The 69,855-nt window shown below is 51.4% G+C and overlaps 2 protein-coding genes and 1 pseudogene across 2 annotated transcripts; 1 reads left to right on the top strand and 2 right to left on the bottom strand.

Moving 5' to 3' along the window:
• Positions 1-11,439: 11,439 nt before the first annotated feature.
• Positions 11,440-55,766, bottom strand: LOC121346567 (E3 ubiquitin-protein ligase RNF213-like). The gene is made up of 65 exons (XM_041424482.1): positions 55,239-55,766; positions 53,642-53,932; positions 52,634-53,185; positions 51,547-51,728; positions 50,772-50,930; positions 50,335-50,528; positions 49,861-50,141; positions 49,004-49,263; positions 48,196-48,384; positions 47,541-47,739; positions 46,837-46,892; positions 46,447-46,600; positions 45,823-45,972; positions 45,130-45,228; positions 43,778-43,900; positions 43,226-43,406; positions 42,513-42,686; positions 42,091-42,249; positions 41,200-41,795; positions 40,749-40,914; positions 39,981-40,198; positions 39,302-39,442; positions 39,030-39,191; positions 37,462-38,602; positions 36,821-37,014; positions 36,319-36,471; positions 32,082-35,663; positions 31,605-31,673; positions 30,440-30,507; positions 30,043-30,138; positions 29,490-29,608; positions 28,833-28,955; positions 28,167-28,249; positions 27,262-27,409; positions 26,823-26,958; positions 26,213-26,389; positions 25,777-25,916; positions 25,219-25,373; positions 24,698-24,910; positions 24,168-24,349; positions 23,345-23,465; positions 23,139-23,239; positions 22,716-22,895; positions 22,213-22,379; positions 22,015-22,117; positions 21,243-21,357; positions 20,767-20,793; positions 20,419-20,523; positions 19,923-20,165; positions 19,219-19,300; positions 18,621-18,655; positions 18,208-18,302; positions 17,714-17,873; positions 17,220-17,400; positions 16,423-16,514; positions 15,883-16,134; positions 15,549-15,681; positions 14,916-14,999; positions 14,426-14,606; positions 14,114-14,315; positions 13,953-14,030; positions 13,464-13,661; positions 13,106-13,195; positions 12,820-12,998; positions 11,440-12,253 (listed from the first exon to the last, which is right to left on the bottom strand). The coding sequence occupies exons 2-65, from the start codon at positions 53,813-53,815 to the stop codon at positions 12,100-12,102; spliced, it is 14,706 nt and encodes a 4,901-aa protein (XP_041280416.1). The 5' UTR covers positions 53,816-53,932; positions 55,239-55,766; the 3' UTR covers positions 11,440-12,099.
• A 4,621-nt stretch (positions 55,767-60,387) lies between these two features.
• LOC121346566 (N-sulphoglucosamine sulphohydrolase-like) lies at positions 60,388-64,597 on the top strand. Its single transcript, XM_041424481.1, is given in 7 exon segments — positions 60,388-60,703; positions 62,526-62,766; positions 62,896-63,302; positions 63,454-63,570; positions 63,844-64,152; positions 64,155-64,319; positions 64,322-64,597. Coding segments are annotated over 7 exon segments (1,635 nt in total). The 3' UTR covers positions 64,402-64,597.
• A 235-nt stretch (positions 64,598-64,832) lies between these two features.
• Positions 64,833-69,538, bottom strand: LOC121346546 (annotated as a pseudogene).
• Positions 69,539-69,855: the final 317 nt, after the last annotated feature.

The following is a 69,855-nucleotide window of genomic DNA, read 5'->3' as shown; positions in this document are numbered from 1 at the left end:
CAGAAATTATCTGATTGCTGGGGGAAAATAGTGCCTGTGAAGATGAGGAGCCAGCTTGAAGGATGTAGAGGGAAGGGCTGCAAGGGCAAAGAAAGTCACATTAAAACAGAGACACGGACTCTGGTGGGTCATTTCAATTTCATCTTGAGAGTAATTTTCATGCCATTTAGCCGTAACCACAGCAGGAATAAAGAGGACTAAGCACATTAAAATGACAACGCCGTACAAGGAGGGAGTGTGGCTTGTGTTCATTATATTTGATAACATTCAGTGATGCAGTAGGCTGACTTAGTGCCATATCAAAGATTTGAGTGTTTATTGAAAAAATGCAGTATGCAGAAGAGAAAGGTCTGTAGCACGCTCATTCAGGTTCCATGGTACATTAAGAAATCATTAACTACAGAGAAGAAAGAATTTCTGGCCTCAGAAAAACCTCTAAAAAAAAAAAAAGTGTGTTTGGATTGAGAACTTTCATGAATTCTTAACTGCTGTCCTTAACCACAAGCCTTGATAAGATGCCCCCTGAAGCTGGAGGGATGCTCGTGAGTGCTGCACATTTCTGTAGTTCAGGCAGCCAGCACCCAGAGGCACATGCCCATGGACACGCTCCAGCACCACGGCATCTGGTGAGGAATGCTCAATTCTCTTTGGAATTCTTTCAAGTAGCAGAGAGAATCCACCAAATCCGTTATGGTGTTTATCCTATGGCTAATTTAAATGCTAAAAGCGCCTAATTTCTAATCTGAATATATTCCTCTTGGTTTTTGGGTTTTTTTTGCTGCCAGATTCAAGAAACCTAGTTTATCACCATATTGGTTACATTTTTAAAAACTCATGAATCAATTAAATACTGCCATATCAAAGTATGCAGTGAATAATGGCAGGCAAAATGAAAAAGAAATATCTTTTTTCCAAACAGAATATATACACACGACTATCAATTGTTAGAATGAGCTAAGTAGTAGCCCAGCATCTGCTTCATCAAAATCTATGCATCATTTATGGTAGGTGAGGAATGCTCAATTCTCTTTGGAACAACAAAAGGTACACTTATGCATCTGAGGGAAGATATTGTGGATTCTCTTATCCACATACAGCATGGCAGGAATTCAGTAATTTCTTGGATATTCATCTTAAGATCTTGTAAGGTACATGAAGTAATACTAGGAAGAGAGTTGAAGATGCCCATGTGTTTTCAAGAAAAGTTCCTGATGGTGGAAAACAAAATAATTCAGGGAGCTCCAAAACATGCTGTGCTTCAATAGATGGGCATACATCATAGTTAGGTTTTTCCAGCTTTTCAGAAAAGGGAGTGAGACAAACACAGAGACACAGAAAAACCTGGTCAAAGATCATTAACAAAGGCAATAACCAAACAAACAAACCTGGCCAGTCACACCAGGGGATAGGATATCAAGAAACTGCAGCAGCCTGGGACTTTGCAGCGAATAAGAGTAAAAACCTGAGGATTTGTTTTTTCAGGCAGTCAGGAATCAATTAAAAATATTTCTTTATTGGATTGGTGCTTGAAAAATCACATGCAGACTGAAGTTAATTTCATCTTGCTTCAGTAGTTAGTGAATATAATGCAGAAACAAACAATATAATAGATTTATAGAACTCAAACTCAGAAAATACTTTGGTTGTATAATTTAATCTTGTGTACTTTATAGGTCAAATGCTAAAATCTGTGTGAAGCCAATATAACAATGTTTGCTTATAACATGTCACCCAAACAACATCCAGCTGTGGTTTAAATATTTCAAGTAGCAGAGAGAATCCACCAAATCCGTTATGGTGTTTATCCTATGGCTAATTTAAATGCTAAAAGCGCCTAATTTCTAATCTGAATATATTCCTCTTGGTTTTTGGGTTTTTTTTGCTGCCAGATTCAAGAAACCTAGTTTATCACCATATTGGTTACATTTTTAAAAACTCATGAATCAATTAAATACTGCCATATCAAAGTATGCAGTGAATAATGGCAGGCAACATGAAAAAGAAATATCTTTTTTTTTCCAAACAGCATATATACACATGACTATCAATTGTTAGAATGAGCTAAGTAGTAACCCAGCATCTGCAACATCAAAATCTATCCATCACTTGGTTTGCAGTCAGGGTGTAAAGGAATGATCAAATTGAGCTTTCTCTTGAGAAGTGATTCTCAGCAATTTCGTCTGTCTATGCAATGTAGCAGCGGAACAGCATTAGATTTGTGCTTCCCAGTCATATAAATATGAGGAAGATGCTTTGTTTTCTCCCATCTCCAACCTGTGGACTCCTTGGGGTTGTGCACATGGCTACAACCAAAGAACATCTTGGAGGATCAGCCACTACATGGGGAAGCTTAGTGCCCTTAAAGAAGCAAAGTATTTAAATGCAAAGCTAAATTCACCTGCAGGTTGCTTCATCTGACTAACAGCTCCCATTTAGGACTGCCTTAGGTACGATACAACAAGTAACCACTGAATGTAGTTACAGGTGGATACTTGGCTGGTATTGAGCCAGTTGCCAGTCTGAGCCATACTTCCTGACCGTAATTTAACTCTAATAAAGCATTCCCAGTAATTACTCTGTCCGTGTACTTGCTGTTATTAATATTTTCAGCCTGGAAGGTGAGTTTGTCTATTCCATCAATGACCAGATAGCCAGAGGCACGGGGGCTGAATGATTCAATGGTGTATTCAAAAACATAGACCCCCAGGTATGGAACATGGAACTTCCCAGTTGCTGGGGCAAATGAGGCGCCGTAGTTGAGGTCCAGATTGTTAAATCTGATGGGTCCTGGAGTTGTCATTCCATATGTATGAGAAGCAAAAAAAGCCACCATAGGTGCATATCTGTAGGATCCTTTTGAGAAATCTGGAAAGGGATAAAGAAAAATTTTGAGTGATGTTACTCATTGACACAGGTTCCTCCATTCTGGCACGGGGAGCTGGCACAGGCTGAAAACTGCCCTGCGAAAGAGAGGAGCAAAAGCAACAGCCTCAGCTGTAACATCACAGCAGTCATACCGCCTAAGTATGAGGTATTTTGGAAAGGCTCTGTGGCAATTCACAATTTCTGCTAAAGTTCTTCATGAGCAGCTCCTGTCCGGCCTCCCTCTCTGCCTGAACACAGCATTCCCTCAGCTATCCTCCAAGATACTCAAGATTACCTGTAAATTCTGAGCTCTGCTGGTCTCAGAGGGTCAGGTACATGCAGTAAGAAAGAAGAACCTCCAAGGAACTTAGATCAGGCTGCTCTTTCTGGACTGAGCCATCTTATCCTTGGGTGTACCAGAAGAGATTTTGTACTGTTGATGTACAGGTTGGACTGTTTCCTCTATGACATTTTTCACCCAGGCACGTGACAAACATTGCAGGAGAGCCAGGCTCCTGGTGATGAAAGGTCCTAAAAGCTATCCCAGCCACTTCAAGTACTTGTCCTAAGTCCCTAACTCCAGTATATCTAGCAAGGTTGCTGTAAAAGCTTTGGATTCCAAGCAAAAAAATTACACCAAACAGGTGGCTTTGCAGAGCACTCTCACTGAGAATGTCCTTGCTTCTGTTGCCAATTATCTATGAGCTGGCCAAATTACGCTCAGCCAATACAGAGAAATCTGTCAGGCCAGTGCTGCTGAGCTCTGAGACTGTAATTACTGAGTGTAACTGAATAATGTGTTGTCATAGCAGTGTTTTGGAGGGAGAACACTCAGGTCACATTAAAAAAATAAATATTGCTATGAAAAATTCTGAACATAAAGCATTCCCAAACCATGCATTTTTGCTTTCTCTTGGTTTGGTCAAATAAAAGTCATATATTTTAGAAAACAATCCTTTTCTTTGCCAGGAATTACCAGCAGAACTCTGGAAAGAGAACTCCACAGAGTCCAGTTATGGTAAATCTAGGTTGGTAGGTCAGAACTGAAAAAGTCTTGCACAAAAGCATCTAGTTATTGCCAGGAAAATGCTGACCTGGATTTCACATAGATATTTCAGTCATTCCAGTGTTATCTTCGTTTTCCCTACCAGATATTTCAGAGACTGCTGCATTAAGGCAAACTCTTTCTGTGTGATATTTTAGTTCAGTGAGCAGAATGCTGAGGCACATTGCACAGTGACACTTGAATTTGCTCTGATATAGCATATGGATTTATAAACATAACAGCCATTATTTTCACAGAAAATAATGTCTATTCTGTAATGCCTGAAATAAAGCAATTTAGGACTGTCATGACTGGGGTCACAGCACAGGCAACTGGACATGAGAAAATAATGGTTTGCTTCTCAGATAATAGTTTGCTACATCCTTCATTGAAGTTATTTTTCACCCACATTTACCAAGCACCCACAGCATTTCGCTGATATTTACCAAGTGTCAAAGGAAAGCAGAAAAGGAAGGAAAACAGCTGATTGTGCCGACTGTATCATACTCCCAAAATACAAAAGCTTCCTGTAAGAACACAGCAGTCTCTCTGCTAATTGGCCTCTACTTATCATAATCAAGAACTAAACCCAAGAAACAGGAAAAAGATCACTAAAAGGAAATGATAATGAGATTGAGACTAGCATTTTGGAAGTCTGCTGTGGGGTGATTCTGCCCAAACTTAACCTTGGAGCTAATTCAAACTCAGACATAGCTTTATCCACATTAAATCAACCCTCCCTGTAAAACACTGCTTAACAGCAACTGGGAAGCTCCTCCATTTGCTAGAATAAGAGAAGCTGTGTGGGGTTTGAGTCAAATTAGGATTTTCAGAGCAAGAGGCAAATTCTGCAGATCTCCACTGTGCCAATAATCTCCATGTAACTATGCTACAATAGCATCTTTCTGCTGGCATTTTGGCCTGAGGCTGCTCCTCTGCCCCGTATTTTCTCTTTTCTCGCTGAAGAGTGTCCTGAGACACTATGTCTGAATTATCTCCTTGGAGTAAAGGTACCAGAGGGTTCAGATTAGGAACACATCTCCTACTAAAACAAACATTTTATTGTTAATTAATGTTTCACAACTTAGTAGTGTAGATGAGTAAAGGAGAGAGACTATAAATTAAAGGCTTAAATTGTCACTATTACTAGCGGAGAATAAAATGTAGGTGCTAATTACACTTGGTATAGCAGTAATGAGAAGAGCCAGTTAATGCTCAGTTTTGCTACTCTTTGGGAAGACAGACAGCCAGAAGCTCTTTTAGGAAATAGACTGCCAGTGCTGTGCAAACAAGTCTCAAACAAATAACGAAGCTCTGTCAGTATCTACCGGGGGTTTTTTTAGAAGCAAAACAAATATTCAACAATTTAATGGCCTCCTTATGGAAAAGATTGACTCCAGCAGATCAGCTTGGAAATTCTTCTGACCAGGAGGTAACCTAAAAACATATTCTCAGTATTCAGTTATCAATACCTGCTTCTCAGGAAGCCCTAGGAGACTGGAACAGCCTGGCTATCTGCTAAACCACCCGGCTCACACAGGGTCAAACTGGTTGCCTGCCTATAGTTATTAATCACCCCTGTTTTAGCACCCTCAGGCTGACAGCAGGCAAAAAGCAAGGAAGAGAGGGCTGTGCCCTCCAGTTTTGGGTGGGGTGGAGTGTCAGGGCCAATGTGCTAATTGGACTCCAGCAACTCTGTTTCTCTGTTAAGCAGAGATATCTGATAATTCCTGTGTGATGATTTTAGGCTCACCAAATTAAAAAGAACACAACAGCTTCATCAACCCATTAGTCTAAAGAGCAAATATGCAAATTTGAAGTGTGTGTCACCAAGCTGAACTGGAATAACCATCTAATTTGTGCAATTAAAACACAGGATGGAAAACATTTGAATAGGTTAATTTCACTTGAAATTGAGGCCTGAATGATAAAGCAACAATGGAAGCTTGCATTTCTGTTAGGAGTTAGAAATCTTGTGAAAACAAAATCAGAAATAAGACACAGAAAGTGAGAATGAATTGAAAATACCTCTCACACAGGTGCACTGTTTTAAATGCATGAATACAACACAGCTTGACTCTCAGTTATTCATGTTGATGGGAGGGTGGCATAATCTGAATGAAACAAAACCCACAACCAATACAAGACATGCAACAAGAGAGTACACTCACATTTGGAAAGCACAGCAGTCTCTAGATTCCCTAGGGAGCAGCACTAATAGCAACAGGAAAATGGGAACTGAGCTTAACTGCCCTCACACTGCAACACTCATTTCTGCAGGAGAACAGTGCATTGGAAAGTAGGACCAGTCACAACCCAAAACTGAGACTAATTAACAGTTACTGTGTATGTATATATGCATATATAAAAATATATGTTTTAATGTAATCTCCTTTTAGATATTGAAGCTGTCTTAAGATAATCACTTTTTTAGGCACCCTGGGTTGCTGTTACAGTCAGTGTCAGTGAAGTGTTGGTGCTTTCACTTCTCACACATGTATTGTAGCCTTTACTTGACGTAGAACTTTTCTTAAGTTTATTCCACCATATGGGAAGTCTGCAAAGTTTTATGTCCCTGCATATGCAATGCAAACTCATATTGTTTTCTTCTGATTTCAACTAATTATTTTAGAAACTATTACCTCAGAGTCAAATTCTGAACACATTACAGCCAGTTAAACCCCTAATCTGTCAGAGTAGGTTCAAATATTGAACATATTGGAGTCAATGAAAATTGTCATTCACTTCTCTCTAGATTTTTTTTTTTTCAGTTGAAAAAGTCAATATAAGATTAAATACATTTTATAATTAGCCAATTATGCCTTAGAGTTTCTTCTAGAAATTTTAGTAAAGGGAGCATAAATCTCTGGTGGTATCCTAAACTTACAAGAAAAAGCTTTCATGGAGATGTAAAACCACCCAGGCAGAAGATGGATATTTGTTATTAAGGGTAATGGTCTTGCTTCTTTAACTTACAGATATGTAATGCATGGCTTTGCTAGGCATGAAATTTGTTAAGTACAAAATCTCATTACCAATGGAAAAGTCAGCATAAACATTGCTATGTAGAACCCTCATATAAAAATAAGGCTTCTCCACATCTGCAAAGAACTGCACTTCCGGCAAGTGAGCATATATCCAATGCTATCAAGCAAGTTATTTGTTAAAATTGAGTATAAATAATAAATGAGAAAGACATTAATTCATCAATATGGAGTGAAAACCAGAGCAGATGGCATCTTCCCATGCTCCAGGCAGGTAGCACTAGTGATACTTTCCAACAAAGTACATGGTGTGGGAAGGATCAAAGACACCTCTCATTTTCTCTTAATTTCAATTTTCAACAAAGATTTTGAAATTCCATCCTGTGCAGTGCCAGTAACAGACATAAACCAAAAAGGACTTGAGGAAGAATTGCAATTCTGAACAGCAAAATATTCAAATTCCTTTGTGCATTATTAAGTGTGATTGCCTCCTTTCTCTAACTGAAAAGATAACCAAGCACTGAAATCCTTCAATGGGGATGACTTTCATCAGAAACCAAGCTACTCATGGGATTATGGCTTTAAAAAGGATCCTTTCCATTGATCCTTGAGAAATGCTGTCCCTAGAATGGGAAGAGATAAAGAATTAAAGTGGAAAGGAAAGAAAAAGGCATGGAAAGGGAAAAGGAAACGGCCCTGGCCTTAGGACATGAACAAGAGTAGTAACTCTTACCATGTCTACATCTGCTTGCAATAAGGACCAAGTATTGGTTTAGAAATGTTCTTAAGTTCAGGAGCATTCTACAGAAAATATCCAGGTCTGGATCTTCAAGAGTATCTGGACATGATGCTCTTATTGAGAAATCTTAATTTTAATGTCAATTAGAGTCATGTCAGTATTTCGAGTTACTCATCCACTCTTCATTTTCTGTATTGTGCCAGAAATTATATTTCCATAAACCATTATCTTGTGTTTGTGATTTTCACTCAAGTCTGATTGCAGAAGTCACAGCTCAAGAGTTTGTACTCCTGTGAATTCATTCATAACTCATTTCACACGATGGCATTTGAATTTAAGTTCAGAAGCAGATCACACTCAACATTTTCTTTTTCAGAATGGCAGCTCCTGCTTAGCTGAGCTGCTCTCCAGGTGGACTGCAGCCAAATTTACTTTATTGGCTGGATTTCTGCTTTTTCAGGAACACATTGCTGTAACTGCACTTCTCCATGAAGTCCTGAAGGAGCCAGCAAAAGCCTCATTACAGTCATTTTTGTTCACTTGCTCCAGGTTTTTGATACCTATCATCCCTGCTGACACTGCAAAATATTGATGCAACTCCATATTTCTCTCCCAGCTCGCATACATGTTTTTCTACTGAAATTGTTAATTGAGATGCAGGCATAAAAGTCCTGTTCTTTAGGTTTTGTCTAAACTGTCAGTAACTTTTCAAAGGTCAGATTCTCAGCTGAGTTTATGTGCATGTGTATATATCTTAAACTGATCAGATGGGGACCTATTAAAGAAAGTTAAATTGAGTGCAAAATCTCATAAGCAAAATAAATTCTACTGTAAGCAAGAGGCTAATCTCAGGATCCTCTGAAACACTCCTCACAGCAATCTTTAGACTTTTTCTTTACTCTCAGTCAAGTTTTGCCACCCAGTTCATCACAATGGTTACACAATCTTTATAAAACATATCTTGATTTTTAGTAGAGTAAAATGCATTACCTGGATCTATTGCATTATCCGTGTTTCTCTGGCTTCGGCTTGCCAGGCTCATGGTGGCATTTCCTGACACTTTTTTTGTTGGGGAGGGCTTTTTTATAACTGGTTTTGGCTGCTTCTGAAGTTTGGTGATGTTGTTCATTGCATTTACCATGGATATGTCAACATGCTGGGTTAAATTTGTCAAAATAGTTCCTGCTTTTACTTCAAGCAGCGATTCAGCAAGCTCCTTGAGGCCTCTCTGCAGCAGGGGGATATCTGGCTGAGCCAATTTAATTAGCACAGGTATGCTTGCGTTCACTTTCTGGATGCTGTTGTTGGTGGCCTGGCACAGCCCCCAGGCCTCATGAGCAGTCTTGTTCACAAGTGGAATGATGTACCTGATGGAAGCACCTGAAGTGGATTGAAGCACCTGGAAAAAACAAAGGAGAAATGTTTTTTCCTGGGCACTGAGAGCACTCCAAGGAGCAAGCAGGGATGCTGGCTCTGGGGGAAGGAGAAATCTCTTTTGGTTCCTCAATTCTCCCTGTAAGGCTCTTGCTGCATGTGCCTGACCCTGAAGCAGCAGCTTCCCCTGAAACACAGCAGCAGCTTCCCAGCAGCGTGGGACTGGCAGTGCCCTGCACACACCACAGGTTCCCACTGCCACGGGAGGGCTGGCTGCTCCCAGCTCCTCATCCCGGCTCCCCAGGGAAAGGGAATGGATGCTCCAGCACAGCTCTCCCGTGCCCCTCCCACCCCAGCAGCTCAGGCTCCGGAGGGAGAACACCTTTCCCAGGACTCTGCAGCCAGAACAGCCCAGCGCAGAGAAGAGAAACAGCACAGCTGAGGCTGGAGCTGGGGCTCCTCCTGCTGAAGCCTCTGCACAGCTTCCACCAGGACAGGGACCTCTGGGAAGGCCAAGAACCCGGCCACGCACGGGGCAGTGACGGGCACCATGCGGCAACCCTGGCACAGCAGCTGGGGCAGGCACAGACAGCACCCTGCCAGAGAGCCCCTGCATGGTCCAGAGCTCCTCTGCTTCGTGCCCGCTGCTCATCCCTCTTATACCCACGGACAGGTCAAAGGAAATGGTCTCAGGCAGCACAAAACAGATTCCTGCCTTGCCCTGCAGATCACAGCAGGAGATTCAGTTCATTAAAATCCCAGCAGACAGCATCAAACTTTATTTCTCTGCTTGTTAGAGGTTTTATAGTGAAAGACAATTTTTATAACACTTTGAAAGCTGGGAAAGAGAGAAAAAAATCTTTATTAGTTCAAGTCAAATGACTGTAAGAAGTGAGACCCGTGGCAGGTTTGGAAAAGCTTTCCTATGTCACAGCCCGTATTATCAGCTGGTTCCCAGCAAGAGCTCACCCACAGGACTCTGCACTGGGGCACTGCGAACACCTCCCTCTGCCCACGGGCACCTGCTCCCCGAAGGGGCACGGCGGCTCCTCTGGACCCTGGCTGAGTTCCCAGCCATCCCACAAAACTCCTGCAACTGGGAGCTGTTTGCATCATGCATCTGTCTAAATCCTTACAGGTATTTTTTCTGTTTTTGGTTGGTTTTTTGTGGATTTTTTTTGCTTGTTTGTTTGTTTGTTCGTGGTTTTTTTTTTGTTTGTTTGGTTTGGGTTTTTTGCTTGTTTGTTTGGTGGGGTTTTTTTGGCTTTTTTTTATTAATTGTTGTTGGTTGGTTGGGGTTTTTTTTGGGAACACGCAATTGGAAGGTTTGCTCAACAGCTCAACACACACAGAACCACGGATTGGCACGGAATGGTTGGGTCGGGAGTGACCTCAAAGCCCATCCCATTCCACACTCCTGCCACAGGCAGGGATACCGTCCACTGTCCCAGGCTGCTCCAAGCCGCGTCTAGCCTGCCCCGGGACACTTCCAGGGATCCAGGGGCAGCCGCAGCTCCTCTGGGCATCCTGTGCCTCTCAGTGAAGCATTCCTCCCCAGTCCCCCACCTGCCGCTGCCCCACAGCCCCGCGGCCGGGCACGGCCGGGCCGGGGGTTCCTCGAGAGCCGGGTAGCTGAGCACAACCAGGGAGGCACGGCTCTCGTCCCCCTTGGTGCAGGATAAATCCACACCTCCCACTCTCTGCAGCCCGGAGAACTGCGGGTCCTTCTGCCATTCCTCGGTGTCCTGATCCCCCACGCTGGCCCTCAGCCGAGCCTGGGTCCTGCGGGACCGCCGCGCTCAGAGCCGGGCCGCTCCGGGGAGCCGCCTGCCCGAGCCCCCGTCCCGAACCGCGCCCCGTTCGCTTCCCGGGGAGCTCCCAGACCCCAACCGGGGGAGGGAGCACCGGCGGCTCTTGCCGAGGGTGCCCATGCATGCCTTGTGGGGACGCGGTGCCGGGCAGCCCCGAGCGCGGCCGGGCCCAGCCCGAGCCCCGCTACCGCTCCCAGCGGAGCCGCCGGACGGGGTACGCGGCCATGGCGGCGCCGGGCCCGCCCGTCCCGCAGCGCCGAAGGATCCCGGCGCCGATCGTGGGAGGAGCCGGGAGCACCCCGCCGGCGCTGAATGAGTTTATTGGGAAGGAGAGGGGGAGAACCTGGCTGGGACAAGGCGGGCCGGGCTGAAGGCAGCGAAGGAGCCGCTGCCCTCGGACTCCCTGTGCGGGTCCCGCCGCAGCGGGGGCGCTGGGCAGCAGCCGGTTGTACAGCCAGCGCAGAAAGGCAGGCTGGAAAACATCAACCCTACCGCAGCACGAGGGCACCATGATTTGTAAAAAACGTCCTTCATGCTCCTCCAGTGGCTCTGGAACTGTGCTATTTCACACTCCTCCTCTATCACCAGCCGGAATCTTATGTACTAATCACGAACTAGGACTGCTAGGAACGTGCCTTGAGCCGTTTTATTTTCCAGCATTGGTCTCATTACATGGTTATGACAATGGGAAGATTCCATCAGCTCACATCCCAGGCAGCAGACCAAGAACTTAATGTTACAACTTACTTTTTAAGTTTTTTGACCAATCGCACAAAGCAAAAGCATGCTGACAGTAGCATCAAATCATTACAGGCGCACGCACCTTCGGTTAAAACAACACTTGCTTATTTCTAATACAATACCTGTTTGTAAGCCTTAAAACATAGCGCACAGAGCTCCATTATTAAGCTTAGAACTTTCTAATATCTTGCTAGATATACTTTTCTGCAGCTTAGGGAGTTCTTGTGGACAAGCGTTAATACACAGACCATTGTTCCATTTGTCCTTACTTTTCATGTAATTTTTCTGCTGACATTTTATGGCTACTGCTTAGCTCTAATCACAGTTCTCCTGTCTCTGAGGCCTGCCTTTTGCAGCTTTCCCAAAACCCTCTGATTTTATAGATTCCCACACTCCTCCTCCACAGCCACTCTCCTCTTCACATCAGGTGTAAAAACAACAACCCCAAACCCACAGAACAACCAACAAGCCCCAAACAAATGCCCCGAGTTCCAGAAGCCTTGACATGGGTGTTGTGGCATTCCCTGGCAGGGTTCTGTCCTAACTGTCTCTGTGCTCCCTCTTGAAGACAGCAGCTGCTTTCCAGGTATCAGCAGCATGAGACAGAAGAATCTTATCTGGGAATGTGTCTTCCAGCTCCGCAGCTAATTCAGAGTCTTTGGCATCAAGGTAAGGCACGAGTGATTCTTTCAGGCTGGAAGACAGAGCAGAATGGCATGAACAGCAGGGGTACAGCATACCTCAAGTGCCACAATATGAGTGCACTGCAGCACCCAAAATACTCAATACACAACTGAACAGGGGGGTGTGTGTGTAGTGAGAAGGGTTAAACAGCCAGGTGGAGGCACAGAGGCCAGCAAGGGGAGGCTGCAGGGCACACCTGAGCTCTAGGGCTGAGCAGTGCCTGTGCAGAGCTGTGTGCCTATCCTTGAAGGCTGGCCTTGAGCACCATGAAGATTTTTTCCAGCCTTAATGCGTTTGTGATTCTGTTACTATTTTATCCAAGTGCCTGCAGAAGTGCTGGTGTTTGTGCCCTGGACAGCAGCTCCTGGAGTGTTCCAGCAGTGTCTCCAAGAGAGCCTGTGTGAGATGGAAGTGACACTTGCCAGAAATGGGTATGGATATTCCTAATGCTGCTGCCTGGGCTGTGTCCCCTAGGACATGCATGTGCCAAGGGAGTGTTCCCACTGTGTGCATACTCAGAGGCAGAGAAGCTTCAGTAAACAACAACTGTGGTGGCTTTGGGTGTGTAATTCCTACCTCCACGTGGGTTTGAATTCTTCCACAGCTTGGACACTTCTCAGCTTCAGGATGATCATTTCGTGGAGCTCCTGCAGGAAGGTTTCCAGCCTGGAGTGGACCAGGAAGGTGTGCAAGAGCTTGACAAGCTCTGGGGTGAGCTGTTCTGTGTAGCCAGGACTGACATCTGCAAAAGGATCCTAAAAATGCAGCGAGGGAAGAAAAAACCCAAAGACACATTTGAACAGCTGCAGGCAGAGCAGAGCAGAGCAAAGGAGGTCACACAGAGGTGCTGGGGATGCCATACCCTGCCGAGGCGTAGCAGCTGCTCAGATTTGTGGGCACAAAGGAGCTGCCACAGGGCCATGCTGTGCCTGAGCTGGCACCGTCTGAGGGCCTGGAAGAGAAGGATGTGAGGGATGTCCTTGGAGCCTGTCCCCAGCCTGCCCTGCCCAGGAGTGCTCAGCACAGAGCTCATCCAGCCCCTTGGCCTGGGTGGACCCCATGTGCCCTCTCACCCTTCCCCATCTGCCCTGAGTAAGCCAGTTTTTGATACCACAATAGGCAGTGGGAAAGTGAGAGGGCTCTGTCACACAGGCTGGATTTAGCATAAACCAGGGCAGATTTTACCCCACAAGAATCTGAGCTTTGCCCTCAGGACTCACCTGCAGCACGTGAGGGTTTGTCTGATCCCCCATCTGCAGAACTTGCTCAATGTACTCAGTCAACAGCATGTCAGCATTCTCACCAGCAATGGCCAGGAAGCCCAGGGTAATCTCAGTGAGGGACAGAGCATCACACACATCACTGTAGGACTGCAGCTCCCCCGTGATTATGTTCATCACAGAATTGGGCAGAGCACTCTGAAAACCACAAAGTCATAGTTAATACTGTTTTAGAGCCATTCCTTTTTCTGTTCCAATTGCTCAAGTCAAGGAAGACAACAGAAGCCCAGATTTAGGAAAGTGAAATGCTGAACTATCTCCCTTTCTCTTTGTAAGTCCTAACTGACAGCACAAGGCCAGCTTGCACGTACCCAAGGCATGCTGAGAAATCAGCAGACAAGCCTTTGGATGGACAAGGCAAGGCACAGAAAACCCTTGGAAAAGCAGGGATTTCGTGCTTGCCCTGCTTCCTGCAGTGCAGAAACCCACCTGCTCCAGCTTGTTCTTGACATCACTGAACAGCTGCTCATAGTTCCTGTCATGTCTGTACACCAGGGTGGGGATTCCCTGTCAGGAGAGAAACCCATGGATGTGAAGCCTGGAATGCTGCTCCCAGTGCCCTCCTGGCTTCACAGCCCTGCCCCTCCTACCGTTAGTGTGATGAGTGGCTTCCCCTGCAGGAACTTGCTGATCACTTGCTGCTGGATCCTCTCCAGATCAAAGTCCTGCAAGGTCTCCCCTCCCTTCTCCATGCTGTACTGGCAGTTGGAGAGGATCAGAGGGATCAGGTCCCTCTCCACCTCGTAACTGATCAGGTGCAGGTCGGCCACTTCCGAGGGGCTGACCAGGTACCTACAGGGAGTAAAGGGCCTGTGTTCAGAGACGCCTCTGTGGAGCAGGGAAAGCTGCCTGAGAGGGAGCAGGGGATGCAGCAGAGCCCAAGGAGCAGAGCAGCAGCACACCTGTCATCCTCCTTGGTGTCTCTGGTGACAGAGTATATGAAGTCGTTGTGCAGCCCAATGAGGTAACTGGCCAGCGCCGTGGAGCACAGCCCCAGCCCCTGCCGCCGTGGCAGCAGCACCTCCAGCCTGTTGTCCATGCTCAGCTCAGCATCACAGTAGCTTTCAGGCAGCTTGATTTCCCCTGAAATACAGACAGCAGTGTTTGAGGAGGCCCAGAGCCAGCCCAGGCTGAGCCAGGGCAGGAGGAGGTACAAAGCTGAGAAAAGCTGCGGGCTCAGGATTAGGGACAAGCACGAAGGGGAACAAGTTCAGGTGAGAAAGGGGACAAGTTCAGGTAAGAATACTACAACAGGGAAACAAATCCCTCCCCTTCTTAAAATTCAATGGCCAAGCCCAGTTTTGAGGATATGCCCCAGCATCAGTGATGGGAGGAACCTGAATTCAGAACAAGAAGCAGTGGAGGAGCAGGGCTGGGAAAGAAGCTGCTCACCATTGGTGTGCAGGGAGCTTCTCAGTTTGTTCCAGACAGACAGAAACACATTCACTCTCCTCTCTAACAGCTCCCTCATCACACCTGAGAAACAACAGAAAGATAAATCCATCAAACACCTTTTCCTGGTGAAACTTTCCAATGCAAGGATCTTCAGAGCACACCACTGAACTCCAGGCAGCTGCTCCAACTGCTCAAGAGACTAATCAGATGCCAAACACCTTTCTAAAGGTATCAAATGGAGTCATCTGCTCAGTTTGTTATTTTCTATTATTGTCTGCTCCTGGCCCAGGCCACAAGGATGGATTGGCCCTTGGTCTAATTCCGCATGACCTTTATGTACTTCCCCATAAGTACTTAAAAACATTAGTAATTGCTCTTTAGGCAAGCCCTGTTCTAGGGCTGAGCTTAAAATGCCAAAAGAACCACTGCTGCACTGCACAGAGCTCCCACCCCTCATAAAAAATCTCCTGTACCTAATTCCCTTTAAAGTCATCTGGTAACTTTTCCAACCCTATTCAAGTCTCCAGTTCATTCTGGTGAGAATTAAAAGGAAAAGGAGAGTTTTCTCCTTCACAAGACAATCCAGCATTTTCTGTTTCATCAATTACAACTTTGGCAGAGTCTCCTCACCTGAGTGGGTTTCCCTGAGGAATTCCCCAATGGAGCAGTCTTTGATCTCTACTGTGTTCTGGAATTGCCTCACCAAATCTTTCTGCAGAGCCAGAATCTCTGGTAGGAATTTCACCAGCCTCAGCTCACTTTCCTGGAAGAGGAATGGGAACCTGTGGGTAAGGCTATGCTCGGACAAACCAGTTGGGAATACTTTTATGGCATTGCTTCTTAAATGTTTAAAAGACAACAATATCTTCCATGTTTATTCTCAAGATCATAGCAAGTACTGAGATAATCCAAACATGGTTTAGTCCTGGGCAATCCCAGGCTCTCAACCCTGTGCCAGCCCCACCTTCTGCAGGAACTTCCAGAGGAGAGGGACGGTGTCCTTGGCATTCTTCTGCTGCACAACGTGGCTCAGGTTCTCCACTGAAACCTTCCTGCGGCAGCTCCACATCTTGGAATGGTGGATGTGGCTGTCCCCTGGCAGCTGGGACAGGAATGCAGCTGGGTCCCCATACACTATTTTCACTATGGGGTTGGAAAAGATTCTCTCATCCTCTTGTATCCGTTGGTTTAACTTGAGAAGCTTTTTATCCAAATCCTGCATTTAAAAAATAATAAGTTATTAGATGCTGTGAAATACCTTCAAAAGAGCTAAGCCATTTCTACTTTTCCAGCTATACAAATTCATCCCAGAACAACTCCAGTCTCAGGCTCCCATTTCCCGAGGTGGAATAAAGATGGCTAATCCTTAACCTGCAGCTGTGCCATGGATGGGCTGGCTTTAGGAACAGCCAGATGAAAAGTGTAGCACACATATTACAACACATCAGATTTCCAGTGGATTTTGAACGGTTCAGCTACTGACTCTGTATAGCAGATTTCTCACCTCCAATTCAGGAACAATAATTGTGTTTGCAACAATTTCTTCCCAATTGTTTCTCTCCTCCTTGGTGGACAGACTCTCAAACCGCACCAGCCCTGCAATAGGAATATTTCACCTCTTACATCTGCAGTATTGCAGTGAAAAGAAAGCACATATTCACAGGTGCTAGAAGTTTACTGAGTATCTTGGTTCAGCTGGAGAGTGACACCCAAAGATCACACAGTGATCCAGGTTTCCAGGAGCTTTCCCGGGTCACATCTCACAGCAACCATTTTGGGGGATACACCTTTCATGGGGGCACTGGCACTGTGCCAGAGTCAATCCATGACAGTTCCACACTCCAAATATGGGCTATTTACACATTAATGCCTCTGTGCCACAGTGACTCCAGACCCCACCGTGAACCCCACTGTGCCATCCCTCTTCTCCCAGAGAGCTTCTGGGAGTGATTGAGAGGCAGCACAGAATAGGGATTGCACAATGAGCTGCTGTGCTGGGAAGCAGCCCTGCTCAGGAGCTGCAAGCTCTGCCCATCTGTCATGAAGTTGTTTTGTCAATAATTCATTTTCAGAGTTATCGACTGCACCAAACCTTGCAAACCTCACGTACTTGACTGAAAGAAGCAAACAGACAAAAATTCTTCCCTCCCTACAGTAAGAAATAAGCTTCAAACTCTCTATTTTTCTCTTCAGCTCAGCTGCTGATGTTTAGGGGTGAAGGGGTTTATCAGCAAGGTGGCTGCATGGCCACAGCTCTTCAACCACAGCCCCAGGTGTGACAGGGCAGGTGGCTTTTCTTACGGTGGCCTTGTTGCTGCTGGGGGGCCTGCAGGAAGCTGCTGAGCACCAGGTGCAGGATGTTGATAGTGTCATCCACACTCTTCCCCAGACTCCTGGTCAGCTGTGCCAAGTCCTCCTGAATGTGCTGCTTCAGGAAGCTCATCACATCATTCACTGTTGGCTTGATCATCCTTCCCAGGGACTAAAGACAACACAGGCAAGAGTTGAGCACAGCCAAAAACATCCAGGGAAGCATAAAGCACACAGACCTCTGTCCTGCCAGGCACGCCCACCTGTGGGATTCCTGCCACCTGCGCCCATCAAGGCAGGCCTGGGTGGATGTGCCTGCATGGAAGTGCAGGAATTAACCAAAAACCCCAAAGACCCAAGGGAATTTGGGTCTTGCATCCTGACAGACTGCCCTGGTCACTTGGCAGTACGATGAAAAGGACCAGCAGCATACAAAGGTTCCCCTACGTTTTGTGTGATCACTTAGAAGCATTTCTGGAAGATACCTGAGGGTCTCTCGAGGCTCCCAGCAGCATGGACAGGTGGGTGAGCAAACGGAGCAGCACAAAGACTGTGGAGGACATGCCCCTGTCAGATATTCCCAGTGTCCTTCTGTGCTCAACATCTGCAAGGATGTGGCCAGTTTGAGTTCTGTCTTGATGATTCCTGTAGGAAAGTGCATGTGTGTTTTTTTTTTACCTAGACAAAAACCACACAAGACATCTCTGATACCCAGCAATGCCTTTTTGACCCATAATGTCTTTGAACACCATAAAAGCTGCCAATTCAAAGTGCCAGAGGGGAGTGGAGGCTTCCAGTCAGTTTTGTGCACAGAAAAGCAAATTTCTTTGGTTTTGCTGCCTGATTGCTCTTGCTTGGACATCTCTTTCTTACAACTTCCAGAGAGCAGCATGAAGTGGTTGGTACCTCTGGCGTTTGAGGGCACCACAGGCAAGTCCCATATCATTTAGCTCTGCAAAGGCCATGCAGCAAAGCCCACCTGGACAGACGGAAGCCCTCCACGGGCTTGTGGTTTCTGCCTCCAATGGGGACGTGGCATTCAGGACAGCGGCTCTTTTCCATGGGGCGCCCACACTGGAAAAAGCAACAGGAGAACACTGAATTCCAGAGCAACAGCTTCTCCAGCAGAGAAAGGGAATGAAACAAAAAACCAACCTCTAAATGGTTAATTCAAACCCTGCTACAAACTGGGCCTCTGCCTGATGTTTCCTAATCTGTGGTATGAATGCTGGGGGTATGCTAAATTTTACATTACAATGACAAAATGATCAATAATATCGAGTTTAGAAGTGGAACTCTGTGCATCAGAACATTAAAACCAGCAAATAAAATAAAACAGTTTGTTGTTGAAAACTTTATCTGCTTAAATACCCACCAGTCCCAAATTCTTACCTCTCCCACAGTGCAGGGGTGGCCATTGGCACATTCTGTGAAGAGAGAATCAAAGAGGACAGTATTCTCAGACAGATTTATACAGCCCCTGTTATTCCCCTTCCTATGGACCATCATCCTGGAGCAGGAAATATGATTCAAGATCTAATCAAAAGCCCTGACTATCCCAAAGCCCAAAGGACTGACAGGCCCGTGCAGGAAGCCAAGGAATTTTTCAGTGTTGCTTCTCCTTGAGAAACAAGGAATCAAAGCTGGACAGATTCTACTGCTGAGGGCAGGAATGGTCTCACCCCCCATTCCCTGCTGCAGGAAGGTCCAGCTGTGGGAAGCACAGACAAAGCTGGCCAGTAAGGTGGCAGAGTTCTTCTCTCACACCAGGTTCGTGTTGCCTTTGTGCCCTCTCATGCTCTGTGAGCAGCTGTAGGCTGAAGACTAAACAGCACTGGATGTCCTTTGGTGCATCACCCACTCAAACTGTCTACAAATCTGGATTTACCACAGATAACTCATACTGAGGAGTGTGTTTGTCCTCACACTTGGAACAGTTTCACTCTCCAAACTCAAGGCATTCCTTCCCCAGCCAGCCAGCAGCACTCACCATACCAGTGCAGATCACGTATTTTCTCCCAGGTCCTTGCCTGAGCCATCATGTCCTCGGGCATCGTGGGCAGAAAGGAGTGCTGAGGAGGGAAAGAGGAAAGCAGTCACAAATGGATCTGGGAATCAGCTCTGTCCTGTAGCAGTCACTCACTGGTTCTCTGTTCACACTGGGGAACAAGAAACATCTGAGAGCAGAGGTCAAGCAGGTGACACAGATGCAGATTTTCAAATTCACCTTTGAAAATCCACTCTTAGAACTGTCAGTATTGTTAAGACTTGCATGTGCACTCTCCAGACATCCTGCAGTGCATTGCTGATGCACCCTGGTGCATACCAGCGTGTTCCCTTCCACCTTGGGTAGCCAGGAATAGCAGAGCAGCAGCTCTCTCCCCCTGACCAAGAAGCCAGAGCTCTCTGAGCAGGCAGGTCAGCACAGTGGGAGCTGCCAGCTGCTCTCAGCCTTGCTCATCCAAGTATCAGCAAAGATATTTAAAGCTTCATCCTGCTCAGGATGGAGAGGTGCCTTGAAAAGATACCAGCCCAGAGACTGGTAGTGTGCTAATTAACCCCAACAGCACTGAAATAATTCCCCCCAGTGTTTCACAGCTCAACCAGTGAGTTGGAGCTGTTGAGAAAGAGGATCCAGCAGATACAGGCAAGATCCAAGGATGAGCTGAGTGCATGTGAGCTCCGTGCCCTCACCTGCATGGTGCTTGGCTGGAAGGCCAGGTTCCTGAGGGGCTGCAGGACAGGGCTGTGCCCACAGAGCAGCACAGCAGCCATGTGCACAGCCATCTCCAGCAGGGCTCTCTGCTGGCTGTGGCCCTGCGGCTCCACAGCCAGCCCAGGCAGGGTGTTCTTCACCAGGGCAACTGCAAAGTGCTGCAGCTCGGGGGAATTCAGCACTCGGGAGCGCTGGATGAATTCAGTCATCACCTTTGTTTGCTGAAAGCACAGATTGGAAGGAGTTAAAGCCATCAGAATACTGCCCCCACCCAAAGAGCACTGGCAGCTGCTTCCTACACTGGGTTACCCTGCTCCCAAAACCTCCACAGCCTGCTCAGCTCCGGGCCATCACCCTGGCTGGGGCACAGGAACCGAAGCTGCTCCACCACTGATTCAGATTCCCTTCCTCCTTACTCATGAAGCAGGTTTGCCACAAGCTGCCAAAGGGGGTGTGCTGCTTGGGATGTCCTACCTGCTTCTTGGGATGAAGGCTTGGATTCCCATACAGAGCAGTGACCTCTCTGAAGATAGCCAGGAGCAGATGGGCAGATTTCAGAGCTGGGGGGCTGCTGGAGGCCTGGGAAGAACCAAAGATGTGGCTGGGAACAGGCCAGAGCTGCCCCAGCTACAGTGATGGGATGTGCAGGTGGGAAAGTAAAGCTTGAGCACAAGCCCCAGTGACCTCCCAGCAGCGGCCCCCCAGGTGCTGGGAACAGACACTGCCCACAGGGACACAGCAGAGCTGGGGCCATGCAAACCCAGCAGGGACCCGGAGGGAGGACAGGGCCCAGCAGGGGTCTCAGGGAGCACTGGGCTGTACCTCCTGAGCTTTGAGCAGCCCCTGGCACTGGTGAGTGGCAGAGCAACCTCACCCAGCCACCCCTGTGTCCCCAGGGCACCCAGCCTGCCACAAGCACAGCAAACCATCCCTGAGCCCCCAAGCCATCCCTAACCCTCCAGCCCACCCTGCCACAAGAACAGCAAACCAACCCTGAGTCTTCAGCCCACCCTGCCACAAGCACAGCAAACCATCCCTGACCCTCCAAACCATCCCTGCACCCTTCCAAACCACTGCCATTGCCCCCTCATCCTAAACCTCTGCCATGTCACCAAACACCATTTTTAGGATGTGCCCCAGCTGTCCTACACTCCCGAGGCTTGGAGCTGAGCTAGAGCTAGGAGCAGACTGTGAATGACAGACATTCCGTGTTCCAGGATGCGAAACTCTACCTGTCTGTCCCTTAGCAAGAACACGAATGGTGATTTTAACTACAAAGTCACTTGCCCAGCTCTTACCTCCAAGCAGTTGACAAAAAGCAAGTAGAGCTCTTTTTTATCATTTTCCTCTAGGAGCCTGCTGTGCTCCACTTGGGACAGGTAATGCTGCACATAATCTTTCACTTCATTGAAGCTACAGGAGAGAGAGAGAGAGAGACCCCCTGACACAGCTGCCATACTGACAGGACTGCCCCTGCTCTAAATCACAGCAGAGCTTCCAGAGCTGGCTGTGTTACAGGTGGGGTCACTCTGGATCCAGCTGCAAGATGGAAAAGCTCTTGTGATTTTTTGCAGGTGACATTTGGGAACGAGCCAGGCTTTGATCACCACAGTGCTCAATGAGCACTTCCAGGGAAAAAGGCATCTGCTTCAGGAGGTGGTCACACCTGAGAAAGGGCTTTTGTGCCCTGACTGCAAAGGGAGGTTGGGAGGGCTGTGGGAATGGGGAGGTCTGTGGAGCAGACATAAGATCAGTTTAAATCCTGATTAAATCTCCATGAATGAGGAGTTTTGCTTTACTGACCTTGATCACAGCAACTACTCAGTGACCTTGCAGAACCCAGGCATCCACCCTCAGCACAGGGTTAGTGAGGGACAGCCAGGTAAACCTTGCAGAGGCTGCTCACACTGCACCACAAGCCCCATGCAAGCCAGCCAAGCTGCACGACTAATACAAAGGGATTCAGATTCAACGAAACTCAGGGAGGTGAGGAGAACAATGGGATGGGTTTGATGAAGAACAGAGCTGAACCTGGCCCTGGCCTAACCTCCCTCAGCTGAATGTGGTCACCTGTACTTCAGGAGCAGCTTCAGCATCACAGAGCGGATGATGGGAGTTTCATCCACCTCATCATTAAATGGGGACAGGAATTTTGTGTAGACAGCAGGGTCATCTGTGGAGATAAGGGAAGGACAGGTTTGGCAGTTGACAGAAGGTGGTGACAGATCCAGCTCTATACGACTGAGTGTCAGGGTGAAGGGAGCTCACTTGGGTCTTTCGAAACTGTTCCTCTGCGAGCAAACAGCAGGTCCAGGAGGCTCTGGATCACCTTTGGCTCAGGGGGCTTGTTGTCCTTGAAGCACATGGTGGTGACCACATCAATGAAGAAATTATTGCACCTCTGCTGGAACAGGGCCTTCTTTGCTCTGGCAGCTCTGGGAGGGGCAAAAGCAAACACAGAACCTCTTAAACCACAGAGGAATCGAGCACACACAGGCAAAAGTCACCCAAGGGAGATACTTTTCAACCTTCCCAATGAGATGATCCTTGAGGTCCCTTCCAACCCAAACCATTCTATGATTTGCATTTTTTTACAGAGGCCAAGGCAGCTTTCCCCTTTTTTTCAAACAACAGAACAGACAGGATCTGTCCAGTTCCAGAGGGACGAAGTTCACCCTCCACTCTGCTTGTGTTGACCACCTCAGAGTTGAGAATTCCTCACAAAGCCTCCCCACCCAACGCTCCCACGCTGGAGAGGGTAACTGGAGTACCTGAGCTCCTTAGAGACAGTTAACTCCACATCCTCCACAGCAACCCTGCAGTAGGGACAGTACATCTGTGCTGGCACCAGCCACAGGCTGATGCACTTGTGGCAGAACACGTGGTTGCAGGGCAGGCAGGTGGGGTCCTTCGGCTCTTGCAGGCAGATGGGACACAGCTCCAGACCTTGCCTGGAATCCAGAAACAGCAATGAGTACAGCTGCTTCCGTGCTGCCTCCCCAAAAGCCTTGAACAAGACGTCCAGCTGCAGCTAGACCAAGAACTGGCTCACTGCTCAGCTCAGGGTGCAGAACCAAGCAGGGTCATTGCTCTTCCCTTGGCTTTCACTGCACCCCATGCAGCACTGCTGCAAGTGTGCTGGCAACACAGGCAATGTCCCTGCTGGCCCCTGCAGCCTGCTCCAGTGTCAGTACCTGTACAGCCTGCTGCTGACCTCATCCTTGCATTTGCGCAGCACTGTCAGCACCAAAGAAAAGGTTGGATAAGACTTCATGTCTGAATTGTACTGGAAACACTGCAGAGGGAAAGAACAAGGCCCGGTGACTCAGCTGCAACACCTGAGATGAGAATTCCCATGGTCAGCTCAAGAAGGAAAAGGTGAAATGGCAGCTTTGCTCACCTCAGCAAGAAGCAAAGTGTATTTTCTCACTAAATCCTCAAATTCTGGCATGACGGAGTGGATGCCCAACAGGATGTGTTCCACGAAAAGTGCCATGGCAATCACACAGCTCCAGCAGGCCCTGGGGGGGGACAGCAAGATGGCACCACAGCAGGAATGGCAACCAGGGCAGCCAGGGGCTCACTGCTACTCCTGCTCCCCTCCACATCACTCCTGCACTTATCACTTGCTTTGTCCTTTGGCTTTCCAGAGAGGATTTTGTAAAGGACAGAACATTCCAGCACTTCCCCCAGGGGCTCAAGGGCCTGGCCTGGAGGCAGCACTGCAGCAGGACCAGCAGCACTGCACATACTTTCTCACACCTCTAACTTCTAGCTCAAAAAGTTTTTAAAATACCGATCACAATTAGCTGCACTTTCTTCACTTCAAATAAACTGAACAAGGTCTGTGAGAAACTGGGGTAGCGCTCTGGGCTTTCTTCCAAAACACAAGAGGCAGTGAAATTCCTCATCTTTTGAGTCCTTATGCACAGAGGATGAAGTGGGGAGACACTGGTGGTTAACAGGAACCTGAGGAGAGTTTTAAATATCCCCAGAACCCAGATGGAATGCACCAGATGATACCAAATTTAGAGAGAGAATCTGCAGGAGATGACAGATCAAAAATGTGGTTCTTGCTGCTTTGTATGTAATTGAGCCCAGCAGGAACCCTGAAAGGTTTGCAAAGCCTGAGAAAAGCAGCACCAGAACAGCTTATGGCTGTTCCAATGCCCCAGAGAACCTCCAGGCAAAGAGCAGGGCTGTGAGCAGAGCTTGGTACCTACCTGAGCTCCCTCAGCAGCTGATGGCAGTGGCTGCCCCTACGCTGGGCACCCTCCTCTTTGCACAGGAATTCAATGGGCGTATGGAGGTTCTTCACTCTCTGCAGCCAGAGCTCGGGGGCGGCTGTCCTCACCAGATTCTTTAGCTCCTCAGCACACGCCATGGCAGCCAGCACGTCCAGATCCTGCACACACACGGGGACAGGGGTAACAACAGCTGCATTTCAGAATTATTTATGGACCTAGGGCTCTCAGTCTGGCTTGCTACACCACATGTTCTACTGAATAATGTCCTACTTGATTACTTTAAGCTCTACAATTCTCATGTTTGTGGCTTGGCTCATTAGCATGTCTAACGCAAAAGCAGGGCAAACTATTTTAAAACCTGCTTGTAGCAATAAGAACACAATAGATCATTCCCAATTCTGAGGAACCCCAGCCTGTGCTTCCCCCTCTGCTGTGGCTGAAATCCAAAGGAGACTGAAGAGCAGTGCAGACAGAGCTCCCTGCCAGGGCTGAAGGAGTGACTCTACCATCTCAGAGCATGGAATTCTGCATTCATGTGGGGTCAGGAGGTAGCCAGTCACACAGGGGTACACAGCCAGGATCCTGGAGAAGTTCTGCAGGTGGCTCTTGCACTGGTTGTGTGCCAGGTGGGCCCAGGGCAGGGAGGGCACCAGCTCCTTTGTCCAGGGGGACTGTGCCATCCACTCCTTAACCCAAGACAGGAACGCTGCACGCAGACACTGCAGGGATGGGACACAGAAAACCAAAGGTGAGAAAGTACTTTTATAACTCATCTTGTACTGGAAAGCCTGGCAAAATTCTCTGAAAGATGAGAATCACTTCCCTACAAAGACAGCCTTAAATGTGCCAATTTATACAGGTGCTGCCTTTATGAGTGATCCCAGTGTCCAGTAGTCTGCTCTGGGCTTCCCTTGTTCTTGGGCAACTGTCTCAGAGGGGCATTTTCCCCAAGGCAGGACTGATTCAGAAGGATGCATTCCGAGGCATCACACTGTTCTCCCCATTCAAAGGGTTTCCAGCCCCTGACCTGCAGCTGCTCCTGGGAGGACACACCAATGGTCAAGACAACAAAGTCTCTGATGTAGCACTCAAAGAGCAACTGCCTTTCTTCCCCAGTCAGAGCAGAGATGAATTTTCCCAGGGCAGTTTTCTGGAAGTATTCCACAAACTTCTCAGCATGTCCTGGAAAATGAGGATGCAGAAAAAAGCTAGATGTTAGGAAGAAGCTGGTTTTGACACAGCATCTATCCTAGAGACACTGACACCTCATTAATCACTGATGCATCCAGCACTGATGCATCCAGAGCACTGAGGACGGACTCAGGCCAAGCCTTGTCAGCCCAGCACCGTGTCGTATTTCTGGAATCTCACCTTGTCATTAACTCTTGGCTGCTCCACAGCACTTTGAATGCAAGGAGAGAAAGATGAATGGTAAGAAGCACAAAGAAAAGCTGCCTGCACAGAATTCTGCTGGCTCACAGGAGCACAGAGGGACTGAAAGTGACTGCAGTGACAGGAGGGGCACAGCAATGACAAACCAGAGCTCAAAGGGCAGTGGATGGAGATGCTGAAGCCAGGCTCCCACCTTCAGTGTTTTGGATGCACTGAGCCTCCAACCACATCTCTTCCAGATACTCCTTTATCCTCCAGCTGAAGGGTATCTCATTCCCAGCATCAGCAGATACCATCATGTTGTTCTGCACCACGATTATCTCTGGCTGAGGGCTGGGCAGTTAAAAGGTCATTAAGGCACAGGGCTTTTGTCAGGGAAGCACAGTGCAGACAACAGAGGCAGAGGGCTGCAGAAAGCAACTGAGCCCTAGGAGGGAGGGGAGAGGGAAGGGAGGGAACTGCAGGACTCTGAGAAGAACAGGCTGAACTATGAACAGTGCCCTGCTGCCCTCCTGGAGCAGCCAACAAACAACATCCCTCTGCCTCGGGGGGTTAGAGCCAGTGCTGGGCTGCTCCCAGTGCTGCCAACCCAGCCCAGACCAGCCCTGCTGCTGCTCCCCCGGGCTCACCTGTTCTTCCCTGCACTCAGGAATTTGGTGTCATTGAAGATGAACATCCACAGCTTTGTCACCCAGTTTGCTCCTGACCTGACCAGCAGCTCCAGATTGCCATTCCTGTCTATGACAGCAATCAGGAGAGCCAGGAAGGGAGTGACCACCTTCTGCACTCGCTTCCACAGGGTGTGCCTTTGGGAAGAGAGAGATAGAGAAACCCAGAGGCAATGTGAGCAATGACATCAGCAAAACAGGAGGTGCCTGCCCTGAGTAACTAATTCTGTCACATGTCAGTATTCTGGTATGTGACAGAATCCTAATGCTGCCTTTATGGGAAAGAATACCACCAACAAAAAATCCTTGCACTTCTCTCACTCCTGGCTCACCTGTATCCCACTGTTCCACTCAAGCACTTGTGCATCCCTGTCCCAGTACAACCCCTTCAGCTCTAACTCACCCTTCCCCAGGACAGGCTAAAATTGCCTCCAGAGAGTTTCTACCACAGACTGGAGACTGACACTGCAAATGCTGAGATTACACAAAGCTGCTGTCTCTGCTGCACAGGTGCCACTTGCAGACCCTTCCTGGAAAGCTGCAGGTGACAAGGCAGTGCTGCTGTCCTCACCTGAAGGAACCTGCCTCCTGCAGAGCAGTGAGGTTGGAAGCTTCCCGAAGCACCCAGTTTTTTGGGTGAAGGGAATTTTCTTCTTGCTTCTTCAACAGGCTGGAGAGACGAGCCTTGGTTATCTTCAGGAAAGAGGCTATAAAACAACAGGGAACTTGTGTTTTCTCTTCTATTAGCTTGGACTCAAATATCCCACCAAGCACAGCATTTGACCGTTTTTCCAATAATTAGCCAAGTGGGGGAAAAACAGCCAGTACAGTGAGAGAAAAAGCCACCACCTAAACAGAAGAAAAACCCTACACCCACCACCACACTGCAGCACGGAGACATATTCTTGGGAAAGCCCCCTTGCCTGCACCACAGCAAGGACTTCTGCATCCCCAGTGAGCTGACTGTTTTGGTGGTCCCCAAATGTCCAGAGACTCCCTGCAGCACACACCTTTCAGCTCATCCTCTTCGGAGAAAAGGCCAAGCAGAATCTCAATTCGCCTCCTGCTCCGGCTCAGGTCCTCGTTCTGGTCCCGCAGCATGCCCACAGCACTCTGCACACAGGTCCTCAGCAGCACCGTGGTGTCCAGGATCTCATCCTGCCCAGGAAACAAGGTCATTCCCCTGGAGTGACCCTCGTGTCCCCAGCACACTCCCTTGAAAGGTTTCCAGGGCTCCCACAAAGGGCCTGCTGCCTAGCATCCCTGTTCCCAGCTTCCCTCAGCTCAGGCTGCAATTCTCAGCTCTTTTGCTGTCAAGAACATGATGCAGCTTCTGTGGCCCTTTCAAACTGGCCTGTGACACAGCATTTGTGCTGAGTTGAGATTCCTGCAGGGGAAAGATTCAGCAGTTTGAAGAAAGAAATGGAAATAATCAATGTGACCAGGGAAAATCTGCCCTTCCTAGGAAATGCTCTATGTCCCTGGTGCTGGGCATGTCCAGCTCAGGCTGCCAGGGGCACATGAGGCAGTGTGAATGTGGCTGCAGCACAACCAAGTCCTAAGCCAGCTCCAGCTCCACCTCAGAGCACACAGCTGGAGTGAGGCTCAGGACCACAGCTCCCACCTCCAGGGGGAGAAAGGCAATAGAAACTCTTAGAGCTGACTTTTAAAAATCAGAAGAACAAAACTACTAAGGAATTATAGGGTCCTTAGAATGGTTTATTTCTTTAGTGATGCTGATTTTGACTGGGTAGTGGGGAGGAGGAACTTGTATCTGATCAGTAACATCAATGACACAAATATTGCTGATTGGTTTCAGGTGAAGGGAAACACAAATGGTGGGTTGCACCCATGGATGACAAAGCAGAGAGCCACAGTGACAGCTGAGAGGCAAACAAATGTATTCTGAACTGACCTCATGGTGCTCTGCTCCTGGCACTGATGCTCCAACCTCCACCTCCTCCTGCTGTGCTTCTCCATTGGCAGGCAGAGCTGCAGCTAAGGTGCAGAATTTTTGTTAGAAAGCAGCAGTGCCCCCTCCATCAGTCAGATGAGAGTTTATTTTAGCAACTGCATCCCAGAGCAGCAGAACATCTGTCAGAGATCCATTAGCACCTGCATGAGTAGCTGAGATTCACCTCAAAGACAGCTACAGCTGCTCAGGCTCTCAGGCTTCATGCAGCAAGAGTTGGAAGAAATGTGACACTGAGCTAATGCCTTAAGCTTTCCCTGACTCCTGTCAGGCAGTGTGGTGAAAGGAAAGAGAGTAAGGGGAAAGAAAGATCCTTGTCAGTCTCTGCCATGCAGCATTTGCTACCTCCTGTGCTGGGACAGAACACTCAGGCTGCTGAGCAGTGCAAATGCCATATTTTTGTCAAAAAGAAAAGGGAAAATACCAAATTAACTTGCTTGATGACCTGAAGTTGTAGTAATGAATTAAATACAAGTTGGGAGCCAGGTGGTGACCCCCACAAAATCGGGTGCTGAGCAGGGAAAGTCATCAGATACATTGTGCCATGCATCAGTTCCTGTAGTACCAATCTGGAGCCACAGCTCCCCCTTTCCCCAGCACACAGCTCACCTCTGGTTGCACCTGGATCCTGAGAGAACACCTGGCTGATGGTGAGGTTCTGCAGGGCTGTCAAGTCAGAGATCATGTCCTTGGATCTGCGGAGGTCGTCGATGTGCACCGACTGCCACAGCCCTACAGGCACAGAACAAGGAATCACTCCCAGCCTGCAGCTTGTTCTTCCAGAAGAGCTCCCCCAGAAATACCTGCCAGCCCCCGGGGTTACCTTCAGAGGTTACTAACTCTCATCTCTTGCTGTAAAAGGGGAAAGCACAATGCCCTCAGAACCTGCTGCTGCACACATCCCTGACAGTTCCAAGGTTCTGAGGCTCTCAGAAGCCCCCAGACCCAAAGGAACTTTGCTGGACACATCAGCACCTGCTCCAGAGCCTCTGGAGGACAAGACATCCACAGAGTTACCCTTGTGGCTGTGTGCTGCTTTCAGCTGACTGGAGAGGGGACCTGTCTGTCAGCAGGCAAGGCAAGGTGCTCCCAGCCAGGACTGCCAGGTACTGATCCCCTGGGCAGTCCCGTGGGACAGGGAAGCATCTCTGACAACCCACAGGACACACTGAGTCCAGGTTTTCAGCATTTAAAGGAAGAATGAGCAAGAGAAATGATTGCCTGAAGGCAGCTGAAGAGTGAAGATGGACTGATGGGCACACGCACCTCCATGGAATCCCATGTAGGATGTTCCTCCTTCCAGCCGGGAAAGCTTCACGATAAAGTAAACAAAGACAGAGACCTCCCCCAGGTCCACCTTGTTGATCTCATTGACAATGGTGTACCTGCAGCAAAGAGGAAATGCTGATGGCAGAGCAAAGGCACACAGAGGCCCATGGCCACAGGTCTCTCCTCAGAGAGGACACATGTCCTCTCCCAGAACAGACACAGGTGACTCCCACTCCTTCCTCCCAGCTGTGGTGCTGAGCTGCCACCTCCAGCTGTGTCCTGAATTATCCCATGACCCTCAGCCCTTCAGGACTTCTGCAGGCAGTGGCCAGAATTCACACTACAAAGGGGATTATCTGCTCATTTCAACCAGTTTCGCTTATTCTGACTTGGGATATGGATTATTTGAAATACAATCCATGCATTTAGATCCATTCTGCTACAGTATAAATTCTGCAAATTCCTGAGTGTGAGATCCCCAAACAGGACCAATAACCAAACACAGAGAGGAGTGGCCAGGCAGAACTGAACCATTCCACACTGCACTCACCTGGCTGAGGTGATGAGATGGGCATCCTTAGAGCCATCTTCAAAGTCTGTCTGAACAATGAGGACTTTATTTCCTGAAGTGGAATCCAGGAAATCGCTGAAGAGTGAAAAGAGATTTAATGAAAGTTACTAAGTATAAAGATCAAACATTAGAGACCACAGAACCAGCCACTCCACATTAGCTTTGGCTGCTGCAGGAGGAGAGAGAAAACCACGAAATCCCATTTCATGTGATGGAGCTGACAAGGTTTGTCCCTTATCAGCAGATATCTGGGCAGAGCCAGCCCACTGCCAGCACAACCTCCCTTTTCCATATGTGCTATTCCGAATGCTCTGCCCATGCACCTTCCACACAGCTGAAGCCCATTCCAAGCAGGAAAACATCGGCCCAGACTCACCGGATGCACTTCAGGAAGGAGTACTCCGTGTCAAACTGCTGCAGGAACAGGATCTGGGGCCTCTGGGCCTTGCCCTGCAGCACCAGCGAGGCGCAGGCATCGGCGTGGTAGCCCACGAACGCGTCTGCAGGGCTGTACTGCTGCTGGCTGATGTAGAGCTCCTCCGTGTTGACCACCGCGAACTCCTGCACCCATCGCTCCAGCTCCTGCACGGCCTCCCTCTGGCCCTTGTCCAGCACGGTGCTGATGTCCAGGTAGTGCTTCTCCAGCCGGTTGATCAGCGGGATGGGGAAGTGCTTGTACACCACCCCCTTCTCCTCGATGACGATCAGGCGAAACTTGGGGTGCACCCGGCACTTCACCCGGTGTGTGCCCAGCCCCAAATCCACGTACTTCTGCCCAGCCAGGTACACGTAGTACTGGTTGAGGGCATCGTAGAGGCTCTCGTAGAGGTTCTGCAAGTTGAGAAGCACAACCATCTGGCCAGTTTCCATGCAGACCTTCACTCGGTTTATGTTTCTGCATATCTGGGTGTATTCTTGGTCCTTGGGAAAACCGGAGCCAAAGATGATTTCTGGCTGCTGTCGAGCAGTGAAAAAAGTCTGCTGGAGGATCTGCAGCGCCGCACAGTTCTCAGTCAACACAAGCAGGTACCTACAGTCCCCATCCTCAGCACTGCTGTAAATGTTCTGTCGGATCAGCTCTATCCTACTGATATCACAAGCCTGTATCTCCCCTTTTTCTGGCAACTTGGAAGTGAATATTTCCAAGGCATCGACATCATCTTTGCCACCAAAGTTACGAAGAACCACTGTGGCAATGTCCTGAGGTGTGGGGTCCTTTTTGGAGCTCTTAGCTAAGGCAAAAAACATCTTTATGAGGCTGTAGTAGTCACGCAGGCCAAAGAACTCCCTGTCTTGGTCCTCACAAATGTTTTCATATGCATCTGCAAAGTGATGAAAATACTGTTCGACCTTCTGCAGGGCCCCTCGTGCTGAGCAGCAAATGCCCTTTGCGCTCTCAATGAGCTCCTCTCTGCTGGGGTCCCCACGAGACACAAAGATGCCTCGATTCATCTTAGCAGGGTCCAAAGCCCAGTTGGAAATCCCGATGAAGCCAACCTTTTTGTGAGGATCAGGAGGAACAGGATCTGGGGCCTCTGGGCCTTGCCCTGCACCTCCCTCTCCAGGCAGGCAGCATCAGCGCTGGTGAGCAGCCGTGAGAAGGTGGTGACCTGGAGAGAGAGGGGCAGCAATGCAGCACCTGCGCTCAGAGGGCTGCCAGCCTGCTGCAGTGCCCCCCAGCCTGCTGCAAAGCTGCACTGCACTGCCCCCCGGCCTGCTGCAGAGCTGCACTGCCCCCCGGGCTGCTGCAAAGCTGCACTGCCCCCCGGGCTGCTGCAGAGCTGCACTGCGCTGCCCCCCAGCCTGCTGCAGAGCTGCACTGCGCTGCCCCCCAGCCTGCTGCAGAGCTGCACTGCCCCCATGGCCTGCTGCAGAGCTGCACTGTGCCCCAAAATCACCACTTATTTGCTGCCAGCTCTGCACACCCGGCACTGCAGTGCACGCAGGTGGTGCCACGCTGCAGCCCGGGCACACGGAGATGAGCAGGGTCAGGAGGGCTGGCAACACCCCAGCCTCACCTCGGTGAAGGCAGTCTGGGGCCCGGCCTCTGCACGCACGTGGGCGCCCAGGAAGTCGGCGAAGGAGGTGTGCTGCTGCTGCCTGAAGTAGGTGCGGGCCAGGGAGTGCGCCATGAACTCCCCCATGGAGTTGCGGAGGCGGATGACGGCGTCAGGGGTGGCACAGTTGAGCAGGGCCAGCCGCGCCTGCTCGGTGACGCGGGGCAGGAGCTCGGCAGGGGCGCAGGCCGGGCGCAGGCGTTGCGTGCCCTGCAGCACCAGCGAGGCGCAGGCATCGGCGTGGTAGCCCACGAACGCGTCTGCAGGGCTGTACTGCTGCTGGCTGATGTAGAGCTCCTCCGTGTTGACCACCGCGAACTCCTGCACCCATCGCTCCAGCTCCTGCACGGCCTCCCTCTGGCCCTTGTCCAGCACGGTGCTGATGTCCAGGTAGTGCTTCTCCAGCCGGTTGATCAGCGGGATGGGGAAGTGCTTGTACACCACCCCCTTCTCCTCGATGACGATCAGGCGAAACTTGGGGTGCACCCGGCACTTCACCCGGTGTGTGCCCAGCCCCAAATCCACGTACTTCTGCCCAGCCAGGTACACGTAGTACTGGTTGAGGGCATCGTAGAGGCTCTCGTAGAGGTTCTGCAAGTTGAGAAGCACAACCATCTGGCCAGTTTCCATGCAGACCTTCACTCGGTTTATGTTTCTGCATATCTGGGTGTATTCTTGGTCCTTAGGAAAACTGGAGCCAAAGATGATTTCTGGCTGCTGTCGAGCAGTGAAAAAAGTCTGCTGGAGGATCTGCAGCGCCGCACAGTTCTCAGTCAACACAAGCAGGTACCTACAGTCCCCATCCTCAGCACTGCTGTAAATGTTCTGTCGGATCAGCTCTATCCTACTGATATCACAAGCCTGTATCTCCCCTTTTTCTGGCAACTTGGAAGTGAATATTTCCAAGGCATCGACATCATCTTTGCCACCAAAGTTACGAAGAACCACTGTGGCAATGTCCTGAGGTGTGGGGTCCTTTTTGGAGCTCTTAGCTAAGGCAAAAAACATCTTTATGAGGCTGTAGTAGTCACGCAGGCCAAAGAACTCCCTGTCTTGGTCCTCACAAATGTTTTCATATGCATCTGCAAAGTGATGAAAATACTGTTCGACCTTCTGCAGGGCCCCTCGTGCTGAGCAGCAAATGCCCTTTGCGCTCTCAATGAGCTCCTCTCTGCTGGGGTCCCCACGAGACACAAAGATGCCTCGATTCATCTTAGCAGGGTCCAAAGCCCAGTTGGAAATCCCGATGAAGCCAACCTTTTTGTGAGGATCAGGGACATCATCTACGCAGCCATCCTCCAAAAGTGGATGCAAAGTCTTCAAGGGCATTTTGGGAGAGTCTTCTGCCAGCCCAATCTCATCCAAAACCACCACTGATACATACTCCTCCAAGTTCTTCCCTTCCTGGAATCGAGCACAGTGCTTGAAAGTGCCTATGATTCCCTCTGGAGTGGAGAGGGGGCTACACTGAAAAGACACGAGATGGATCTGCTTCAGATGCTTGAACAGATCAGAATGAGCTGCTTGGCCCTGCATAGCATCAGCCACGATGGTTTTTGCCAGGGATTTGGAGCTTCCAGGCTTCCCAACAAGAAAAAGAGGGATTTTCAGCTCAATACAGATGACCATCATGAAGACATTTTCCTTCAAGGCCAAGTTCCTTGCTATGGTATCCTGGAGTGGCACCCCACTCAGGAATAAGTCCTGTATCAGGGAGATTTCTTCCAAAATCTTTTTCTGGGTATTGTAAGGCTTTGGGAGGACCTGGCTGATGGCAGTCCTGTATGGCTCCTTCCTTTCCAGGGACGCGTGGTAGCAGACCCCAACCGCCAGCACCAAGGACCAGATGACACCGTTTCTGTCACCACCGCCCTTGGGAGCTTTCCTCTCAGCCCGGCACTTCTCCAGCTCCCTCAGCAGCATATGGCTGTGCCTGTAAAACCACTTGAACACCTCCATGCAGCGCTCCACATCCCGCAGGCTGACAAAGCTGCACTCATCATCCGTTTCCCTCATGTACTGCTGGGAGGCAAAGAGCACCTCTGTGACCACCCTCACCTCGTCCTTGGCCATGGGCAGCTGCTCCGCCACGCGCTGCACGATCTGCTGGATGTACTTCTTCTCCATGTGGTTGTTGAGCTGCCCAAAGTCCCACACCAGCAGGATCATGCTGGGCGGGAGCGCATGCACCCGGTACACAAGCTGTCTCAGTGGGATAGATCCCAGCTTCTCCCGGGTGTTGTCAGCCTTCACCCGGTAGCCCAGTCCAGCCAGCTCCAGGCGTTCAATCATCCTGTCCGTGTGCTTCCGGTAGGGATTGCAGGCTGCGATGATCTGCAGGCCAGAGCCAGAGACCAAAGGCTCCCCCTGCACCGTGTGGTCACACAGAACCTCCTTGATGCTACCCACAGCCTCTGTTGTGTTGGCTTCGTCGAAAAAGAGGATGGTGTCCAACCCGTGCTGCTCCTTGTTGGATTTAGCCAGGGCTTCTGTTTCTCTGATCCTGGCATAGATCATTTCTGCAGTGGTGCCTCCATGAACCTTGACAAGTTTCATGTTCTCCACCTTTACAGATCCTCTGCGTAACTGGCACAGGAACTTCACCAGCCTGGTTTTCCCACAGCCTGTTTCTCCCATGATGACCACCGGGATGTTGCAGCGGAATCGCATCTCTATGGCCAAGATTTTCAGCACGTTGTCTGTGGTGAGCTCATACGTCTTGTCGGGGTCAAACACTCTGGGGAGCCCCAGCACCATGCAGAGCCTCTCGAGCTTCTCATTGCGGGTCAGCTGATCGAAGGGCACATTGAAGGGAACCCTCTGCAGTAACAAGCCCTGGTACAGCTGGGCAGTCATGATGTTCTTCTTGATGACATTCCCATTCAGAGGATTGATGGCATCAACGTGATTTCTGGTCCGATGGAAGTGGAAACCAATGAATGTCATGGACATACGATCCCCATTGAAAAACAGATAGGGATGAGGCTCTGACTCCCACTTCTTCCTGATGTGGAAAGGAAACAGATCTTCCTCTGCGACGTTCTCCAGGTGGGAGGATTGTCTTCCTGAACTCTGGTCGGAAATGCTCAGGGAGGGCGTCGCAAAATCCCGCGCCATTAAAATCATAAAGCCAACCACAAAGTTCTTGAACCCATTCAAAATGTCCCCAACACAGCCAGGGCTGCAAAAGACAGAAGCCTCACAGTCTCTCAACTGAATGTTGAGGAACCAGGTGAAGTTGCGGAGCTCTGCCCAGGAGGGATCCACAACCCCGCAGTGCAGAAGGAAGAGCTGCAGACATTCTTTATGGCTGCCTTCCACCGAGAGTGCCTTGTACCAGAACGTGTCCAGGTCACAGCCCTGGTCAAACCTCTTCAGATACTGGAAGGGTCTCTGAAAAGCCTCACTGCAAAATTCCTCCTCGTCCATTCCCACATCCCCAGAATGGTTCTCAAGTGTCTCCATTTCTAGCACTTCTTTGGGAGACTTGCACATTATTTTAGGGAACACATCCAAGAAGTGATACTTCTGGTGCACTGACGTCTGGACAAGAGAAAAAAAAAGGTCATCACAAAGCTGTAGCCTCAATCTTCAACAGCTTAGTTAATCTGTTCTTAAAAACCTCCTTGCCTAAAACTACAGACCTGGGGAAGAGGAGCCAGCCTTTTACCCGTGCATCCCTTCTTCCACTTAAAGTGCACCGAGGAATCCTATTCCCACCTACATTTCCCTTCCAGGAACATGAGCCTGGCATCGCCTCCAGCCCCTTCTCAGGGCTACTTCAAAGAAAACAAAACCCAAGAATCTGCCGGTATTTATTCCAGTCACTCCTACATTCTGCTCTTACAGCTGCATATAAATATTCCCCTACTTTCAAACATACAAATTAACATGAGGGAGATTAGATTTTGCATTTTTATGTTTCCTATAAACATTACAGTGGGGGCAGTGAGGCTTGGATTAACAGGCCTTCAGAAATCACCAACCCAAGGAAACCAGACAGGCCTAATTTGCTGTCTGGTGTAAATGTCACAACACCAGGGACACCAGTTCGTTATGGGATACAGCACACTCCCAATGAAACACGGAACTCTGTGCTGTGTTTACAGCTACAGTCTCTACAACTCACCGCAGCTATGTACAAATATGTGCAAAGTGACTGAGAAATTCCCAGGAAAGGAGCATTGCTGGTACGTACAGATCTGGCTGCTGTCTTTGGCACTGGGGACACCTCCAGGATTTCAATGATATACAAATGACACTTCTGCCGTAGCCACATATTGCCATTATTATCTGTCAGGTACTGCAAAACCAACAGCTTGAAAAGAAACTCTGGAATTCCACGCTGCACCTATCACAAGGAGAGATACCAAGGCATTTCCTCTTTATTTACCCCCCACAACTTGACAGAATCACAGAACAGTTGAGGGTGGGAAGGCTCTCTGCTTAAAGCAGGCCCAGCTAGAACAGGCCCACATTCGGTCAGGTTTTTAACATCTCCAAGGTGGACACTCTACAGCTTCTCTGGGCAACTGTTCCAGAGTTCAATCACCTTGATGGTATTTGCGTTACTTACACAATAATAAGAGAACACTTGCTAGGGAAACGGCTAGCTGAGAAACAAGAGCTTTAAAGAAAGCTCCTGCAAGGGTCCTCACAGGACTTGTGGGACAAGGCAGCTGTGGGAGGGATGTACTCACTGAGGAGGTGATGTCAAAATGGAATATCATGGGCTTTGTCTGGTGTTCTCTCTCCAGAAAAGGCAGGAGAGATTTTAGCACTTTATCTTCATCCACTTCTGGTTCAATAAGTCTGACGGTTTTCAGAAGTTCTGTGCAGTCAGGCTGCTCTTCTTGCAGTCTCTCATGCAGCCTCTTCACATACAGAGATTTCCCTGTTATTAAAAACGCCACAAGAATCAAAGTCATCAACATCAGATAGATCACATTAAAAGTACAATAGAATGAAATAAAATATTTAAGTACCCCATGCCCTACAATCTCTGAAGCTTCCTGAAAGGCATCCCAGAACAAAGTCTAAATCTGATTTGCGCAGCTGTAGCCTAGAATCCAATACATTGCTCTTGTTACCATAAGGTTTGTTTTCCTTCCACCGCCTGAAAGAAGCTTTACTCTTTATGAGGACTTGAATCTATTTCGTGCTTGTTTCTAAAGTCAAACCAGGGGACAAGGTGACTTTGAGCTTTCACCTCCCTGCACTGACCAGTCTGAATTGCTCTTTTTGACCAAGATACTTAAGTTTTGGACACAAAACGTGGCAAGGTGAACCCCACCCTGGTTTTGAGCTCTCAGCAGAGCCCACTCTGCACATGCCATCTTACCCATGCCAGCTCTTTTGGAGGACACAATCCCAACACACATGTGCTCCTTGAACACAGCTGCAGCCGAGCTGGAGGGGTGAGCCACTCGGAAGTGGTGCTGCAGGTACTGCTGGATATCTTCCTGTGATCTCTGGGGAATCATGTTCACCTTGTAGTGGCTGAAGGCAGAGGGCAGGTAGCTGTTCTCCCGCTCGCAGTTGCACAGGATGATGAGCCTGTAGGAGCTGTTGTAGCACTGCAGGTGCTGAAACAGCTTCTCTGTCCTGCAGCTGACGTCGTAGCTCAGCTCATCTGCATAGAGCATGGTGTAAATCTTGTCCCCACCCTGGCACGGAATGAGGCACCTGCGCAGGAACAGCCCCACCTGCTCTGCGCTGGTCTGGGGTGTGCACAGCAGCACCTCGTCGAAGGTGGGAAGGGGCTGCTTGGGGCTGTTCATGTAAATGGCCAGGGCAGAGCTGAGCACCTCAGAGCGAGGGCAGGTGATGAGGTTGGGCTGGCCCACACAGAGCAGGTCCTGAGGGAAGTCTCTGGTGACACATTCCCTGCCACTGCTGGCCAGGTTCTTCAGCCACACGCTCAGTGTGTCCACGTCCAGGCAGTTGGGGAGGAAGGAGCCCATGTTGTTCATGTAGCACTCCCAGATGCGCTCCAGCCGGGCGCTCAGGTCCCTCTCCCCATCCAGCAGCACTTGTAAGTCAGAACCAGCCTTCCCTGATCTGGGAGGGCCCTGGCTCCTGAGGGCTGTGAGGACATCCTGTTTAGTGCAGTGGGGGTTGAGGAAAGAGAGCATCATAAGGGCAGCCTGGCTAGGGCTGCCACGGCCCAGCTCCGAACACAGGTACACCAGCTGCTCCGCGCTGTAGTAGTTCAGATAGAAATGCTCACGTCGCCTGGCATTCATGAAGCTTTTCCAGCTCTCCAGGAAACTCTCCATGGTCTTGCAGAGGGCTGGGAGCACAGCTGCCATATCCCCTTGCCCTTCCAGCACTGGGATGGGGCCCAGGGAGAAGTCTATAAGAACACAGGATTCTCTGTGAGGTGAACAATACACCTGGGCAAGCCAGGAGCGGAAAAGCATGTTCCCAGCTGAGTGAAGGTCTATAAAGGCCTGGGCAAGTCTCTGAACATTGGAAAAGACCTGTGAGAAGACAGAGGAGAAAGAAACAAGCTGATTTGCAAGTTTCAGCCATGAAACCCCTGGAAAGACATTCAATGAAGAGAAAGTCTTTGGTCCCAAAGTATGTCAGGCCTTGTACAGCAACCACAGACTCTCTGTGACTTTTTAATAGCCCCATCCCCAGGAAATCAGTAAGGAACTCCCAGCTTGCTACAAAATTACAGTGATGCTGCCAGCCAGGACAATCGCCAGTGCAGCCAGAGGATAAGGCCACCAGCTCACTCTTCTGTCTGCAGCTCAGTTCCATTTTAGCAAGGAACCACAGGCAGGAACACCCATGTGCCTGGGACCACCACCCCCAGCAACTCCACTGTCAGCCACAGCCTTAAGAATCTTACACTCAGGGGTAAAACCAGCCCTGGCTCAAAACCAGGGTTTGGAATCTGACCTCAGAGAACCTCTCCACCTCCAGGCCTTGCTCTCCCTTGGCAGACATGAGCATCAGTTTGTTCTGCAGCTCGCGGAGCTCTGCCAGCGAGTACTTCCAGGAGGCCTCAGTGTCCCCCGAGGTCGCTGGGAGGGTGAAGTGCAGGACACTGTCCAAGGAGACCTGCCAAGAGCAGATGCTGTCAGCATGGCTGGGGCTGAGGTTCTGCACAAGGCCAGGGCAGCAGCCCCAAGGCAGGAGGGGCAGCGGGAGCTGAGTGACCTCAGCCTCACCTTTTGGCCATCAGCTGGTGCCCTCAGCACATAGACCCCTCTGCTGTTGATGGCAGCTGCCAGGGACAGTGAGGACAGCTCCACAGAGCCATGGCTCTCCTTCACTGTCTTCAGCCACTCCAGGTGCTGAGCTGAGGCACGCTGTGGGGAGAGGAAACACAGCACTGCCCCGACTGCTCTGAGATCTGATCTCTGCTTACACCTGACCAGGACAAACAGCTTGGGCTGGCAAGAGTTTCATGATGGGGAAGGAAGAAAGGAATGAGTACTGGCTTCAGCCTGCCCTTTCTGCACAGCTCTTCTTTACCCACTCCATAGGAGGCTGAACAGAGCCCACAGTGCTCCATCACCTCTTGCTACAGAGGCAGGCCCTGCTGCAAAAGGATAAGAGCTCCCAGGCACCTGCCTTCCCTCTTTCACACCATCAAACCTGCATGAGCCAAGCCACACACCACACTGGAAAGCCTCACAGCACTCTGGAGAAACCTGTGCTACACCAGCTACAGTTGCTGCAGTGAATTTTTGTGCCGCGGGAACATCAGCTGTTTTTCTTCCAATAACAAGAGCAGCAGTAATGCCCCAACACAGGTGCCATTTGCCCAGTGCAGCCCAACCTCCAGCCACTTCTGGAAGGCAGAAGGGCAGGAGGATGCAAAGACCCTGCTCCAGCAGAACTCACCAGTTTCTCGGGGAGGGTTTTATCGCTGTCCAGGGCTCGCCACAGCTTTGGCAAGCAGCTCATGAAGTCCTTGAAGCCCGAGTCCTGGTGGAGCTCGTAGAGCAGGGAGGAGTAGCCGTGCACAGCGCCATGGAAACAGGCCACACGGTCCACGTCCATGTCATTCTCCCCCGCCGAGATAGAGGCCAGGTCAACAAATACCTTCAGCTCATTTATGTCTGAAACAGGCAACACAGGAGTGAGCAACATGTGAGGCAGCTTGGAGACCAGCCCTCACCACCACCCTCTACGGAAATGCCAGAAGAATGCTTTGAACAGCAGCTCCTGTGTAACTGCCCATGAGCTTTCCCAGGCCATCCATCCACGGACCCCCACAGACCCCCAGATCCCCAGGTAGGATGGGATCGGTGCCTGGGGGTGTGTGCAGCTGATGGTGTCCGCGCAGGTCAGACAGCTCAGCTGGCAGACACACAACACCATCCCCTGAAACAAGAGGTCTGAACTGAGCAGCAGCAGCTGCTGAAGCCCTCCAGGCCCAGCCCAGCCCCCAGCAGGTTGGTCCCTGTGCGCTGCACCAGTGCATGGGCACGCTTAAAGCATCCTCATAGCATGTTCTACACCAAAGCCCAACAGAGATGTAACTCTCAACACCAGAAGCTGCAAAGGCACAAAGCACATGGGTCAGGGATTCAGTGTTCCTTCTGCCCCCACACAAACTGCCATCCCTTCTAGAACTCTCTGTCTAATTCCTGGGTGAGCAGCACACACCTTTCAGTGCTTCTCTGACCCAGCAGACAAATTTCTTCTGCTGGGCGAGTTCCCTCAGACAGCTACGGCGGGGCACAGTGATCTCCTGCAGCAGCTTCTTGGTGTCCATGAGCTCATGGCTGATGGAATCCAGCTTCTGGGTCTTGTAGGATTCAAGCTTTTCTGTCTGGAAAGCAAGTGGTGCAAACACACACTGAGTCTGCAATTGGGGAATGTCACTGGTTCTGCAGCAGGGAAAGGAAAGACCTCTGCAAAGCTACACCCCAACAGAGCAGTATCATCATCTCTCTTTAAGGAATGACGACACAAAAGCACTTGGAACATCTGAATTTTACCTCAAATAAGCATTTTGGGATAAGGAATGACTCTTTACAGACTGGGATAGACTTGTGGGAAGGTTCGAATTTAGCCAACACCCTGACAGTAACAAGCCGAAGTCACAGATACTTACTATATGCAACAAGTTTTCCAGGATACTGAAGTCACCAGAGAGGTCTAAACTCTCTTTCACACGGGTAATGATCTTGGCAGCCTCACAGCTTATATTAGTTCCATGGTACCACTGGATCTGCCGCACTCGCTCGTTAACCCAGCCTCTGTTCTCTGCAGGCCGAAGCTCACAGATGGTGTTCAGCTCTGCTGTGAGATCTTCAGGATCATTTCTGAATTCCTGGAAAATTCTATCAACTGCAAAAAGTGTGAGACTTCCTGATGTGAGTTCATCATACAGCTTTGCATAGCTGTTGAAGCAAGGGCGGATTATGCTGTTCAAAATATCATTAAGGTCCAGCTCAGGAACAATCTCCTCCTCATTCTCCTCTGAAGAGTCACACTCATGCTTTTCTCCTACCTTCTCTACTGCTTCCTCCCAGAACTGCTGGAAGATAAGGCTGCCCTTAAAAAAGTGCATTTTTTGGACAAACTCTTTCAGCTCTGGGCTCAGGCTGTAGAAGGTCTGCAGGGGTTTCTTTCCCACCATCACAACTTGCTCCAGTCTTTTTGAGCGAAGATCTACTGAGTATTGAAATTCCACCTCACCTAAAACCACTGTAAACCAGAGACAGGCCAGAGGGAGATCAGGTGGTGCAACCTGGCTCCAGTTCACTTCATCCCATCCCCCAAGCCACAAAATACTACTAGGCATAGGTGGACCCCTCAAAGTATCATTTGATGCACAAGCACTCACTTGATCCCCACCCAGTGCTCTGGGTTTACTTCCCCCACCCCTCCTCACCCTCACTTTGGGGCTTAGAATCAAACCTGTTCCCAAAGCCAAGAGATTTTCAAGGAAAATGCTGTTTTCCAGACTTGCCACTTTCAGACTGCTCCCCCAGAACTCTACCTCTCACAGGCTTCTGCATCCCCCGGCACATTCTCAGGAAGGTTCCTATTTCTTCTTTCTCTCTTCTAAGCTGTGTGACTTCTTCGTGCCTCAATGCCAGCACTCCTTTCAGGCCTATCTGGAATTGCTCCTTTTCCTTATTTGGCCATTGCTGGTGCACTGAAAGAAAACTCACCTGTAGTCACAAAGCAGACATTTCCCAAGCCCTGCATCCCAACTCAGGTTGGGAACTGCAGAGTCACAAACCCTGCAGTGACAACACAAACTGGAGCTGGGAGATCCCTGCCCAGGCCAAGGAGCAGCACTCCAAACTACTGCAGCCCCTCCTGAGCATTCCCAACCCCTGCAGCCCCTCCTGAGCAGACCAGCATCACAACAGTGATGCTCCAAGCCAACCATGCCCCTTTGAACCCATCTCTTACTTGTCTCCCAAATGCAGAGGAACTGCTCCTTGTGCTGGAAAACCTCCTCCAGGTGTTTCACGAGGACGCAGCCGCTGTGAATGTCGTCGGTGACTCTTTTAAGTGCAGATTCTGCTATGGCCAAGACATTCTTTGCTTCATCTGTGAGCTCGTCCAGAAGGTTTCCGTTTGTTCCTGTTCCACACACAAAGCATGTCACATTTCCCACAACACAGGCAGAATCAGGAACTTTTCCATGCCATGGCACGGAGTCCTTCCATTTCCTACTGAACCCCTACCCAAGAGCCTGTGGACTCACACCACCCTCCAACCCCTCATGTCTTTCTGAACAAAACCAGGATCCCAGGACAGCAATGTGGAAACTTTTTCCACAGAGAGCCCAGACCCAAACCATGTGGGGCAAACAAAAGCCATTTGGATCCGTTCACTTGGCCAACTCTTTGGCATTTTTGTGTGCCAATAACTTGTGAGAACTTCTCAGGGAAAGAAATTATGGTCCACAAATCCTGAGGAAGCTGTAGTGGATTAGCACAAGAGGAATAGTGGCTCCCTCTTCCTTGGCCTTCCCTCTCCAAACCCAAGCTGAATAGTTCAAGCTTTGAGATAGGGACTAAAATAAGAGCAGGACAATTTTTCTCTGCTGCTCTGTGCAGTGGCAGCAGTGAGGCAGAGAAAACTTCTCAGGGCCTCCTAAAACCCAACTACAGACCTACCTTTAAAGCTGAAGATATGTTTGATGTCAGGCCATGTAAGCAGGTGGTGCAGAATTGTATCAAAATCCCCCTCAGACTGCCCAGCCCTGACTAGCCACGAGTTCACCATGACAGCAGACACGAGCTGGCTGAACTGGCCCATGTTGTAGGCAGAGATCTGCTCCAGGAGATTGCTCTGCATCTGCCAGGGCACACAGAGAGGGCAGGGGTGGGTCAGACTCTGGGGTCCCACTGTGTCTGTGTCTCAGAACTGGCACTGATGCCAAGGAGTCACCTCCAGTGCTGAGGAATATTCCAAAGCAGCCCTGTGACACAACTGACACCAGAGCTCACCGTGGAAACACATTACAAATATTCCCCACGGACCTCATTTCCTGATTTCTTGTTGATGTTTTTTGTTGTTGGTTTAACAATCCTCAGCAACTCAAGCAACGTGCACCTCCCCTCCTACCACAAGGCACATCCCTGTGCAACAGAATTACTGTGAAATCCCACTTTTCTTTCTCCTCCCTTCCCTACTTTTCTTTTCCCCTACCAAGGCACACACAATACCTGGCAAGCTGCAGGTACAGCCTCTAGGGCACAGCTCTGGAAGCACTGGCTGATGGAGGAGTCCATCTTTGTGATGTCCTGATGCTCAGAACAGTACACCAAGATTTGTTTCACTGGAGGCTCCTGAAGGGCAAAAGGGAGATTTCTCATCAACTCAAAGTGTCTCTCCTGGCAGCATGAAACAGTGATGCTATCAAGACAATAAAAGGAACCTGAGCATCAGCCCATTTCCAAGGGCCTGGGGGAGAGGTCAAACAAATAAATGCTTGGAAAATATTTAAATGATTTCCATCTAAAGTGTGTGATTACTTAATATCCACCTCTCCAAGCCAAGCTCACAGCAGAAAATATTTGTTTCCTGACTTCACCATGAAAATCAATGGCTTAAGGAAATGTGTAACTGCTGTAGAAAGGAGATGAGGAGACATACTGTGTCAGTTTGGAAGGGACTAACACATGTGAGTGTGCATTTGGGAGCCTGAGCAGCACCATTTCTGCACAAGGAATGAAAAGAGAGGCACCAACTTGGCTTCTCTGAGCCCCTGGGTGTTTACTTTCCACTTGCTGGTTCTTAAAACCACAGAGGTGACAATTGTTCAGAACATGGATTTCCTCTGAAGCACCAGACCCTGCAGCCAGGCCACTGACCAAGATTACAACGTGAGACATTATCATGGCCAACTGCTGAGCCTTCAGAACCTGGTTCACAACAGCAATAGCAATTGTTATGGCCAAAGCCACTGTGTTTACACATGCTCCTGCTCCAAGCACAGCACAAGTGTGGCGGTACCAGTTGTGAGTTTCTCTGCGTCTGGATTGAAGGCACTTGAGATGGTAGTTTCATGTTCAGACTCAGGTGTTTATTATTTCTTACCAGTAAAACAAAATCTCCTGTTACAAGGTCTTTTAAGACTAAACTATCCAATTAAGAACTACACCTAGATTATTTTCCCTTTTAACCCAATAACTGATCCCACAGAGCCCACAATACGAACTTTCTGTCCAGTTACAAAATGTCACCCAAACCCATGAAGAAGCAGCATGAAGAAGAAACCCAGGATGACACCCTGTGCCCTCCATCTTGCTTCCATCCACAACATACTAAAAACCCAAAACCTAAATTTCTCAGCAAGTGATACACCTACACTACTCTCTACAACCTATTTCACACTTTTGTGGATTCTAGTCTATCTTGAAGTCTAGGAAGCTTTCTCCATGAATGACAGTCAAAGTCAGTGCTCCCCTGGGGGTCAGGACACCGCACAGCACTATTCTTAGTGCCCTGGGTTTCCACACACAAGTCACTCCATCTGCTCTGGACACCAGCCAAGGCTGCCTGGAGTCTCCCCTACCTGCTGGATTCTTTTCTTCAGATCTGCAAGTAAAGCATTCCTCCATTTCTGGGTGAAGTTCTTATCTGGAAAGCTGATTTTCACAAACGTATCCCAGACCTGCAGGGGACAAGCAACCCAACCCAAACCATGGAGTGCTGAGATTTAATAGGAAAATTAAAAGAAAGGAAAATAAAAGAAAGGAAATTAAAAGAACAATGCAGAAGAGATGTCCCACACGCCTCAGACAGTCTGCAGCCCTTTCAGATGTTTCCATTCTGAGGAAAAGGAACACTCCCAGAGCTGCAAAAGGCAGCTTTTAAGCCCAAACAGTATGCAAATGTCTCAGCTGCTGAAGGAGACATTTGGATGAGCCACTTCCACCCTGCTGCTGGAAACTGTCCCAAGGAGGGCCAGGAGCAGCAGCTCAGACTGGCAGGGCTGCTCTGAGCTTTGCCTGCTAGAAGGCCTGAGAACAACCAGTGGGACACACTGGGAGCAAGATAACACCAAGGGGCAGCTCCTCACCCCAGCAATGCCTTTAGGAACAGCCAAGGAAGAGCAGAACAGAGGTGTGCTTCAAACACTGCCCATCCCCACCCCACTCCTTAGCCAGCCACAGCTACAGAGCCCAGCAAAGAGCCAGCAGACTCAAGATTCTGGCTAAGCTACAGTAAAATCCCTTTTTATTGACATTATCAGAAGATGACAAACCCCAAGTTCAGAGGAGAAAGAGAACACGCGGCCTGAGTGCTTCTCCAGTAACTTGTGTTGTAAAACCTTTCCGAACCAGGCACGAGTTTCCTTCAGAGCTCCACTGAGCAACTCTTCCACTGGAACTTCCTCCACAGCATCCCCTGAAACCTGCCCCACACAGAGGGGAAGACAACAAAATAAACACAGTTCAAGCAGGACAGCAATAGACAACAGATTTAAATCAGTATTTCTAAAGAGAAGACCAAAAGCATCCAGAACACACAAGAGCCCCACAACAGACCCAGCACTGCTTGAATGAAGAGCAGAGAGAGGCTGGGAAAGCGCAGTGCCTACAGGCAGTAAGCTTAAGCTTCTTCCAGGAAGACAACAAATGTTTAAGGGGAAACAAAACCCAACTTAAAACAAAGCTTATCACAGCAAACCTGAGCATCTGACCTTATTTTCAATAAGAACAAAACTCATCAGGTGACTTCATACCTGTCTGAAAGTATCACAGTCTTGCTTAGAGTGTGAAGTTCTTCAAACAGAGACTGGATCTGACCTAAACCCAGTGTGTTGTGCCACACTTGTAATATTTTTGGTACCTTGCTTGTATCAAGCCAAGAGTTCCTTGGTACTCACTGCTGGGGGCTGAAGCTGGGCAACCTTGGCAATCAGGGTGGCAGCAGTGGAAGGGATCAGGAACAACTCCACTGTCCTGGCAGCCTTGCAGAGCCTCTCGTGCAGCCTGAGGCAGCAGGACAAGCAGCACCACCAAGAAGGAGCCTCCAGAGGTCTGCAACACAGAGGGAGAGTGAATTTTCTGCTCCAAGGAAAAATTAAAAAATTAAAAACAAAGTAAAAACCCCACCAAATTCAATACAGTGTAGCAGCTACCTCCCTCAGATGGATTTAAAAGATGGCATAGAACGCCAGGATTTTTTTCTCCACAGAGATTTCAAGGTACACAAGCAGGACCCCAGCCCTGGTGCAGAGGCAGACAATGCTCTCACAGAGGTGCACTGCACTTACCTGGCTGGGGGCTCACCCAAGGCGTGCTGCACTGTGGTTAGAATCTTCACTACCACCTGAGACCGGAAAGACGAAAATATGAGACTGGGGAAGAAATTTTACAGACTGATTTCTGATTAGCTGAGGAGGAGGGAACTCGGTATCCTTTCGCATCTTCTCCAACATTTTTACAAATACACTGTAAAATAGCAGAACTTATTTACTGGATGTCAGAGCCAATACCTGGGCAGCTTTTATATGCACAAGCCCAACCTGTACTTCTTACAAGTTCTATTATTAGTTGCAAGGTCCTACTCCTGCTGTCCTCACACCAATACAAAAGTTTTCACAACAGCAGGAAATCTCCCAAATCAGCAGCCCCTTGCCCAGTTCTCCTGTGCAAAAAAACCAGTTTCAGGTACACGTCTGAGGAGGTCAGAATTAATACATCTGCCATCACTAACCAAGAGCAAATCCAGCTACGAATACCCTCCTCTCGTCAATACCAACACCACTTTTTGCTGCAGTTAAACCCCAACTCACCCCCTGAGGAGTCTCTGACTTCAGAGCAACTATTTTTGCTCTTAGCTAGGTTTGAAGCTCTTTGTGCTGTGACCTGCTGCCAGCCCCAGTCCCCTCAGTGATGGTCCGTTCTGCCAAAAGACACCCAGGAGCCCAGTTTGAGCCTCCATCCCAGAGCTGGGTAAAGCTGCCAGATGACAAACCTGAGAGTTATCCCATGAGAGCCCAACATTCTCCAATCTGTACAAAACACCTTGAAGAATAACTAGCGGGTCATTGCAGAAGTCTTTTATGAAGTCAGCCAGGCTCCACAGGGGCAGCACACAGAGCCAGGACTTAACCACAGTCCCATCTAATTCCACCAAGTATTTCTTTTCTCTCATTCGTGCCAGCAGGGTCCCTCTGGAAGGGAGACAAAAGAAAATCTTCAGGATTCCAGGGAACAAAAGGCTGTGAGCTTGTGCGGACCACAGAGGAGTCTCCTCCATTCCTGTGCTTTTGTCCCTGCGGCTAAGATCAGTGGGAGTCCCCAGGGCCCAGGGGTGGCACAGCAGAACCAAACCACTGAGCACAAGCACTCCAGGGAAAATAAACTCCAGACTCTACACAACAGGAGAAGCTTTAGCTCTCACCTGCTCCCTAGCTGGCAGAACTGGGGGGTTGTGTTTGTGGGGTCACACAGTGCCCAACTGGGCTACACTCAGTGACCTCTGAGCCACCAGTGTGGCTGTGCCCAAATACCCCAAACATCTTCCCTTAACAGGCTACATTTCATACTCTTTAAAAATGAGGGAGGGGAAAAACAAAAAGAGAGATTAGGAGGGCACTGGGAGGAACTGGGAGCTCTGGAAAACTCACACATCTCGCTTCCTCCTGGTTTCAGCAAATGGAAGCCCTTCCAGCCCTGCCCAGGCATCCTCTTTCACCAGCCCATGATCCTGCTGCAGGGGAGCAGCAAAGGAATGCAGAAGGGGAAGGACCCACACCCACTGGTCTACGTCACATTCCATGCACCTCTGGCAAAGGTCTGTCAGGTCAACCTTCAAGCTAAATTAAAAAAAAAAAGAAAACAAAACAAAGACACTGAGTGAAAGAACAGCTTTATCCTGGCCTTGAGAATGAAATGTAGCCTCCCACACCACTAGGGCAATCTCCCTATGCACCTTCAATTAACCTCTGGTCATTATTTTAGCTCCATCTACTATTCATTGCAGAGTGTACCTGTCCAGGCTTAAGGCCCAGAGCTGCAATGTTACTGAATCTCTCTGCACAGATCCTGCTGCTGGAGCACTGGGAAGACCCAATCCTTTACCTGCAGTCTCCCCATGAGCCCCCCCAGCTCTGTGACACCCACACAAAGAAGGACTCCAGAAAGAAATGCAATGGCTGCAGATGTGTGAGTGAAGAACTCCAAATCCAGTTCCAGGTAAGCAGTCAGATTACAACCTGACAAACAGGCACTCCAGGGGAAACCAACTAAAAAGTGTTGAATGATGCACTACAACCTTGCCTGGATGTTAGCCCTGCTTCAAGAAGGAGGCTGGAACTGAGATCTCCAAAGATACCTCCAAATGTAACTTTTTTTCTAGCAGTAGAGAGCTGGATTCCTGTTGCTTTATCAAAGCAACACCAGCCTGGTCAGTTAGAAGGTACGTGGAGCACTTACTTGGAAAGTCCTGCAAAAGCCTGTTTGATATGATCAATCTCATTCTGTACATCTTGTGGTGACACCTGATCCAAGCACAGGAGGCTGCACAGGTCAGCCAGGTCACGTTTAGGTACTGAGACTGAACAGTTCTCAACTACCACAAGAATGGTGAGTCCCACAGCCAATTTGCTTTGGATGACTCTGTCCTCTGGAGCTGCTTCTCGTGCAAGGAAAGGGAGAGCTATTTTCTTCACATATTTTAACAGCAAATCATTCACCTGGGATAAAGAAGAGAAGAAACAAACCAAGCATAGCATTAATCTTTCTCTTCTGAAGCCAATGTCTTCTGCCAGTTCCAGTGAGGCCACAGGACAGGAAGGAGCAGCCCTGAAAACCAAAAATGACAATGTGGCATTTCTGTCACATTTCCTAATTATGCCAAATAAGAAATTTTGGATTCCATAAACCCTACTGGCATCACTGCTTAGAAAAGGATCAGGAGCTTCTCCCAAAAAGGAGGCAGGTTTGGAGCAAGAGATGACTGCAGAGAAGTTGTAAGTGACAGAACAACTGGCAGCAAAACTCAATGGCAAGGCTTAGGAAATCAATACCCAGACACAAAACCCACTCAAGTATGAAGTCACTATGTCACAGCCCTGCTGCTGACCCCCATGGGGTCTCAGAACCACACCGAGGTGTACAGGCTGACTGAAGCCCTCAACACAGTCAGTGACAGCCACCCCAGAAGGATCCCCACTGCTTCTGTACCTGAACTTTGACTGGAAAAGCAAAATTCGCCCAATGAAGTCAACAGCAAAATTAAAGTTTGTTTGCAGTAACAGAATGCTTTCTGTCTCTGCAAGAGAAGGGATTACCTGCTCTGTGCTGAAGTTTAGCTCTTTCCATACCATTGCCTCACCATCAAACACCCGCTGGCCTACTGCAACATAATGGAACTGCCTCAGCTGATAGAAGAAATTCCTCAGACTGCCAGGACTCCAGGTCCCAAGAATGCTGAAGATACTTTCTAACATAATATCAGCGGCAATTTTCTTCCCCTCCACCAGTTCTTTGTATTTATCAGAACTAATTTTCTGATGCAAGTTTTTCTTCGTGTAAGGCTTTGCACACACGATGTCATCGTACTGGTGCCACTCTAGAACAGCAACACAAGGAGAACACAGGAAAACAACCATTGCAATCAGGTGCCTTCTCCCTTCCAGCTGCCACAGCAATACCCCCAGCAGCCCACTGAGCTGCCAGCTTCAGTTAGGGCTGCCTGCCAGGAATGCTGGGCCATAGGACAGCAGGGATCACCCCAAGGCGCAGGTCCAGCCAACAGAGCTCACCTCCATTTTGGAGGAGTCCACTCTTTATCAATAAGCAGCGATTCACAGGATTATGGGATACTGAATTCTTGTAAATGAACTCATACTCCCCATTCCCACAGGTCACCCAGTAGTTGTAAGGAATGTATTTATCCAGGATTTTTCTGCTGAGAGTTACAGCACCTTCAATGAGGTATCCATGTTCTCCCAGATGCCTTGGAAACACAAACACAGCAAAGGCAGGCAAAGGACACGTTAGCTGATCTACCAACCTCCTTTTCCATGCATTGCTCCATTCTTAACAGGAATGGTGACTGTTCTTTCACACAAACACTTTAGAACAGTTTTCTCCACCGTGAAACCCTTTGCTGCAACCCCCGGCTGTGGGCACAGAGCCACCCCTTGCACAGTGGCTGAGGCCCCAGAGGGACCCTGTTCTCACAGCAGGGAACACTCACCGGGTGCAGTTCAACTCACAGATGTTGTCCTTCCAGTCAGCATAGGAAGGGATGTCCTGAGCCCTGATGAACACTTTATGGGTATCGGGGTCGAGCTTGAAGTCTTTGGATAATATTGCATGGAAATGCACTGTAACACCCTCATTGCGGCTCACAGAACTGCAGGAAAGGATTGGAAGGGAAATAGAAGAGATTTTGTCAGGGTTTTTTAATTGCACAATTCACTGTAGACCTCAAATCAGACTTGATTTGAGACCAGCTGAGTGGCTGCAAGATCCATAAACTCTGGCAGCAGTTCACTCAGACTGATGTTTGAGCAGGCCTAGTGCAAAGCCCAGTGCAAAAAGGCCAGAGCAGGAGATGCTCTGGCCCAGCAGAGTCACCTGGAATGGCCACACTTTCCACCCCTTCCAGCTCATACACATTAAGCAGAACATCAAAACAGCTCTTCACACTATTCACCTGAAGCATTTTGTGTGTGAAGCATATGGTGCTCTTTAGAGCAAGAAGTAAGAGAATAATCTCTTTTTTATCCATCAGATGCTCAAGCAGGTTCAACACATCACCTAGGACAGCACAGGACCTGTGCTGGGGCTCCCATTCAACACTGGTTCTGTCGTGCACAACCACCTCACCTCAGTTTCAAGACAACTCCATTTCCACATAGCCAAGGTACATACTGACCCAGTCCCAGCACCTCAGTTTAGAGTCCTGAGTCCTCCTCACAGCAACTCCCATTAGGGAAGAACGCTGGGAGCAGTAGGGCTGTTCTCACCTTTCTTTAACCTTTTCCACAGGTTTATGGTTCCTTTGTTCCTTTTTGTTCTTGGGGCTGTCTGCTGCAGCCACAGCACCCTCCTTTCTGGCAGCCTCTGCTCCTTGGCTCCAACTTGTCTTCTCACTCATGTTGGGCATTTTCGCACATGGGGTCAGATTTTTCTCTTTTGTGTTTGCATGCTGCAACAGGGAGAGAAACAATGCCCAATGAAACAGGAGACCCTGGAAGCACACCATCTCCTCCTGGTGTGTTGGCAATTGAAAGATGGCAAGAAGCCATTTATTGTTTCTACAATTCCATTTATATACTCTTACAGCTTTAGGTAAAATTTTTCACTGCTAAGCAATAACCACATTATTCACATTTCTTAGCTACACTGCTTAACCACAGTCTTGTACCTGCAGTCTTGCATGACTTCCTTTAAACAAAGCAACTTTCCTTTTGGTTTCCTCCCTTACATTTCTGTTTGATGTTCCCAGGGCTTCTGGCCCACCAGAGTCAAGATGTCCACATCACCCATCAGCTGGGCAGTACTTTCTGCTCTTCTGCCCATCTGCCCCCCAGCACTGGTGCACCACCAGCTTCACCCTCCTGGAAGCACTGATCCCTCACTGAGGGAAGCCGCTGGCTAAGGAAAACAGCTCATGATGGAAGAGAAGCCCAACCCAAACACACTGCCACACAGTCAGCTCAGTGAGCCCCAGGATGGAGCATAAAGAAAGTGAAAGAGAAACCACAGCAACTTACAGCTTACCAGGCCTGTGTATGAACAGAGCACAGGCACCTGCAAAACACAAAATCCCTTTGTACAAGGGGATCCCAGAGCTCTCCAGACAGTAAGGCTGGCTGGAGAAGAGACACCTGCCAGTCCTGGGGGCATCTGAGCCACCCCTCAGTGAAAGCTGGGCTAGAACTGACACCTAGGAGTACAGAATTCAAATTAGAGCCTCCCCATAGTTGTCCCCAGTTCACCCCTGCATGCCTGGGCTGGTGCTCCTCAGCCTCACTGACAGCACAAGCAAGTCACACTGACAAAGGGAAGCTGTGCCCACTGGGACACTCACCAGAGCTCACTCACACTCACCTTGACAGTGGAACTGGTCCCTTCCTGCCTGGGCTCCTTCCCAGCCTGCGGGCTCTGAGCCCCAGGGGAGGTCTTGGTTTCAGGCTTGCTTTGGGGGACTTCCTTGGCAGGAGGCAGCCCAAAGGAACTCGCTTCCTGCTCTGCTGACAGCAGCTCCTTGCTGCTGCCCCAGGCCTGGGAACCTGCTGTGGCTGCTGGCAGCTGGTCAAGGGCACCGCTGCCCCATTCCACATTACCCCTGGCTGTTCCATCCCCCACCTTGTTCCTTGGGACTGCGGCCCTGGCTATGCTGCTCTGCTCTGCAAGGCTCAGCATTTCTGCTTCCGGGCTGCCAGCTTCCTTCCCCACGTGTGCCAAATTCCTGTTGCCTTCAGGTGCATCTCCACTGGCACCAGTGCATCCATCAGCACCTGGGTTTGCTCCCTCACAGCCGGGGTGTTGGATTTCCTGAGGAACAACATAGGTGTCAGGCAACTCTCTGGTTTGAGGAGGCAGAGTGTCCTGTCCCCCAGAGATGGACGTATATTTCTTTGCTTTACTCTTGTTCTCTTTCTATTAAAAAAAGAAAAACAAAGACCACAATGTCTTTTTATTCACGGCCAAAGGGAAACTCTGTCACCTCCTCCATTGCAGCAAGTGCCAACATCTTCCTGCTACACAGCGCTAACAGAGAACGACCAGGAAGAGGAGGGACAAGACCAGCCAGTGAAATGCAAATAAGTCTTGAGAACTGTGCAGGTTTAATATTCAAGATTTGCTCAGCAGGAGCACAGAGCAGTGCAGCAGTGTCTAAGCTGACTCATGTAATTTGTGGTTTCCCCCTCCCGGCACCGCAGCTCCACATGCACAACACAGCCTCAGCAAACATAGCAAGCTTCTCCTGGAGGAAGCCAGGCAGCAGCTCCCTGACATGGCCAAAGGGATGTGGGGGATGCAGCCTGGCCTCCTCACTTCTAGCGAGAGAGCAATAAGTCACAGCTGCTCCCCAGCACCCAGCAGGATCCACACCTTCTTCAGCAGAGGAACCACTTCAGCAGAGTCACCAGCTCCACGATGAGCTGAGGGCTCTGCATTGTCCTCTGAAGCTGTGACATACTCCTTTTCCTCCTCCCATGTCTCAGCAGAGCTGGGAGATCCACCTGCAGTGTCGGAGGTGTTGGGCAGAGCTCTTGCTCCATCCATCAGCGACTTCCCCTCTGTCTCCTTTTTTTTAAGTGGTGGAAGGAGGCCCAGCAGCACCTTCTTTCTTCACCTCTTCCTCTGCATCAGGGACTGCAGGGACCTGCACCTCTCTTCTCTCTGCAAAGGAGGGAAATTAATCGTTAAACTGGAAACTCACCCCCCAGTGGAGTCGCAGGATGGTTTGGGTTGGAAGGGACTTTAAAGCTCATCTCATTCCACCCCTGCCACAGGCAGGGGCACCTTGCACTGGACCAGGTCACTCCAAGCCCCTGGATGGGGGAGAGCATCAGAAAAAAAGGCAAAACTTGTGGGTTGAGATAAACACAGTTGAATAGGACAGACCTGAGTGTGGAGACTGTGTAGGATGTGTCACCAACTCAATCACTGTCTCCCGACTGCCAAGTGAAGAAAACTGTCTCAGATCAGGTATGTCAGGGGAGGCTGAGATGAGAGATTGGGAGGGGAGCTTGGGACTAGAGCAGTATGGAATGAGCTGGGCAGAACAGAGCCCGGAGCCACACGGGCACCAGAGGTGATACAGGCAGCCTCTGCCCAGTGTGCAGCCCCAGGGCTGCCCGGCACGGCCCAGTCCCGGGGCCCAGCGCGGCCTCACAGCCAAGGGGGACAGACAGGGCCTCGGCAGAGACACAAACACCAGCACAGCGTGAGGCAACACAGCCGTGTCACGTCCTCCTCTGCCCGTTTTATTGTCAAGAAGCGACCTGCGACACTGGAGAGCCGGGCTGGGAGCGTGAGGAGAACCACAGCGCTTAAAGGCAACGAACACGAACAGCGAGCGCTCCCCCGCGCTGCGGGCCCGTGCTCCCACCGAGGGCCCGGCTCTCCTTCCCGAAGCCCTGCCTGGGGCTGCTCCCTGGGGCTGGGCCGCGGCCGGGAGCCTAGTTCCAGCGGCGGGGCCGGGCGGGAGCGGGACTGGGGCTGAACCTGAGCTGTAGCAGGGAGCAAGTGCTGGAGCAGCTCCCGGGGCTGAGCCGTGGCCGGGAGCGGATCCCGGGGCGGGTCCCGTGGCCGTGGCTCGCTGCCCGACTCGGCCCCGCCTGGGGTGGCGCTGCCCCGTGACCCTGTATGGAGACCGCTACGTGATGGGCGAGGCTAGCGCGGCTCCCGAGGGACCCCGAGTTATAGGGGACCGAGGGGGACACGGGGGGGATACACGGGATAGGGGCGTCCCGAGTTAACGGGGAGGAGATGGGAGTCCCCAGGGACGCACCGGAGGGCTCCGGGCGGATCGGGGAACAGGGTGCACGGAGGCGCTTCGGGGGCACTGCGAGGGTGCAGCGGGGCCCGGAGCCCGCAGCGCCGCCTGCCCCGGAGCGGCGGCTGCCCCCGTCCGCACCGGAGCCCCCTTAGCCCAGGCCCGGCGCCCCGTGCCGCCACTCGCCGCCCCGGCAGCGCGACTCACCGAGTGACCGGGCACGGGTACGGGCACCACCACCTGCAGCGCCCGCTCGTCCTGCCGCCCCGCCGACTCCCGCCCGGACAAGTTTAGTTTGTCCGGCGAGCCGCCAGCTTTCGTTTTTACAGGCACGGTCCCCACCCAGCCCCAGACCACCCCGGCCAATCCCGGCCCCGACCACCCCACCGCTCCCGGGCGGGGTCCCCCCCCGGTACCTCCCGGGCATCCCCCCACCCATCAGCCCGGTGCAGGAGCCCCCGGCCGGCGCAGGGGCGCAGGCAGGACCCGGCAGCAGCGGTGAGGGCGCAGGTGTGTTGAGAAGAGCACTTTGTGCTGGTCCCGACAACCAAAAGCGGATTCCGCGGTCAAAAACGGGGTCACGGCTGGTGCCTCATCCCGGATCCGACCAGGACCGAGCCGAAGACGGGCTCCCAGCAGCCCTGCCCTCCACCAGTGCTCACACAGGTTTGAGCACACACATATTCCTAAACAACCAGTCAATTTTTCTCACCCCCCTGCCCCTCTTTTCCCCCTCCCGGCATACACACAGCTCAGTGCACTCCAGGGCAGGACCCAGCGTCCTGGCAGGTGTGTGGCTCCCGGGCACCTGTGCCGCCCTTCCAGCTCCTCCGGCAGCAGGAGCTGTGCAGAACGTGCCCTCGGGCTCGGCTCACCCGCACTGCCCCGGCTTGCTTTCGGTTTCTTTTCCCCAGCACAGACTAAGATAAGGAGCAGCCCACAGACAAGGATTAAAAAGGTAAGGATAAGTAAGAATAAAAATCAGTAAGGAGTACAATCCCAGATGTTTTCCCTCTCCTCAGGTGGAGGCTGAGCCCCCGTGTCTGCTGGGAGGGCAGCACAGCAGCCCTGAAACAGCTTTGAGAGCTTATCAAGCATCACCACAGGAGCGGCCCAGAACATGAAAAAGGTCCAGAATTAAATAGTTGTTTAAAAAATGTCAGCAGCTCCCTGTAGGAAGGATGGCTTTGCATTGGTCACTGTGACAAGGAACAGTTTTGTCCCACAGCCTGTGTGGTGTTGGGCTGACACTGCTCTGTCCGTCTTGGTGTGGGACATGGGGACAGTCCATCCCCATGCCCAGGATGGGGCAGTGGCTCCCACGGAGGGTGTTGGTGTCACTGGGGTGGCACAGGACATTCAGCCCAAACTGGTCTCACTGGATGAGTCCTGTGCTCTCGGCAGTGCGGGCGAAGGGCTCTGCCCTGCTGCCCCCCAGCTCTGCTCCCCTGCACTGTTCTGGGACAGGAGGGGGGAAGCAGAGTCAAGGCAAGGCTCATGTCCTGGCTCTGCCTGGGACAGAGGAAATTTTCTTCCCAGGAGTGGGTTCAGAGCTATGTTTGAGTTCAGGATGAGGCTGCTGTTGATAACAGTGTAATATATGATTTGGAATAATTAGTGCGTATGTGAAATATATGAGAAATATAGAAGAAATAAGTTTTGCTTGTAAGATGCTTGTAAGAAATATTCTTAGAAGTTTTAAATCCACAATCAATTTGTGAGAGTGCCTCACAAAATTGCAAAACCACAGATGGCATGCATTCCAATGCCAATTCCCCTAACTTGACATCGGCATTTGTGCATTCCAGTGCCGGTTCCCGTAACTTGACGTCAGCATTCATCACTTACCGGAAACTGTTTTGTCCAGCCCAACACAGAGAAAGGAGACTATGTGAATATGTGAAGCCATGAAAAGAAAATGAGAGACTCTGCCCCAGGCTGAATAAACTGTATAAAAACTACCCTTCGTGAACAGAGAGCATCCGAAGCAATGGAGTTCAGATCAGAGTTCACGCAGCGCTGATCCCGGGCTCGGCGCTGTCCCTTTGATTGTGGCTATCGGAGACCATACCTCCGTTGTGAAATAAAATCTATTTTTATTAATTACTAATTTGGCTTTATCGATTACTACCTATAACAACAGCCTGATGGCTCAGCTGCTGCTGAGCAGTGCTTACACTAAGCCAAGGACTTCTCAGGCTCCCAGGCTGACCGGGCAGCGAGGAGCTGGGAGGGGACAGAGCCAGGAGAGCCGCCCCAGTGCCCAGAGGGATGTTGCAGAGCACAGGGCATGGTGCTGAAGGAAGCACTGGGGTGATTTGGCTGAGGGATGAGGGCCACTGCTCAGGGGCTGGCTGGGCATTGCTCAGAGGGTGGTGAGCAAGCACCCTGTGCATCACGGGCTTTGGATATTCCTTTATGGTTACTGTAATTTTCTTTTATGTCCTGTTAAACTGCCTTCATCTCAGCCCAAGAGTTTTACCTTTTCTCTGATTCTGCCCCACCACTCTTCAGGGGGAGTGAAGGGCTCCGTGGTGCTGAGCTGCTGCATGAATCCCCAAGGCTGGGGAGACCCAGTTCTTGGGAGGGGCTCCAGCTCACCCTCTCAGGAGCCCCTGCAGCCCACACACTGATGTTCTGCAGCTGGACAGGTCAGATCCCCGTGGGTGTCCTGCAGAGCCACACTCACCCCATCCTGGGAGAGCAGCCCAGAGCCTCACCTGCCTCCTCCCAGCTGGGGAAATGCTGGAATCCTTCTAAGTCTGCAGACAGAATGGGAGAATGGGGTCCTGAGGGCAGAGAAATCTGGGTTTGGGGAGTGCTGGTCACTTCCCATCCCCCTGGGGCAGAGCCCCCAGCACTTCCCAGCGCCTGCAGCCACCAGCTCTGGGAGATGAAGGTGCTTGGGATTGTGATGGTGCCACCAGAAAGGCCAGCACAGAACCATCAGCCACACTCTCCCCAGGCCCAGGGGGGCGTAGCCAAGGTCCCACACACCTGCAGGCCACAGAAGGCCAGTGAGAGGCTGTGCCTGCACAGCTCCTGCAGCAGCTCTGCCAGCCCCAACACCGCCGTGTAATCAATGCTGCTGATGTGGCAACAGTCCAGCACCACAGAGCGTGGTGGAGATGCTGCTGGAAGAGCATAAGGGCACATCCCAACAATGTAGTAGGCCCAGGGCCTGCAAAGGCTCCTTGGCAGTCAAGGCCTGACAGGAAATGCCAAGTCATGATGACTGGACCTTAGAAGCCCCTCTTTTCCACCTTCGGACGCTTGCTTATTTCTCTGTAAGCCTATAGGTCACTTTCCTTTGACCTTTTCTGCCGGACAATTTCCAAAACCCCTGTATCCTATATAAATCCCTACTTCTGCCCAGTTCAGCAGAAGAGCTGCCACTGAGAACCTTCATAGAAGACCCAAATAAAGAATTTCTTTGTAACCTCACACGGCCTTCTCCTCTCTCTCCCTGCGTCCTGCTGCAGCACCTAGCAAGCTAAAGAGCTGAAATCACAAATGAGCTGATAATCACTAAGAGCTGGTATCACTGGAGCTTGCTAAGGTTGCCTGCGGCTGGGAGCTGCTTGGGAATTTGGACAGGCTGTGCTGAGCAGGACTGCGCTATCCGGACCATTGCAGCCCACTGGGCATACCCCGGTGAAGCCATTATACAACAAGTTCAGAAATGAGCAGCCCAGGGGTCACAGCCCTCAGAGCCAGGGAAGGGCTGGCAGGGGTGGGACAGCTGTGCTGTCACCACTGACACCGGCAGTCCCTGCATCTGTCTGGGCAACACCTGCCACCCACACCAGAGTGATGCAGGCGGTGACAGCCGAGTCCCCAGGACAGGCCAAGAGCACTGTACTTGCCAGAGCATGGCTGCACACCAAGTCCCTCAGGTGCTCCAAGGCTGGGAAGTGCAGGCTGCTCTCTGGCTGCACCAGCAGCACGGCCCCCTCCAACACAGGGAGCTCAGGGCTGTGATCTTCCCAGGCAGGGACAACTGCCCATGTCACTCCCTGCCCTCCTGGGTGGAGTGGGAGGAGCAGGAGCTCCCATCCCTCAGGAAAACCCTCCTGCACACAGCCCAATGTCAGCAGGGCAGGGACAGCAATGCCTCCCTCTCCTGCTCTCCAGTTTGAGGATATTCCCTTCCTCCTGCTCCTTTAAAGGGGTCCCTGTGCTGTGCCCATGGCAGACTGGGGATAGCAAGAACAGGTCAGGAGCATTCTGCACCCCAGCACCTCACTGCCCTCAGGAGCCCACTCCCAACTCCCTGGCCCCACCACATCGAAGGGTGTGAGAAATGGATTTGTAAGGAATTCTCAAAACCTGACAGAAAGCTCACACAGTCTTGTACAAGTGTATGCAAACTGTGAGATAAGATGTGCTGACTTAGGAAGGCCATGGAATAGAGATGACAGTGAGATTGAACTAGAAACAAGTTTCAACAAGTTTCAAATGATGTCCTTGCAAAAAGACCAGATATTTTAGAGAATTAGAACTGTGAAAGATGCATTGTAGCATTCCGTGGAGTAAAAATATGAGTGATTGGTGTTAGAAGTATTGTGGGGCAGCATTGTGGGGCAAAAGCTAATAGGCTGAAAAACATTTATAAGGTATTGTAACCCTATTTCCAATGCTTCTGATAGAATGGCATTGAGTTGTACATCTCTTATGTCTCACCCTTCATTGGGACTGATAATGGAATAAAATCTTTTAAAACACCTCTCAGTTGCCCCATCTCTGAAAAGCTGGGAAAACCAGCATAAGGGGAGGGGAGAAGCTCACCTTTATTGGTGGCCTGGCAATGGAGTAGAGCAGAACCCCAGAAACCAGCACCCCAGCCATGATTCCATACTGGACCTCCCAGAAGCAGAGCAGGAATGTCACACAGAGGGGCACAAGGTGCAGCCCTGCAAGAGAGAGAAGCCAGGTGCAGCTGTGGCTGGTCCTGGTGCCACAGGGCACTCGGTGGCAGTGCCAGCTCTGTGGGCACAGCCGGGCTCTACCCTGGTCTTGAGGAATCCATTCCGTGCAGGTGGTGGAGCTGCAGGTGGGAGCCCTTGGAAAGGGCTGTGATCTGTCCGCTTTGCATGACAAAGGACCCAGGCACCGCTGGGCAGCCACATGATAGAACATTCAAGAGAGAGTGATGGGACACTCAGAGACCATGATGGGACAGTTAGAGGCAGTGATGGAACGCTCAGAGGCCTTGATGGGAAACTCAAAGACCACCCCTGGACTTAAGCACATCTGTGAGGGGATAAAAGGATAAAAGCTCACAGGCTGCTTTGCTCTGGATCCTTCCTCAGAAACACCCAATTGAGGTGTTATTCTGTTATTTAGTTATGGCACCATGATTAAATTATTTCAAGGATCTGGATGTCTGAGAATCTGCTATGGGAAACCTGGGGTAGAGCCGGTGAGGAGACCTGGTCTGTTTGAGTGGGGCAGGGGGAGCTGTGAAGGGGCCTCTGTCCCAGCTCAGGGGGGCGAGTGTGACTGCTGGAGTGGCTCCTGGATGGCTAGACTGGGGAACTGCCCATTGCCCATGGATGCCCTCACTCTTAACTCGCCAGAGTGTCCGGAAGATGCCAGTGTCAAACATGGGCACCACAGCCGAGATGATGATGGCAGCGAGCACCACTTTGGGGATGTAGTAGAAGAGAGGGGTGAGATAGCCAGGGACAGCAGGACCAGGGCACCTGTGGGAGTATCGTGCTTTTTGTTTTATTAGTAGGTTTATGGTTTGATTTGTGATTTGGTGGTTTTCCATGGTGCTGTTTTCCTTTTGTCTCCGCCTTTTCCCAGTTATTTTGTCGGCTAGTTTCTAGTTTCTATTTCTCCAAACTTTACCCGTTTATTTAAACCGTTTTTCCTCCCTTGGAAGTTTATTGGTTCACTATTGTTATTCCCCATCTAGGTTTTTTACTCCCAACTCTCCTGATTTGTTGAAAGTTGTGCCTTCCCCTGACTTTCTCCCAAGATATAAGTCTTTGTTCGCACCTTGATGGGAGTCCCAGGAGAGGAAAAAGGGGAAGTTTGCCATCAAATAAAGTTTCCCTGGGACCCGTGTGAGCTGCCTGTGTTTAATATTGTGCCGAAACAATTGACAACTGGGATTCAACGGAGCTCCAGGGGGAACCTGCCGCCCCCCCCCCCCCCCCCCTTGTCATCAGCTAGCCGGGGAAAGAGAGGAGGACCCTGAGCCATGGGCACCCCAACACCCAGAGGTCCCTGACACCCAGAGGTCCCCAACACCCAGGGGTCTCCAGCACTGAGGGGTCCCTGATACCCAGAGGACCCCAGCACGGGCAGCAGCCCGGGGGCAGGGCAGGGGCAGGGGCAGGGCAAGGCTGTACCTGTGATGAGCCCTCCTGTAGGGATGCAGAGCCCTGACTGAGCATTGACTGCTGTCCTGAAACACAAACCCACACGATGACAGGGGGAGCTGGGGGCTGCTCCTGCCCGCTGCCCAAAGACCCCATCCAGGAAAACTACATGCCCTGTCAGGGAGAAACACGAGCAAGCTCTGGCTTCCAGGACTGCACAGCAGGAAGGGAGGTGGCCCTCCACAGAAGGGAAGGTGGCTACTGGGACACATACCAATGGGCTGCTGGGGACCAGGACACGAGCTCAGGGACCCACTGGGGACAGCACAGTGTTCCACTCAGGATCTTGCAGAGCTCCCTCACCACGCAGCCCCAGCGAGTGCCCTGCACCCTCTCCTGCTACCCACCAGCCAAAGCTGCCTGTGATGGAGTGTGAGGAGACGAAGGAGCCCAGGACACTGGTAATGCCTGAGGAGACAAAGGAGAAGGGCTGGGAAGGCATTGTGTGTTTGTGTTCCTGTGTGCTTCCTTCATGACGTTGTCCCTTCCTTCTTACCCGGAGCTGGAGACAATGCCCACCCACGCAAGAGTGACTCAAGCCTGCTCCGGAAATCCTTGAGCTGTGAGAACAATCGAGGTAAGGAAGGGAAAGTTCAGTGGAGGCAGGACTGTCCAGATGGGGATCTCAGGCAGCCCAGGAGCTGTGGGACTCCTGGCAGTGCTGGAGCCCCACCCCTGCCCTCCTGAGCAAGCAACTCTTACCCAGAGCCAGCAGGTTCTGGTCAGGGTCAATCCTGTAACCATTCTGCGAGGCTGAAAGGAGATGTTGGCACTGGCCTGAAGCTCCCACAGGTACCTGCCACGCACACGGAGGAGAACCAGCAGTGACTGGGACTGTGTGGGCCCTGTCCTGGCACCCCTTGGGCACAGGAGCACCCCAAGAAAACACTCATCTCCTGGGCAAATTTCAGCTGGGCATCCCACAGGATCCCTGCTGGGACAGGTAGGGAGCACCAAATCAAACTCTACTAACAGAGCTCAGTGGCTAAACTGCCCGTGGGCCAGGGAGCCCTGCCTGGACTTGTGGCTGCAGAGAGGAGACAGCAGCAGCCACAAAACCCCCTGCACTGCTCCTCCACAGCACCTGTCTGCATTCTCACAGGGATAATTGGGAAGAAGCACGTGGGGCCGGGGGCTGTGTACCCCTTTGACTTTGCCTACAGAGAGGAGAACAGTTTGGTCCTGCAGGCTCGGAGAAACATCACCCGGATCAAGGCACTTGTCCGGTGGCTCCTGCAGAGCCAGGACAAGAGGCGAGACTGCCCCCTTGTCCTGGGAATGGCTTCACTGAAGATGTGTTCCCATGGCCCAGCTGGACACAGACAGGAAGGGGCCCCTTGTCCGTGGGTTCCCCCATATCCAGATTAGGTGGGGGGAATCCTGCTGACCCCACCTCACCGTGGCACAGCCCAGGAAGGTCTCCGGGCAGTCCTTTGCTTCACCTCCTCCACATCCCCCCTTTCCATCCCTAGGCCTTTCTTCTTCTATGTTGTCTTCCATGACCCTCACCGCTGCAGGCACTCCCAGCCCCAGTATGGGGCCTTTTGTGAGAAATTTGGCAATGGAGAGGGTGGGATGGGCTGGATCCCTGACTGGAAGCCACAGATTTACCACCTGGAGCAAATGCAGGTGAATACTTGTGGGTATGTGTGGGCCTCTATGGGGTTGCATATGATGGCAGCCTCTGGTGGAGCCAGGGCTGGCCCCACATTGTCACTGCCCCCAGTATCACAGCAAGAGCTGGTGAAGGCACAGGAATCTGTGTCACCCACGTGCCTGTTTCCCTGTCTCTGTTTAGTCCCTGCCTTTGTCCCAGACACACTGGCTGCCCGGGAGGACCTGGCTGCCCAGTACATGACCATCGGGTGCATGGACCAAGGTGGGAGCCGTGGCCAGGCTGGGGCTGAGCTCTGCAGCCCTCCCTGCCCCCTGAGCTCTGCCCCTCCTCTCACAGGGATCGGGCTGCTCCTGGAGGAGCTGCACCACACCAGCTTCCTCAACAACACTGGCTTCCTCAACAGATTCCCGGTGATCTACGCCTCCGACAACGGCATCCCCTTCTCCGGGGGCAGGACCAACCTCTGCCGCTCGGGCACCGCCCAGCCGCTGCTCCTCTCCTCCCCCGAGCACCCCAGCGCTGGGGGCAGGTCAGTCAGGCCTTCGCCACCCTCCTGGGTAAGAGCTGAGGGAGGGAGGCAGCACAGCTGTGCCTGGAGCGGGGTGGGCTGCTCCCCACCCTCCCTGCACCAAAACTCAGGGTCCTGCCCCTGGGGACAGCCCTCAGCATTGGCAGGACCAGTGCAGGGAAGGGAGAGGAGGAAGGACAGGACAGGGTCCCCTGCAGGGACACCATCCCCGGGGACCTTTCTGCCACTCGCACAGGTGCCTGTCCCTGCTCTCACCCTTTTCCACCCCTCCAGATCTGACACCGACCATTCTGGACTGGTTCTCCATCCCCTACCCTGCTTACAGCATCTTTGGCACCAGGCAGGTGCAGCTCTCTGGAAAGTCTCTCTTGCCACCCCTGGAGTCGGAGGAGCCATGGGCCAACGCCTTCAGCAGCCAGAGTCACCACGAGGTGACCATGTACTACCCCATGCGAGCCGTCCAGCACCAGCAGTTCCACCTCATCCACAACCTCAACTACAAGATGCGCTTCCCCGTCAACCAGGACTTCTGCATCTCGCCCACCTTCCAGGACCTGCTGAACCGCACCAAGGCGGGGCAGCCACGCACTGGAACAAGAACCTGCAGCAGTACAACTACCGAGCCTGCTGGGAGCTCTTTGACTGCAGCCATGACCCTGCGGAGAGCCAGAACCTGGCCCCTGACCCACGCTATGCTGGCATCCTGCAGCTGCTGTGTGTGCAGCTCCTGAAGTGGCAGTGGGACACGGGGGTCCCTGGGTGTGCACCCCCGACGCTGTCCTGGAGGAGAAGCTGAGCCCCCAGTGCTGGCTGCTGCACAATGAGCTGTGAGTGCCACCTGTGCCTGGGACAGTGCTGTGCTCCTGCGGGGCACAAGGGCTCAGAGCAGGACCACAATGGGCTGGTCCCAAAGCCCAGGTGACACCACGAGGCTCTGCCCTCTGCTGCCAAGACCACCTGGCCCCAGAGCACTGAGGGATTCCTGGTGCCTTGGCTCTCAGCCAGAGGAGCCGAAGGGCCAAGCTGCCCCTCAATAAACCCTCTGAAGGATAAGACTCCATTTTCACCTGGAGCTGAGCACACCCCTGCAGCAGTCCCCAGCTTGGAGGCAGCAGGAGAGGCCAAAGGCCTCTGTGGCACAGCCAGGGCTGCAGGAACAGCTGGGGACCCCCAGCGCTCTGGGAAATGGGGAAAGCCTTCAAGGGCCACTGAAGACCTCCACGCAGCGACAGAGCCAGGGTGTCCTAGCCAGGGGCAGGGGGCTAAGCACATTCAGAACCAAGAGAGGGGACAAGGACATGGCCGGGGACTGCTCCCAGCAGAACCCTGTTGAGGTGGGCGCTGGCCCGCAGCAGCTGGCTGAGTACGGCGTCCTGGGGACAAGGGGATGGATGGCACCGTGTGCTCCTGCCTCTCAGCCACCCCACGTGCTTCCAGGGCTCCTCTAGGTGCCCCACCCCATCTGCTGCTCCTCTGCTGGCCACAGAGCAGACACAGGTGTGCCAGGGCCACCAGGAGTCCCTGCCCAGATGCCCCCTGCCAGCAGCTCCCTGTGCTCACAATGGAGGCCAGGAAGAGGATCTCGGTGTAGTCACCCCTCTGAAAGTTCTGCCAGCTCACCCCATCGTCCCAGAACAGGTCCCCCCTGATGAAGCTGTCCAGGGTCAGCACCACCACCAAGGCCATGCCCTTCCCATGGGACTGGGCAGTGCTGAAGGTGGGCTTCTGGGGCACAAGGCAGGCACAGCTCAGGCACTGCCGGGGACAGCTGTGTCCCCCAGCCCTGCAGCCACAGCTCCTCTGACATTGGTGTGGGCACTGCCACCCTCCCAGGCTGCTCGGGCAGGTCACTGTGGTGTCACCACAGAGCAGAGGGGACTCACCTGCAGGGGCAGGATATGCCCTGCACGGACGTGGATGTTGATGGTGTCCAGGGGCGCTGGCAGGAGGATCCACTGCCCTTTGCTGTGGATGGTGGAGTCCTACACGGGGACAAAGAGAGGGAAGAGCAGGCACAAGGTGCCACAAGGCAAGGGAGGCCCAGTCCAGTGCCAGAGCCCTCAAATGTCCACCAGCAGAGGCAGGTGAGGCACAAGACCCATACACAGCCCCGGGGGGCTGGTGGGATGCAGGAATGGGCACAAGGTGCCACAGCAAAGCCCCCTGTGCAACACAGCAGGAGCACCCACCCCTGCGAGGCTGTGCCACGTCCCTGCTGGGAAGCAGCCACTGACTTTGGTCTGTCCTGCCTCCAGCACGGGGGTGACGAGCAGCCCCTCGCCCCACAGGAGCTGGCGGTCCATGGCCCAGGTGTTGGGGTCTGTGGGGAACCTGGGGAAGGAGAGGAGGGCAGTGCCAGGAGACCCTGCAGCCCGGCGGGGCTGGCACCCACTTGAGGAACAGGGGCCATTCCACGGTCTAGCCAGCGCTGTGAGCCTGGTGGAACAGCAGGTAAAGGGCAGGAGGGAGTTGCATAGGTGCAGGGCGTTTCTCATGGCTGCCTGGGCGGGCTGAAGGCAAAGGGCTCCTGCGGCTGCGGGGAGGGGAATGGCCCGAGGGGATGCTCAGCCCACGTGGGAAGGAACGGAGGGCGCATTTCAGGGATGCAGGATGGACTCTCCCAGCACCGGGGGCACACAGCCCTGCAGCTGAGCCAGCTGCCTTCCCACGCTGGCTCGGCCCAGAGCCCCCTGTCTGGCGGGTGAGGGCTCCCAGGGCTCACCCGGGTGCTCACCCTGCGGTGATCGTTGTGGCTTCTCAGGAAGGGGCAGAAGGCACCCAGCTGGGTCAGCACAGGCACAGCTCCTTGTTTGTGTTGCTCAGGAAGCCACAGATGTCGGCACCCACAACGGCACCCCGAAGAGGTTGAAGAGCAGCACCTCTGCAGAGGGCACAGAGGGCATCAGGGTTCTGCAGCACCAGGGGATGGAGCCTATGGAGAAGCCCCTGGCTGTGGGGGAAGGGGGAAGCAGGGCTGTGGGTGCAGGCCCAGTGCCCCACAGCCTACCTTGCATGGAGTAGTAGAGCTGCTTCCCGTCTCTGCCAACATCTCCTGTCCAGTGCCCAGTGAAGGTGGAGCATGAAATGATGAAAGGATGCTTGCCTCGGACCTTCAGCAGAGCACTGGGAGTGGGATGGGTCTGCTCAGCACCCTCCAGCTGAGGAAGGGGCTCAGGGCTCCCACAGTGCCCTGTGTTCCATACCAAACCCTCACCCACCACCCATGCCTGCCCACACTGGGTCTCTCCCACACAGCTCTGCACTCCCAGGATGTGCAGGAGCTTTGGCAGGAGCCTCAGATTCACTGTGGGAGGCGATGGCCTCGGTCAGCCTGTACAGGCTGTGCAGGTTGTAGTGAGAGGACAGGTACTGCTGGCTGGAGGCACAGATGGTCCCGGTCTGCAGGCGTCCCCCAAACACACCTGCACAGGAGAGGTGGAGCTCAGATCATTCCCTGAGCTCCTCCTGGCTTCCCCGGAGCCCTGGGCAGGGCTGGAACCCACTCCTGTACCTGACATGTAGGGGGAATGCTCTAGGTTGTTGTTGGGGCAGCCATCCTGGGAGCCCTCCATGACATTGGATGGCTCATTCATGTCCTGGGAGGGAAGGAAAGGACAGGATGACCTCGCTGCTGCACCAGGGCCCAGCAGAAGTGCATAGCAGGAGCCAGGGCCAGCAGCTACAACAGGGCCACTCACAAGCCACATGTTATCGAAGGGCACTTGTTTGTGGAAGTGCTTCACCATGTCATGCCACCACTCGTCAGTCTCTGGGTTGGTGAAGTCTGGGAAGGCCGTGGGGCCTGGCCAGACCTGCAGGAGGAAGAGCATTGGGCAGAACCCCCAGCCCCCCACACCACCCCACCTTCCACCACGGCCCCCCAAAGGTTTCTCTCCCACCCTTGGGATCCTGCTGCCACAGCCCCACTCAACACTGGGGCTGCTCCCCACATGCACCTTCTCGATCAGGGGCTGCCCGTGGCGTTGCGGATGAACACCCCCTCACTTCAGGCCCTCGTAAGGCTTGTAGGTGCCAGGGTCCCCAAGCTGCTGATCCCAGCATCCTGGAAGGGCACAGAGCCAGGGCTTTAGCAGCAAAGCAGGGAATGGCCAGCCCTGCCTTCATCACCACCCTGAGGCAGCTGAACCTGTGCCAGCCTGCCTGTGCAACTCACCACAATCATGATGTACCTCAGCCTGCGGCTGTGGAAGTCCCACACCATATCCGGGTAGTACTTGAAGCTTTTCTTTTTGAAGGTGAAATCCCTCTTGGCATTTGCATAATCCAGGTCATTCACATCCTGTGAATGTTCCAGTTGTTCCAGGTCGTGCACATTCTGTGGATGGAGGCACAACGGCTTGGGCTGGAGCAGGGGCCCGACGTGCTGCTGTGGGACCCCCACCAGCCCCCCACAGCCCCCAGGAGCAGTCTGGACCTACCAGGGGGAAGTGGGCTGCAGTCATATTGGTCACCACCTGCCTAATGTCGGTAGAGGAGTAGCCCCAGCAGCCCAGGCCCCAGTACGGGGGCATGAAGGGGAACCCTGGAGGGCGGAGGGTGGGTGCTGGCAGGGATGGCCCAACCTTGTGCCACCCCAGAGCCCTGCTGTGCCACATGGCTCACAGCATCCCGGCTGTGGCTCAAGATATCAATCCTGATACCAGGATTGATATCCAATCACATTCAGGTACTGCCACACCACACTCTTGGAGTCGGGGCCCAGGAAGATGTAGAAGTCCAGAATCTCCCCTGTTGTGTGCCAGGTCAGGGCCAGGCAGGGCTGCAGGAGCACGTATGGGCAAGCACAAGTTCCAGGGGAGGAAGCTGAGGACCGGGACAGGGACAGGCCCCCACGGGACCCATCACATTGCTGTTCAGCAGAAAGACACCGTGGGCTGAACCATCGTCCTCCATCACCAGGTAGAAAGGGTGGGAGCCGTAGAGATTGATGTGGGGCTGGAGTAGATCTCGGTGTGGTGCCAGTGAGGCTCTGCTGGAGACCCCCACTCCCACCTGACCGCCCCCCACCTCTGGTCAGGAGCAATGGCTTCAGGGGCAAACCCAGGACTCTGCTCCCAAACTGTCAAGGCAGCCGAGCCCTGCCCTGAGCCAGAGCCCTGCAAACAGCTCCCAGGCAGCAGAGAGCTCTGGGGCGACAAACCTGGGCCTGGGGACAAAGGTCCCATGGGTTTGTCCAGTGTTATGGCTGAGGCCCAGAGATGAACCAGCTGACACATCTCCCCATCCCCAGGAGAGACCTCAGAGCCACCTCCAGGAGCACAGCTGCACCTGTCTCCTTTTCCCTCAGCCCCACTCTGTACTGTGGGTGCCATGTCCCACTTCCAGAGGGTGACCCTGGTCCTTGCTGTGTCAAGGAACAGCGGTGTCAGGTGCTCCCCCAGCCCCGAGATGAAATGGGAGGGCAGGGAGGTGGAGATCTGCAGGAACTGGTCTGTGAAGAAGAGGGGTGCAACCGTAGTGTTCAGCCTGCGGAGGAAAAGGGAGGCTCGGCCAACAGCTGGGAGGGAGGCACTGAGCTGGGGCCACTGCTGCTGGGCAGGGACATGGGTGCTCATTACCACCGGAAATAAAAACAGGTTTTGGCTGAGCTCTGGGATTCCTGGATCTCTGCCCAGCCACTGAACTGCAGAGGAAATCAAAGTAAAGCCCCGAGAGCCACCCCACTGCTGTCACCAGTGTCCCGGATGAACATCAGTGTCCCTGCACCCATCCCGGCACCGTGGGGCTGTGCACGTTTCCAGTCCGAATCCCTCGGGAGGCGAGGGGGCACAGGGGCACTCACAGGACTCTGCCGCAGCGCTGGCGGCACACGACGAGGCCGAAGGGGTCCTGGCTGAGCTGCGGCCCGCACAGCGGGAGGGGGCTCGGCCGCGCACCCGCGGCGTGCCCAGCGGCACCGCGCGGCGCTGCTGCCGCCTGCCCGCTGCCACTGCGAGGCGCGGGGCGGCTGCAGGGAGTTCAGAGACATCAGAGCTGAGGATAGTTCTTTATCTAAACAATTCTGTCATTTTAGAGTTTTGTTTTAGTTGCCGCTGTTCTTGACTTTGCTATTCACCACGCTAAATCTGTGTGGATGTGAGGTATACTGATTTCCAGTGGCTCAAAAAGCATTTAGAAAGCTTATCGTATTTATAAAGGACTTCTGGGCACTTCAGATAATTTTTATGGCATTGCCCAAGTCCTGCAGGTTTGAATAGCAAGCTTGCTGGAAGTACTTGCCCACTGTTTGTAAACAACCATGGTCTGTTTTGTTTGCAACTTGCT

The sequence above is a fragment of the Onychostruthus taczanowskii genome, unplaced genomic scaffold (assembly GCF_017590055.1).
Source record: "Onychostruthus taczanowskii isolate IOZ18803 unplaced genomic scaffold, ASM1759005v1 scaffold82, whole genome shotgun sequence".
Classification (NCBI taxonomy): domain Eukaryota; kingdom Metazoa; phylum Chordata; class Aves; order Passeriformes; family Passeridae; genus Onychostruthus; species Onychostruthus taczanowskii.
Note: the sequence above shows the minus strand (reverse complement) of the source record. Positions and strands in the feature narration are given on the sequence as shown.

Excerpts from the sequence above, each read along its gene's own strand:
- LOC121346567 (XM_041424482.1), bottom strand. The coding sequence starts at position 53,815 with ATGGATGGAGCAAGAGCTCTGCCCAACACCTCCGACACTGCAGGTGGA. Across the intron at positions 26,959-27,261 it reads CGAAGAGGATGAGCTGAAAG|CCTCTTTCCTGAAGATAACC; the intron begins GTGTGTGCTGCA and ends GTTGTTTTATAG. Across the intron at positions 15,000-15,548 it reads CCTCAGGGAAACCCACTCAG|GTGTGATGAGGGAGCTGTTA; the intron begins GTGAGGAGACTC and ends GTTGTTTCTCAG.